This window comes from Phascolarctos cinereus, unplaced genomic scaffold (assembly GCF_003287225.1).
Source record: "Phascolarctos cinereus isolate Bilbo 61053 unplaced genomic scaffold, phaCin_HiC Scaffold_8;HRSCAF=390, whole genome shotgun sequence".
In the NCBI taxonomy this organism is placed as follows: domain Eukaryota; kingdom Metazoa; phylum Chordata; class Mammalia; order Diprotodontia; family Phascolarctidae; genus Phascolarctos; species Phascolarctos cinereus.
In genome coordinates this window covers 9,834,820-9,906,908 of record NW_027556291.1, presented here as the reverse complement: position 1 = coordinate 9,906,908, position 72,089 = coordinate 9,834,820, and the positions used below count along the sequence as shown (strand labels likewise).

General features: G+C 46.8%; 1 pseudogene; it reads left to right on the top strand.

Moving 5' to 3' along the window:
* The first annotated feature begins 26,413 nt into the window (after positions 1-26,413).
* On the top strand, positions 26,414-39,971 carry LOC110192356 (small ribosomal subunit protein uS5 pseudogene; annotated as a pseudogene).
* Positions 39,972-72,089: the final 32,118 nt, after the last annotated feature.

Here is a 72,089-nt window from a genome sequence, read left to right as displayed (position 1 = left end):
AACTGTCAATCAAATGCAACAGGCATTTGGAAAGGCAAGATCATACAGGATTGGGGGGACTCAAAGCGGTCTTACTAGAGGAGACTGGACTTAAGGGGGGTTTGAAGAATGAGTCAGGTCTGGATTGAGGAGGGAAGGAAAAGACAACATACTTCACCCCCAAATAAAAGAAACCCCATTTCTGTCTTGCTTCTGTCTCACTTCCCTACTTCAACCTGAATCCATCTAAACTCTGACAGATAAATAACAAAAACTTACCGCTGATGAACTTCAGTCCTGGCTTCCCATGTGGCTACAGAAATAGACTATGCTTCAGATTATCCTGCCCTCTACTAGAGCTGTCCAGAATTGCCAGGGGCTCATAGCAGTTTTGTAATTAAATGCTATTCAATCCAGGGAGAATGAAGGAATGAACAAGCATTTGTTAACTAATCACCTACTATGTGCCAGGCACTGTGCTGGGTGCTTAGGATATAATACAAAAGTAAGACGGCCCATGCCCTTAAGAAACTTACATTCTACTGTAACTGTGCCCAGAGCAAGAGGTGGAAGGTGGGATTGGGGGCAGGGCAAAGGCATGGTGGGAGGCTGAATAGCAAGATGTCTCAAGATGTCCAGAGTGGATGGATCTGAAGCATGGTCTGGGCCCCACTAGATAGCATCTACTAGGTGAGTCTGCTCAGACCCAGGACAGAGTTCCCAAGAAGAATAGGTTAACTCACCCAGGAAGGGAAGCATTGTCTGCGGTCCAGAAGAGGGGTAGCAGCAGGGCAGATGGTAAGATGTCTCATCTATCTGCATGGGTGGATGTACCACAGTTTGGGGCCAGCCAGGGAGCCAAGAGTTGCCTATTTTCCTTGGCCTTTGCTCCCTATTTTGTTTCTGTCTGAAGCAGTGGTGGGGAACCTGCGGCCTCAAGGCCACATGTGGCCCTCTAGGTCCTCAAGTGTGGCCCTTTGACTCCAAACTTCACAGGACAAATGTGGATTCAGGCCGCAGGCTGCCCATCCCTGAACTCTGAACCCTTGCTTCCTTCCCTAGAATCTCAGCCTTTGGTTGGCTTTGGGGTCAAGCAGATCTCCAAGTTAGCCCACCAAGAGAGCCCAGATGTGCAGTTAAATGGTGACAGTGCAGTCAGGGCAAAATACTGTGGCCAGGCCTTCTACCATTTTAGTAGAATTTCTACCAGCTGACCTGATCTTCTCCTGGGCCCTTTCATTCCCTAGCTCAACCTTCCCAGAGTCTTGGGAGCCCAGGAGCTCGTCCTCACTTCTCTCCACTCCTCCCAAAGGTACAAAGCTGCCATGGTCCTGGAAAGTGAGATTTCAGCCACCCTGGGTGCTTCCCTGGCCCTATCAGAACACCAATGACATTGCATAAGGGCAACCTTAGGCCTACCCAAAGGATTCAGAAGCTTTGTACAGACATGGTTGGCACTGGTCAGGGGGCCCATATGACTCCTCCACCCATCCCTGCCTTATGTCCATAAGTAGATACAGATAGGGATGCCCAGGAACAGCAGCAGAGAAAGGAGTAAGGATGAGGTGCTTCGACCCGCCTACATGAACTGGCTTCGTCTTCCTCAGCCCAGGGAGTGAGAAGATGAAGAAAGCATAAGCAATCATGAATATGAGGGTCATAGGCTCAAAGATTCAATTGGGAAGGGGCCTCAGGGCTCATCTAGTCCAATTCCCCCATTTTACAGGTGAGGAAGTTGAGAGCCACATACACCACAGGCCTAGTTTCAGGCCCTAACACGGGCACAGTTACAAAGGTAATAAAGTGCAGAGTGGGAATCTGAACTCAGGGCCTGGCACTTGAGCTTAAAGTGGAATTCAGAGAAGGAGTACTCTTTGTACTAAAGTGAACCATATGAACAGATACACAGTGAAGCAAGCAAGAAGCCAGACATTGTCACACACAATAATGTTAATCAAAAGAATAGGAAAATGATGCCTAATGCCTAGTTATCATGATGTCCAATTTGGCCTTCAGCAAAAAGATCTGACGCAGTACTGCCTCCTTTCCTCAGAGAAGTGGGGGACAACAGGGATGGAATGCTGCATGCTCTGTCCACACAAGGTGTCTGACTCTGCTGGTTTTCATTTGCTAGGGGAAGGGGAGAGTCTGTCTAGAAGTGACTACACCTTGAGGATTGCCTTCTATCCACTGCTATGTGTACAATGGTGTCTCCTGGTACAGGACATAAGCTTCTCATTTCTCTACCCCCAGTGCCTGACACAGAATGAGGGCTTATAGATGCCTGTTGATGGGTTGATTGGTTGCCATTCCTGATCTGCCCCTCTGCCAGCCTGGGAGGATCCCAGGCCCCACCACACCACCTGGCAGGCCTCCCTTGCCAGAGCCCTAACTACTCTTAGTGCTTACCCTTACCCTTTCGCCCAACATATGCATATCCTCAGTTCTATTTAATTAGCAGACACAGTTCAATAAACACACCTCTTCCCTGCATGGCAGTTCTGACCTGTGTGATGGTCAGATTGTGCCTTTAAGCCCACCTCCTTCTCACCACTTCCTTCCTTTTCACTGGGCTCCTCTCCCCATGGACACTGTCTTCTGGAGCACATACTGATGCCAACTGCCTGTCTGCCTATTTTGAAACAGCAAGCTTCCTCCTTCAAAGAGGCATCCCAATCCTCCCATAGCTATCTCCCTCATTCCAGGGAGGCTGGCAAGAGTGGCAATCCCAGAATCCCTGATGAAGCGATGGCCTTCTCAGCAGCAGAGGGAAAAGAAAGGCAGAGAAGCTGAGCGAGACAGGATCAGTGATGATACAAGCATGGAGGCATTTGGGAAGGGGGCAAGGGTGAGCTCACCTCTCTTCAACAACAAGCCAGCTACTGCCTTGCCCTGCCACTGCCCCCTCAATTACTCTCTCCTTGTAAGTTCCTCCTGCAGCTTCTTTGGGGGAGCCTCCAGAGAGCCCAACCAACCCCTCCACTGTAGCTCTGGAGTCTTAGAGACCCCTTCCCCAAAGATTCACCCAGACCAGAAATGCATAAAAGCAAGAGGCCAAAGATTTGGGTGTGGCCCACTCTATACAATGGAGAGTCAAAAGCTAACCCAAAGTCTGTGCAGAAGAATAGGGGAGCAGGAGCAGAGGGAGAGTCTGAGATGGTACCTGAGAGAACTCATCTACAATTCCATTAAATAAGCTCTGAAGTCCCTAGGATATAAAAAAGGACTGTGCTGGGTATTGGGGGGCTAAGTCAAACCAGGACAGTTCTATGAGACAACATAAGCCAAGAATTTCATGGGGGGGGGGCGTTGCTAGAGAATCCCTAGATGTCTGGTCTACACCAGAAGCCTCCTTCTTGATCTGAGTTGTCATCTCCCCTCCGACAGTTAGCTGCATGATCCTGGACAAGTCACTTTTTCATAATCTCTTTTTTTCATTTTAAATATTCATTTTCATATTTTAAGTTCCAAATTCTCTCCCTCCCTCCAGCCTCTCTCCAACCCATTAAGAAGGCAAGCAATATACCTATTAAACATGTGAAGTCATGCAAAACCTATTTCCATATTAACCATGTTGAAAAAAAAAAGAAAGTGAAAAAAACATATACCTCAATCTGTACTCAAAGTTCATTGGTCTCTCTCTCTCTCTTTGGAGGTAGAGAGCTTTTGTCTTCATGAGCTGGACATGTCACTTAACCTCACTTAGCCTCAATCTCCTCATCTGTAAAATGGAGATAATAAAGGTAACCACCTTGGAGGGTAGTTGTGAGGATCAAATGGGACGCTATATTTAAAGCACTTTGCGAATGTTAGCTGCTATGATTATGATTATGATTCCCAACCTTCAAGTACAGGGTGTAGAAGTTTCCAGAAATGGAAGAGTAGGTGGCATTAGGCAAAAAGACAGGCCATGCCGAGGGGCCAGAGCAGTGGTAACCTGATGCAAATGAGTCTTCCAGGCTCTAGGCCCCTGGGATCCTGCTCTTTCTCATACTTCCAGATTTGGAGGGGAGGAAGCTGCCTTCTGATGGACAGTGAAACACACCACTCTGATCAAAAACATTTCTACCAGCCTGAAATGCCCACCAAAGGTGATATTCTTTAAAGGCATTTCAATTGGATTGCAGCTGACATAATTCCCAAGTGGTGTAACACATTGGCAGGGATTCCTTGATTTTATTAATCCATTTGCAGTGGTCCCAATGGGACCCCATCAGGCCTTGAGGGAAGAGATCTCAGCAGTCAAGTTTCAATGGGAACATGGAAATATCAACAAAATATAGAGGAAATGAGGTGTGGGGGGGAGGCACTGAAGAAGCCGTGGAGGGGCCTAAAGACAATCTTCTTACTTAAGAATTTTGATAAAGACATGGCTGGAAGCACTGCCTGCCCTTCCAGAGTGCCATGCTCCTTTTTTCTTTTTTTTTCTTTTTCTTTTCTTTCTTTCTTTCTTTTTTTTTTTTGTAAGGCAATTGGGGTTAAGTGACTTGCCCCAAGTCACACACATGTCTGAGGCCAGATTTGAACTCAGGTCCTCCTGATTCCAGAGCTGGTGCTCTACCTCCTATGCCACCTAGCTGCCCCTGCCATGCCCTTTTTAAAGAGAGGAGTGGAGAGTGGGGTGGGGGAGAGGTTGCATTGTGGGCACCCACTGAGTCTTCTTAAGGCCTAACTCAATCGGCTTTAAACAACCACCCAAGTCAGAACAACTAGAACAGAGCAGACCTTTTTTGTGCCTCAGTTTCCCCATCTACAAAATATCAAGAAATGAAAAATACGCAGAAATGTTGGGGGAAAATGTTGGTAATGTTGACAGAGAGAGTATAAAGTAAATAGAACCAAGGAAAAGCTGGAATGAATTTGACACTCTGCTATGATAGGAAAGGGAAAGGTCTATCCCCATTGCACCAGGTACAAGGGCCGTCATCAGCAGAAGTGGCCAAAAGAAAGCTCCTATAAGCTTGTAAGTCCCAGATTTCCCGTTGCTTAGACGCTTCTCCTAGAGTTCAGACAATTAAAGGGCCTCAGCCAGATCCTAGGTGTGGCCACCACAAAATCTCTGGGCAATCTCGCAGACTGGCACAGCCAAGATCCTGGGAACTCAAGGGTCCGCTAATGTCAGCTTAAGAAGATACTGAGAGACAAGCTGTCACCATGAAGAGGTACCTGTTTGACAGTTGCCATTACATTACCTGGGTGAGCAATGTAAGTACCGAAGGCATGTCATGTATGCCACAACAGCACAACCCCCACTGGCTGTTCAGGTTGACAAGCCTTGGGGCACTGGAGAGCCAGTTCCCAGAAGCCACCAAAAAAAAGCCATTGAGGATGTGCCTCATTTGAATGAGAAGGGAACAACGGCTGAGCAGCCCCAGGGAGAGCCCACCAAGGGCACAGGCCAGGCTTGGGTGGGGGCTGCTTGATCAGTACAGCTTTCCTCCAGTTGGAACCAGCATGCTCCCGTTGCCCAAATCTGTTTCTTCCAAGAAGCAGCTGGATTGGTAGTATACCTTCCAGCCAAGAGCACAGAAAACAGAGACATCAGTACCCATGCAATAGTGACCCGGAGACAGCAGCCTTGGCCCGGAGGGATCAGATTAAAAGCCCAGATGCTAAGGATGGGATGGTAGAAAAGATAACAATCTGAGAGGGAAGCATACCTAGCTGGGGGTGGGGGCAGGCAGTGCTCTCTGCTGCCCAGTGTAACTGAAGAAAGCCTTCACTGCCCACCGTGCAGTTTAATGTGGGGAACTGGCCAGCGGTTCTGGGAGGCTGCACCGATGAGAATGGACAGGCTGATCACTCAAAATTAGATCCATCAACGCCTTGAGTGCAGTCCCAGCCAAATGATCAAAGCCAAACAGATCAATGCCTCTCAAGACTCGAGCTGGACCAGCAGGGGTCACATGGGAGCCCCCAGCCCTTTTCAGCCTCCCACCCAAATCACCAGCTGTATGTACTTTCTTGAAATGGCTGGCTCAAGCAGCCCAGGAGCAGGGCTGCAGTGGCCTGGCCGAGACAAAGGAGGCAGGGTGAGGTACTCTGTAAAAACAGGAAGGCGTTTGAGCAACTGGCATGGGAGGTCTGGAGAGCCATTGTGCTCTGGGGATCCATCTGCTGGGGCCCACAGGGCAGCCCAGTACTGTACATCACACCCCAGCAAGGGCTCCGATTACACACCCAGGGTCAATGGCAGGGTAATGCAGGAAGAAAGGATAGAGAAGAAAAACTCTAGCTCTACTTAGCCTGGAGCTAAGGGAGAAGGGCTGGGCCTGAATTATTCAGTCTAAGGAGGATGTGGTGGGAGCCTTCTGGTTCTTGGTACCAGACTGGGGAGGGGGTGGGGGGTGGGAACCAGAAAGAATGAAAGGAAAGGAAAATAAAGGTAGAATCAAAATCCGTGTGTAGCTTCTTAATCAGCCTGGTATTTGTGACTAGGAGAGGCTATTGAGATAAGGAGAGTGACTGGATGGTTACGGGTCTGAATAATTTTATAGCTATTAATAATTTTGTTAGTCATGCAATCTAAGCAAATGCTAGCAAGGTAATCAAATTGCATGCTTGATTGCAGAGATCAGGGTATATTCATTCACATGGCAAGCCAAGTTCCAGACCCTCTTCTCCAGATCCACTTCCTCAACCATATATCCACACATATATGTGTGTGTCTATGTATATAGACACACACATATGTAGACACATGTATGTATGTGTGTATGTATGTAAATACATATGTATGTATGCATGCACACATGTGTATGTGAAAAGGAAAGGAAGAAAAAGGGGAGGGGAAGGAGGGAAGGAAGGAAGGAGAAATAAAAATTTAAAAAAGGACAAAAGAATGAAGAAAGAGGATTGAGGGCATGCTAGATTGAAGATCCTTTGACCCCACTGAAGTAAACTCTGACAGAGGCACAGTGATCTCCCTGCACATATTAGGAGATTCACAGCTATTTCTCGCTTCCTCCATAATCAGGGCCCTGAATATACTTAGTGGGCCATGAACCTGTTCCAATATAGCAGTGGATTTTTCTACCCAAGGAGAGTAAAATAAAGATGCCTAATTTAGTCCCCCTTTCCCCGAGAAATAAATAGCTGTCACACGTCCAGATCAGCAGAGGGCTCACGAACAGCTTTGGGCCATAGAGATCGATGCAATGCACTCCTCCTTAGAGAGAGTGAGCTGAATACAGTTGAAGTGAAGCTGCCCTAGGCTGGGAGGCCCATTGGTCAGGAACTCTTCAGAGACTCCCAGGCTTCCTGGTCAGTGGTGTAGGCTGTCGGGTCCTCACCAACCACTGTGGCAAACAGAAATCAATTGGGATATGCTATGCAATGACACTTTGACAATTCACACTTCACAGTAAGATCAGTGAACCTTTCCAGGGTCTAAGGATATAAAATTATATTTGACCTGGCCATGACCCCCTTACAACAAGGTGACCAACGATAATAATAACAATAATTAAATAAAACCTTCCAAGTGAAAAGTGCCTTAAAGTTGTGGTTCTATGAGATGGGTGCTGTTATTATCTCCATTTTACAGATGAAGAGACTGAGGCTGAGAGAGGTAACATAACTTGCCCCGGATCATATCACTCACAAGTGCAGAGGTGAGATTTGAATAAGCCAATCAACAAGCATTTTTGAGGCTCCAGCTACATGCCAAACAGTATGCTAGAGGCAAAGGGGGTCCAAGGACAAAAGTAAAACCAGGCCCTGACCTCCCACGAGGGAGACAATCCATGCGCACATAGATACATACAATCCACCCACAGCATAACCTTGGGGGTGAAGGTGCTAGAGAAGGGAGGGAGAAGGGCACAGGAAGAGGGCCCAGCGTGTGGTGTTGGGGAAAACCAAAAGGGGAGATTTGGCTGCATGGATGAAAGGGATTCATGTATAATAAATATGGGAAGGTAGGTGGGAGTCAGCTGGTGACAGAGAAACTTATATTTGATCCTAGAAGTAACTTAGAGCCACTGGACTCTATTGAGGAGGAGGAGGAGGAGGAGGAGGGTGACCTGATTGGCCTTGGGCTTTAGGAAAATCTCTTTGCTGGCTGGCTGGAGGATGGACAGGAGGCAGGCAGGCCACCCAGCAGGCTTTTGCTATAGTTCAAGTGAGGAATATTGAAGGCTGTATGCACGGAGAAAGGGGGATGTAAGGAAGAGATGCAGACATAGAAATGTAAAGGTTTGACTCCTGGTGGTGGAAATGAGAGTGGGCGGCCCAGGATAACTCTGAGGTTATGAACCTGGGGCAATGGAAGGATGGTGGCACTCTTGACTAAAATGGGAAGTTCAGAGAAGGGTTGGATTTGTTTGGGGCAGGGTTGGGAGGAGAAGGAAGATAACAATTCTGTTTGGAAGACGCTGAGTTTGAGATGCCCATGGCACCTACCGTTCCAAATGCTTGACAGGTGGTTGGTGACATGGGACTGAAGCTTAGGGGAGGGACTGGGGCCAGATCTAGGAATCATCTGCATAGAGATGATCATTGAACCCATGGCAGCTGATGAGATCACCAAGAGAAACAATATAGACTCAGAGGGGGAAGAGAAGAGGGCCCTGGGCAGAGCCTTGGAGAGCACCCATGGTTAGCATGTCTAGTAAGAATGGGCATCCTGGAGGGGTCTAGAGCTATTAAAACTGAATTCTCCTGGGGTCTCCCCCACTGCCAACACTATCCCATCCCATGGGAGCTATAGTCCATTCTAGGCCTGTGATTAATTACTCTTGAGGCTTTCCTTTGACATAATGAAAATGAAATGTCGTTTCTAAGGGATGCCAGATGGCAAAGCTAAAAACTAAACTTCTCTACATGGATGCAAAGAATCTGTCTTTGATGGCAGCAATAGGCGAATGAAAGCTCATTCCCAGCTACTCTAGATGAGGGAGCATTAGGCCGATTGTGTGATTAGGCCAGCTCTGAGGCCAGGGACTCCTTTGAAAGGGGTTCAGTTGTAACTGTGTCTCTGCTTATTGATAAAATGGTCAACTCTATCCTTACTGAGAACCACAGAAGCACAGAATTCTTGGGACGAATGGAAAGCCAGCTTCCATCTAGTCTACTCTCTAAGCCCAGCCCCCAAAGATTTCCCACTACAACGTACCTGACAAGTGGTTGCCTAGCCTTGACGTGATGACTTCCAGTGTGGAGATGGTGGGATAAGGGGGGACCCAGGACCTTTGAGGCAGCCCACTCCATTTGGGGAGAACTCACGTCTAGGAAGGTTTCTCTACCCTCAAACCCCAATTTGCCTCTCCGCAACTTGCCCCAGTAGTCCTGGTTCTGTCTTGGGGGTCAAGGCAAGCAAAGCCAATTCCTTCCCATCTGTGCCAGCCCTTCCAATACTTGAAGAGCCCCTACCACAGGGAAGATCTTTGATCAAGACCTGAATTCAGCTGTTCCACCAACACTTGCAACCAATTCTACCAAAAGGGCTATGACTTGGGTCACCAAAACTGGGAACTGGTGGCTCATGGAAGGCCAGAGCCTGGAAGGTCATATGGGTACCCTAGGAGTGTGAGTGTAAGTAGGAGTGAGTAGGAGGACAGAGCTGCTCACTTGTCTTCAGATACCTCCAATGTCTCATCCAGTGCTGTGGGCTCCCACTGATGGGCCAGCCTACTTGTAATTAACTAGAAAGGCCTCAATCTCTCTTGGCTGACAGGTGCTCAGATGGGAGCTTAACAAAAAGTGTTGCAGTGCCGTGGGGCCACACAATTAATCATTCCCTAGCACTGGTCAGACTTGGGTTGCTAATGCACTGTTTTATTAACCATAATGGATAGCTGTGGCTGGTAAAGAGAATGAGGAGCCTGTTTAAAGATTCATTATGGCCAGTCTTGTAAGTTATACTCGCTAACCCAGAAATGAAACCCCACTCCATAAGCACCTCACAAATATCAAGGAAGTTTCTAGAGGCAAGGCCTTTCTCAGACCAACTCCTGAAGAGCGTATGCAACCTTCCCTCTCTTCTATTATCCTGTGTTCTTCGAATTCCTTGCAAAAACAACAGCCAGGAAAGAAAAGTGGTCTCCCTATGGAAACAGGGTTGCCAGGAGTGAAGTGGAAACAAAGCGCTAATGTCCCACTGTAGGTGGTCACAGGGAAAGCTGGGCTAAGGAGGATGAGAATAGCCTCTGTGTCACGTGCTTTGGTCCAGGATCCCCTCAGCTCAGCCCGTCCCTGCCCCGCACCAACCACGACTCTGCCAACTACATTGAGCACACTGGCAAGAAGCATCTAGCTGGCCATTTCACAAAGGCATCCCGTGAACATGACATTAAATGGGTGTTAGGACATTTCCTCCTGCCCGCGTGCTCTGATCTTTTCCACTCGTCTCAATAAACAGGACCTGAGGCACGGGGGAGCAGAAACAGGCTCCTCATAATCAAGTTCCCTCCCTCCCAGCAACACCTGCAACCACAGGAAAACAAGGTGTGATGTGATAACAGAGGTCCTGGCTCTGTCACTATTGTTGGTAAATACTGATTAAGGGAAAGGCTTGGAGGAGCTAATCTCAAGGGGCTCTTTCAGCTCTGGCAATTGATGGCTCTGTGGTCCTAAAGACTTTGAAATGATTCTCACCCTCTTAGAAACTGGAATAACATCGAGGTGCCACAGAGAATGGGAGCACGATGCCCTTGCATAAAAACGATTATGGTTGCTTTAGGCTAGAGGCTTGTGGAGGCCACAGGGAAGGGGAGCCCCTGGGGAACCAAGATGTTCATCAAATTCACTGCACTGGGTCAAAAGCCAAGCAGGAATCTGCAGAGATGGCAAACTGCCCTCCCACTAGACAGTCTCTGAGAGCAACCCTGGCCCTTTATGGAAAGAAACTAGGCCGCCCCAAAACAAGAGATCCAGAGCTCAGGCAAGTCACCTCACTGCTCTACTATAGCTGCCCCACTTGTAAAATAAAGATTAGAAGACTATAGACCAGAGTGATTAGGGATCACCGAGGTCAGGCCTCTATACATCTTCTCTAACCAAATGACCTCATGAGATCCCTTCCTGCTCAAAGCTATAGAGTTATAGGCTCCTGAGACTGTCTTCAACTCTTACCAGTGACAAGACTGCCATCACCTTGAAGGAGTACACGCAAGGAGGTGACTGTGACAGGTGAGGTCTAGAGGAGGAAGAAGGAAAAACAAAGGGAACTCACTGGTTCCCACCTGCAATGGGCTCCACACAGTGCTTTTGCTTGCTCAGCCATTTTTCAGTCATGTCTGACTCTCCATGACCCCATTTGGGGTTTACTGGACAAAGATCCTGGCGTGGTTTGCCATTTCCTTCTCCAGCTCATTTTACAGATGAGGAAACTGAGGCAAACAAGATGAAGTGATTTGCCCAGGGTCACACAACTGAGAAGTATCTGAGGCCAGATTTGAACTCAGGTCTTCCTGACTCCAGACTCAGTGCTCTATCCACTGCAGTGCCCCCTAGCCACCCCTAACTGCTACACAGTCCTGCAGATTGAATATTCCAGCTTGGGAGACCTTCAGGTACCCAGGAGGCTACTCAGCACTAGCTCCCAGACTGCTGGCAGTATTCACCAGAGGAGCTCCAGAAGCATGTCATTCTGGCTTGGCATTTGGCAGACCCACTGAAAATGCCAGCTCTGGTGCCATAGCAACCTTGCCAAGAGCAAGTATATATGACAAGTAAGTACAAGGATATACAAGTAGATACAAGACCCTTCCCCCCCACCTCTTTTGGTATTACTTTGCATATACTTCATCACTTTGTATATATTTTACAGCTTTTCTGCATACAGGATGTATCCTCCCAGTAGAACATAAGCTTCTCGAGGGCAGGAACTGTTCATTTTTGGTTTGTCTTCCCAGTACCTAGCACAGTGCCTGGCAGGTCCTGGGTTGGGGGGGGGGGTATGGCCCTGTAATTCTCACTACAGAAACTCAACTGCAAGGATGTAGGCAAGGGTATGCTGGAGCCAGCTCGGACTGGCTCCAGAAAGCCGATTATTGAATTTTCAGCATATTTCCACCTCAAAAACTGGCAAGTACTACAACCCAGGGCTTTAGCTACTGTTTTGTTGATCTTCTAAACTTCAGAAAATGATGGAGAAAATTTTAATAATGTAAATTAAACTTAAAGCCGTGTCATGGTCCTTTCTCCTGTCCCCCCCCCCAACAATCTGGTTGTTAGCCTTTTACCAACACCCTCCTGGGCATCGCTTTGTGTGTAAATCAGAATCTCCACGAGGTTGCCTGGGACACTAAGAGTCTCAGTGACTTGGTCAGGGTCACTCAGATAGCACGTGTGAGAGGCAGGAGGTCTTCTATGTCAAAGACCTCCCCTCAATCCATGTGATCAGGTTGCCTGTCACCCTCTAAGAAGTGTTAGGTGAATTGATTTGAAATTGAATAGATTCACCTTGGGAAACTCCACACTTGCCACAAGGATAACTTTCCAGCCAACCTCCTGTGTCCTAGCATGCTTTGGGAGGGTCCCAGCATGCTTTGGGGAGATGGCTCCAGCACCACTTCCCACCCCCTCTAGCCAAGGGAGAAGATGTCCTGGGGATTCTGCTATCCAACAGCCCTCAGTCTGCCAGAAACAGAAAAGGGTATATCAGCAGAGATAAACAATGAAGACATAAAGCTACTTTGAAAGAAGTGAAGCATTCTCTGTTCTGATTGTTTTCTACACAAAACAGGCTTCTCTTGAAGGTTTGGTGTAATTTCTTAATATTGAGGTTCCCCAAGTGCTTATGGGGAGGAGGTGGACGGCCCCCCCCATTAGCAGCCTTGTTCTCTTCTGCTGAAATGCCAACAAAGTAACTCAGTGACCACATCAAGCAATACTCCTTTGGTCTAATCCTTCAGTAGTTTCCCTAGGGCCCTCCATGCATTTCATGATGGATTGTTCTGCCACATGATAGGACTGAGAGAATCCATCCTCTCACTCCGCCCCAATCACCTACCACCTCTGTAATAGCCCTGTGCAAAATATGTGGAGCATTGTTCTACATGGCAATGAGGAAGCCAAGCACAAAATCTAAGGCGAGAGTCTCCCCTCCTCACTACCCAGATAATGGCTTGGATCCCACCTTAAAAAGAAAGGTGCCACGGCAGTGCCTCTCAGGCTGCCCTGACACCCTCCTTTTCCATTAGCCAGATTGCTCTTTTTCTAAACTATCACTAGAAAGGAAACTTGGGACCTCTGGTCTCTGAGCCTGACCTAAGCAAACTTGATTTTGGTGGTAGAAAAGCATGGGCAACTGGAGTGACGATAAACCAGTAACAAAGTCTGGAGCTTTGCCCTCCCTAGCTGGGGCACCTGGCCTCTTCTCCACCCCTGACCTGGTCCTGAGTCACCACCGTTACAATCCTGATGGAACCTTTCTTCAGAGGGCCACCTTCTCCCTGCCACTGTGTTCCTTCCTCCTGGGACTTGAGGGGATGATTATTGGGAATGTAAACCTGACTTTCTGGGGGACAGTTTGCCACCTCTCTGCACCCAGGGTGAATCATCTTCTGGGATACCCCCACCACCCCCACAACTGAATTTGTCCCTGGTACAAGAATTTCTGGTTATAGCTCTGCAGGGGCTAGACTGGAACACCTGGGGAGGGAACATTTGCCTAGGGGCTTCTGGGGGAGGGGTGATTTCTAGAATATGGGGGTCTCTCTGCATGGGGTTCAGAGATTCCCTCTGCAGAAAGGACTCCTCTAGTCAGAAACTATGGGCAGCCTGCTGTAGCCAAAGCTAGGACACTCAGATCAGTTCCCAGAGATCAGATGCTAAATACTGAGTCTCAGTAAAAAGGCCCATGGCGAGTCTTCCTAGCAGGAGCTTCTGCTCTCCAGTGATTCACAGCTTGGGGACTGCCAGGTAGACGGACCCCTGACCCCAGCACTTAGATAAGAAGAACAACTGAGCCAACATGGCCATCCAGCAGGGCTCCAACTAGCATCTCTGGGATTTGGGTTTGCAGCACTTGATCGGGAAGTGGAAGGGGGGGGAAAGGTTGGCTAAGGAGGGAGACAAGACAACACCCAGGACTGGCTGATTACAAAGAGATTCAAGCCTCCATTCTAAACGTCCCCCTGAGCCTTTCAGTGGAGAGGTCCCGCAACCTCTCAGGAGCATTAAGGAGCCTATTCCGGAATGTAAATGAAGGTCTCTGGCAATCTGGACATTTCAGGGCTCTTGCCCCAGAATCTCTCAATTAGACAGGTGTGGAAACCCAGGTCAGGATTTTCCTTCCCCTGTCAGGGCTCACAATGCTGATCTGTAAAGGACCTGTATTCCCTGAGAAGACTTTGGGACATCCAAATCTGGGGAGCCATGGAGTCTCTCTGGACTACAACTCCCAGAAGCCTTTGGGTGCTATTTCTGAGAGGGAGATTGGGGGAAAAAAGAGTCCTGGGAAGAAAGAAGACTGAAATAGGAAAGAAGAGCTTCCATGGGAGACATTGGGGGTTTGCATCACCAGCGCCAGGCACAACGCAGCACCCAGTAAATGCCTGTTGAACTGAACTGGGGACTCATGAGTCACTTTTTTCTGCCTTTTGGGAAGGAAAGAAGGAGAGGGAAGCCAATCAGGGGTGTGCCGGAGCCTGCTCACACCAACTTGGGAAAGCCTATTGTTAAATTTTCAGTGTGAAAATTTACACCTTGGAAATCTACAAGCTACAAATCAAGGCTTGATTTATGGTTTTGCTGATTGTCTCTAGACTTAAGAAAGGAATGGAGGAAATGTCAATAATGAAAGTTAAACTTCAAAGTGTGTCTTGAGCACATTTCTCCCCAGAGAGCTGATTGTTAAACATTTACCAGCACCACATTGAAAGCTCTCCACAAGATGTTGGGGGTGGCCCAGAAGTGGCTTCCCTTCCCAGGGGGCATAGAGCTGGAGGCCCAGAGCCATTGGCTATTTTTTTCTTTTCGAGAGATAGACATTGGAAAAATGCCACACATTTTATTTAGAAATGCAGTCCGCCCAATGGGAACCCGGGCTCACACACTGGATTGTTGAGGCCTTTGGCAGAGAGAACAGGGTATATGGAGAGAGTCTGACAATTAACAAGCAAACAATGGGGCCAGTGAAATTTACCATCACATCCACTTGGGGGCCTACCAAGGAGCTGACACCAAATCAGTGGCACTGGGGGGGTCACTGCAGGAAGATCAATCGATGTACTCCCCAAAGAGCTGGGGCTCCAGCTGAGCACCTCCCAAGGCAGGAAGCATTAACACTGTAGGGGTGTAAGATGGACAGATAAAGTCTCCAGCTGGCTCATTAGCATGGCCAGTGAGCTGGCTCCAGAAGGTCATAGGAGGAGGGAGGCAAGAGGGAAGCATGAGGGGCTTGTCATGTCCTCAAGCTTCTCCTTGAAACAAAGGCCCATCTTTTTGACACCAATAGTTTTCCAATGATGCCACATGGCCACCAGTCATAGAATAGCAGTAGAAATATGGTAGAACCCTCGCTCTGGAGTCAGAGGACTTGGGTTCGAATACTGCCTCTGCTATGTCCTGCCTGAAGGACCTTAGACAAGTCATTTTACTTCACTGAAGTTCTGAGTTTTCTCCTCTAAAATAAGGGGGCAAGTAGCCTCAGTAACCTCTAAGGTCCTTTCTCTTTCTACATCGATGACCCTCTAAAGAGAAAAGAACTCCAGAAAGATGATGACTTTACTCCAGGGCACTTCAAGATGTCCACTAAAGCCAGAGACTGTCCAAGATCATGGGGCACATGGCTCACATCTTCCAGAGGAGCCTGGAAGGGGGGAAATGACCAGTGCCCAGAGTTAGTGGCAAAGCCAGGGCTTGAGGTAGGGCTCCTGAGGGCCGGCTCTGTGTTCTTCTTATTGTACCACACTCCCCAATTCCTCCCATCCACATACACTGCACAGCCTGCATCCACACAATGGGATGACTTTGGAAAGGTAATATTTTCAGCAGAAGACTGACATCCCAGCCCTTCATCTCATCTCCAGGTCCTCCCAGAAAGAGTGGGGCACAACCACCTGAAGGTCTCCAGATGAAGCTGTCATAGCACTTGAGTGGATAAAGGGGGACAGCACAAATCTAACCAACATCCTAAAAACATTAGGAGGGGGAGAAGTCAGCTCTGCTGTCTAGGGTCAGGAAAAAAAAGGGGGCTGAATTTGGAGTCAGTGGACCTGGGTTTGGAACCCAACTCTGCAACTTGCATGTGCCTGCATGACCTCTGGGCCTCAGTTTCCTTAACTGTAAAATGAGGAGATTGGCTGAGATGACCTCCAAGGTTCCTCCCAGTTATAGCTCCATGAGGCTCCATTGACCCAAAGAGGGCACAGTGAGGCCTGGAAGGGCCTGGTAAGCCAGGATGGAGGTGCAGCGATTCAGGCCAGTTGTGCCAGGGCCCTCCTGCCCTCCCCAGCCCAGCCAAGGGGCTTGCCCATCAATGAGATGACAATGAATTATTGAAAAGCTTCTGTTTAGAACACTGAGCTTGGCCATTTCCTACAAACCAAATTACCAGAGGATATATTTGATTGTAAGCATATTTTTAAAATGATTTCATTGTCTTTGAGGATTTCCCCTCCCCCCCCAAAAAAAATTTCCTTTGCATTAAAGGGCTACAAAGTTAAAAAAAAAAAGTCACAAAGTCCCAGGAACCCACTCTCATGGGGCAACACACATACCAGTCACCAAGACAAAGAAATCCAATCGTGAAAAATGAAAACCTATTATGAGCAGTAGAACTGACTGCAAATCATACCCAACATCATGAAAACAGAAAGACCTCATCCACAGCCCATCCACGAACACATGCTTCTCCAGGCAACACACGGAGTATTTTTAGCTAGAAAGACCCAAATTCCATTTATAGCTCACAGGCCACACAGCTCATGTAGTTAAGCAGGTTAAAGTGTGGGGCCAAGAGATCACCTGGGACGACAAACGTCTCACTTTCAGGGCCACCCCACGGGATGGGCTCTTGAGCCAGAGCTGGTGGCCCCACCATACCTGATCTCTGGCAAGCTGTGCAACCGAGGCAAGAGCCAGGGCTCAGCAGCCCTTTGCTGGCCGCCTCGGGCAGAAGAGACTCTTGAAAGTGAGACACCAAGTAGCTTCAAGGTCAAGTTCATTGTGTCTGAGTGACTGGATTAATGAGGTTGAGCTCGGATGCCACCACCCCACCCACCCAAGCCAGCCCCCTTAGCCAGGCTTTGGCTGTAGGAGTATGAAAAAAATGAGAATTCATTGCAGTGGGCCATCCAAAGACAATGAAGAGGCAGGGACAGAGGATTTTAAAACAGGATTTCAAAGTCCCACCCACGAGCCGCCCTGTTCCCTCTCTCAGGGCCTCAGTTTCTCTATCTCAAACCATGGGAATCATTCAGGTCTAAATCACAGAGGCATTACAATCTGTGATGAATCACCAGGCCCAAGCCCATGGGAAATGTGAACAAGAGGAGGAGCTAATCAGTCATTCATTCATGTAGTCATTCGATATGCATTCATTCAAGGCCTACTGCATTCAGAGCCCTAGCCTGGCTATAACTGAATGCTGCAAAAAGAAGCCAAAGCACAATCTCCTTCCCCAGAAGCTCCCAATATAGTTGGGAGACAAGTTTGACACACATAAAATGTAAAATAACACAAGATAACAACATGCAAGACATCATAATTCAATTCAAGTTAATAAACATTTAGTAAATGCCTACTGAATGTTGCTATATAGTTGCATGACCCGGAGCACTCCAAAGCCTCCAAAGACCTGACCATTAAGGATGCCCCAGAGGGCAGCAGAGAGGTTCTTGGCTGCAACACATTTCAAAGCAAGAAGAGGTTTCAAAGATGTCATCAAAGAAATATCTGAGGGAAACAAGGAGATAGGCCGGTCACACAGTGAGGGCAATGGTTACTTGATGGGCAGACCTCATAGCCCAGTGGCATTTTCAAGATGTCCAGCAAAAGGAGGCTCCTATGGTGAATGAATGGACGAGAGTTATACAGGATGGGCAGAAATGGGTGGGTTGTAATCTGCATCGCTGGCAACCAAGTTGACGAGATCATCAATCCATTTGCAGTGCTAGATAACATACCAGGTACAGTGCTAGGCACTGGTAATACAAAGACAAATGGATGGAGATTGAGCAAGTGCCTGTTATATGTATGACCCTTTACTAGGCTGATACAAAGATAAAAACAAAACAGTCCCTCCCCTCAGGGAGCTTACATTCTCCTGGGGGGGGGGATACTATGTTCACAGATAAATAAATACAAAATTTATACAAAGTAAATACAAAAATACTATATAGATACGCTGAGGGCTTTAGAAGGGCACAGGCAACCTTTGCAATCAGTATTCTAGACCAGACCCCATCTTTATCATCACACAATTGACTAAAATATGAAGAGAATACAAGATCCCATTGTACTTATTGTTTATTGATTATTTTAAAAAGTATTTGATTTGATAGAAAGCCTGTGGCCTTAAAGTCTCTTTCTTCCTACAAGGTGCTCCTTCCGTACCTCAAACTTATTCAAAATTCCCCGAAAGATATAACAGACACAAATTTGTTTCTGATGGACCTCTGATCATTAACATAAAACAGAGAGATACATGTTCACCAAAAGTATTCAGTACTGTTATGAAATCTGGCAGAGTTCAAGTGGAAGAGGGACTCTTTATGGATGGAGAGCTCTTTCAGACACTCCTGTCTGCACATGACATTTTGCCGATTGTATTGAGCCCTAGAATATTGCACAACCTTCTAGAAGAGTCTGGCATGACCATCCACACAGGAAAAACCAAGCAGATAAGAATGTCTATGGTACACATTATGACATGAAGTTAGATGGACAGCCTATGGGTGTGCCTGTATATGTATAGATATAGATGTGTATGGCAAAAATGTGGAATGAATCGGGCCCAGAACTAAATGAGAGTAGCCTGGGTGCCCTATGGGAAACTAATTGTAAAGCTCTTTTCGTGACCTCAAACTCCCCACCAGAAACAAAGATCCATCTTTTAAATAGCAATATGCTTCCAATGTTGTTCCAGTTTCCAAAGAATTAAAAATTGGTATCACTCAGAGGGCAATGGAGAGATATTCGGTTGGTGTGAGTGGGCTGCAACATGAAAGACGTATGGAACTTACAGGAAACACTGGAGTAAAGGATGTCATTAGGGAAAGACGTGTATGCTCCAAAAAGAAGACATGGCAAGAGTTAAGATAGGCCACGGGCAGCCTATGTGCTTCACTGACATCGCCAAAGGGCAGGAGAAATCCAGCAAGAGTCCCAGCACACTGAGTGGACAAGCACCATACAGGATGGGTAGATGTCGATGGGTTGGAGGGGATACCTTCACAGACAAGATCACAAATTCATTTGAGTGTTAGAGTAATGTCAAAGGCAGAATTTGACTAAATGCCCAATGAGTGGCTTAGAGCAGAGGTCCCCAGTGTACAACTTGAACCAGACTCAAATGTTTAACAAAATAAATAAAAATACAATTCAACCATCAACAATGTGAATTTGTGGTTATCAAAATCAACATGCATCCAGTAGGGATCCATTTCTATTGGAGTTTCACACCACTGGTTAAGAGGTTAAGAGTCATAGGACCTCAGAGACTGCCATGGATGACACCAGCCCTAAGGGGCTGGGTGTGAACTGAGCTTTGACACATGGGTAGGAGCTAGAAAGGAAGAAAAGAAGAGGGAGAACAAAGCTAGTGCCATGAGCAAAGGCACTAAGGGGAAAAAGAGAACAGTATGTGGAGGATAGAGAAGAGACAAGCCTAGCAAGAGAAGGACAGAATAGGACAGGATGGGGTCAACACATGATGCAGAATATTGTAGAACAGTCTGCAGTGCTAGGTTAAAGAGCCCAGACTATTCTGGAGGCAACGGGAAGCCATGGACAGTTTCTGAGCACGGTATTATGGTTCATTTTAACTCAACAAACATATATTAAACGGGGCAGCTAGTTGGTGCAGTGGATAGAGCTCTGGCCTTGGAGTCAGGAGGACCTGAGTTCAAATCTGTCCTCAGACACATAACACTTACTAGCTGTGTGACCCTGGGCAAGTCACTTAACCCCATTGCCTAGTCAAAAAAAAAAAAACATATTAAATGCCTACTGTATGCTAGGGGCTGGGGATACAAAAACAAAACCAAACAGTCCCCCCTCTTAAGATACTTATATTCTATTGGAGAGGGAGGGATTTGGAAGGGAAACAAAATAATGTTTAAAATAAGAAGCCCCTTCAAACCTACCTGCAGTATGGGAAAGTAATTCTAATCTATTCCTTTCTTCCTTCCCTCCTTCCTTCCTTCCCTCCTTCCTTCCTTCCTTCCTTCCTTCCTTTCTTTCTTTCTTGCTTGCTTGCTTTCTCTTCGTTCCTTTCTTTCTTTCTTCCTTTTTTCTTCCTTCCTTCTTTCCTTCCTTTCTTTCCTCCCAGCAGGAGTGTGATTTACAAGCTCAATGTCTCCTTCACCAAGGTACCTGACTTCCACTAGATTAACAAGGGCAAAGTCGCTGCTGGCTCAAGGCCACCCAGGAAAAGTCACCTTTGAAGCTGCCTTGCAGCCAGGGCGCTCTTGCTACTGTACCTTTCTCCCAGTTCTTTATAAGTCAAGTGTACTCATCTGGAGTAACCCTCTCAGTTTGATTGAGTGTGGCCATGGCCTCTAGCAAACCAAATCTTTGTGCAGTCACAGCCAGCCTTGATAAATACATCTCCAGAACTGGTGAACCGTATCACAAGATCATTTAACGTGCAACAGGCATGAGTGGGGCCCTTTACACCCTTCCTGCCAGCAGGCAGCCAATGTCAGGTTATTGATGGCAGGCCTTCCATGAGCCACCAGAACCCCATCTAAGGGGCTTGGGGCAGAGGAAGATGGAGGACCTAGTTGAGTCCTCAGGGAGTTTTCCATCCAATGGAGGAACTGGGCATTTCAGGGGGTAGAGCCTGAAACCCAGGCTCAAGAAAGGGCTAGAACATGAAGAAACATAAATGAGAAATACCTTGAAACAGCAGCAGCGAAGTCAAATGAATTCAGAGAAAACCAATTACTAGGACCCTCTGAGGGAGAGGTGAGCATTCAGAATTCTGAAGAGACTCTGATAGGGGAGGAAAGGGTCATTTTGGTGGGGAGACTCATATGAATGCCTTTGGAGGCCAAGATGGCATATTTCCAACTAGCCAGGTATCTAGCTTTCCTTAACAGACATGGGTCATTCTTTTAGATTTAAGGAAGCCATGAAATAGGTCAGAAGTTCACTCAACCACTTTCTCTACGTCGTGTGCCAGCTGAAGGGCCTAGGTCTGGTCTTTGTGTTCCTCTGGGCAAGCAGTAATGGCTCAGGGGAGACAATGCGCAGCCCCTTGGCAGACTCGACCAACATTCGTCTAAGCCTCAGTATACATGACACTCCTTCATCAGAGGAACAACCTGGGTACAACACTTCATCTCCCACCTCCATGTCTTTGCACAGGCTGTCCCCTATGCCTAGAATGTCCTCTCCCTGTGCCTCTGGTTTAGACTCCCCAGTTTCCTTCAAAGCTTATCTCAAGCACCACCTTCTTTCTACAGGAGACCTTTCCTGATCTTCTCAATTGCTAAGGCCCTCCCTACCCCTAAATTACCTTTGCATACACTTAGAGACAAACAGGCTGTTTCCCTCAGTAGAATGTAAGATTCTGGGAGGCAGGGGCTGTTTCATGTTTTTTGTCTTTGTATCACTAGTCCTACAACAATGGCTTGCACATAGTAGGTGTTTAATACATGATTATTCCTTGATCCATGAGTCAGCTGTCTTTGATGAGGACACCAGTTAGATTCAATATTCAGTCAACATCAGTCCACAGAAGTTGTAGAAATGGAAGGGAGCTAGTTCAACACCCTCAGTTTTACAGGTGGAGAAAACGAGGCCCAGAGAGGGGAAGGCCCAAGATCAAAACCAGGTCTGCTGGCTCCAATGGCTCTTCCTTCTGCATCAGGCTGCCACAAACCTTTGTCAGAACCAAAGGGGCTTTGTCAAGTTGGAAGGGGTCTCAGACATCATCCCAGCAGACACCAGTCCCTTCATTTTAGAGAAGGGAAAACTGAGGCCTAGAGAGAAGCGAATTGTCCAAGAAGGATGGGGGCTGAGAAAAGGTCATCAGGTATAGCAGTTAAGGAATCATTAGTAAGCTCAGAGAGGTCAGTTTCCTTCAACTGGTGGTCTTGGAAGTCAGACTGCAAGAAGTTGAGAAGAAAATGAATTGTCATGACTTACTTGGAAGTGATTGAGGAAAAAGAAAGGAAAGAAAGAGAGAAAGAGAAAGAAAGAAGAAAAGAAAGAAGGAAGGAGAAGTGGTGGCCCAACCAAGAAGAGGTTAGATAGGGGCGGCTGAGGTGACTTCCAGCAGAGAGAGAGAACATGTTAGGCTGAGCCATGGCATGGCAATGACAGGTCTGCTCCTATACTTTCAAGGCCCCAAAGCCCTTCCCTACCTACTGGAGGATGCCATTCAGTCTTGCCTGGAAGTCCAACAGAGCCATCAAGTTCAAGTGTGTGCGGAATAATCGAACCATCTTGCATGGGACCTGAAACAGGTTGTGGGGGATCTGGGAGCAGGGAATAACAGCCCACTTGCAAAAGCTATCTCGACACTGGGAAGCTGACTTGAGGCCTGAGCACTGAGGGGTGGGACAATGGCTAGAACTGTTTCATTGTGATTGAGAGCTGGAAGGGATCTTAGAGGTCCTCTTTGACCAACTCTTTCATTTAACCAAAAAAAAAGGGCACTAAATGGTAGAGCCTAAGTCCTCCACATCAGTGCTTTGTCCACTATTCAGTCAGGAAGACTTGGGTTCAAATCCCCTCCTCTGACACTTATTGGCTTTGGGATCCTTGACAAGTCCCTTCACTTCCCTGGACCTCAATTTCCTAATCTGTAAAATGGGTATAATAACATCACTCACTTTATCAGGCTGTTGTGAGGCTGCATTCAGAGACAGTTACTATGTGTCTAAGGTAAGATTTGAACTCATGAAGATGCCTCTTCCTGACTCTAGGTCCAGCATTCTATCCACTGAGCCACCTAGCTGCCCCTAAACAAATATGTACAAACAAACTATATATAAGATGAATAGGAAATAATTAAAAGAAGAAAGGTCTTAGAATTAAGGGAGATTGGGAAAGGCTTCCTCTAGAAGATGAGATTTTAGTTGATACTCGAAGGTAACCAGGGAAGTTAGTAGGCAGAGAGGAGGAGGAAGAGCATTCCAGACATCAGGGAGTGCCAGAGAAGAATGCTCAGAGCTGAAAAATGTTCAAGGAACAGCAAAGAGGCCACTGTCACTGGCTCAAAGTGTTGCTCTTTATAGTTATAGGGAAGGTAGGAAGGAGGGAGGGTTTAAGGGGAAAGATAATGAGTTCCATCTTGAACACGTTGAGTTTAAGAAGTTTACCAGACATCCAGTTCAAGATGTCTGAAAGGCAGTTGGAGATGTGAGACTGGAGGTCAGCAGAGAAGTAGGGGCAGGATAGGTAGATTTAAGAATCAACAGCCTAGAGATGGTCATTCAATCCATGGGAGCTGATGAGATCACCAAGTGAAGTGGTATAGAGGGAGAAGAGATGAGAAGAGGGCCCAGCACATAGTGCTGGGGGTCACCTATGGTTAGTGGGCATGATCTGGAGGAGGACCCACCAAGGAGGCTAAGAAGGAGTGGTCTGATAGGTAGGAGGAGGTAAGAGAGATTGGTGTCCCAAAAACCTAGAAAGAAGACAATGTCAAGGAGAGGGGTGATCAGCAGTGTCAAAGGCTACATAGAGGTCAAAGGAGAATGAGAACTGAGAAAAGGCCATTGGATTTGGCAACTAAGAGATCATTGATAAGTTTGGAGAGAACAGTTTCCATGGAATGATGAAGTCAGAAGCTGGATTGTAAAGGATTAAGAAGAGAGTGAGAACAGACAAAGTGGAGGTACCTATTGTAGATGGCCTTTTCAAGGAGGGCACAAGAGATAAAGGAAGAAAATTAGCAGAGATGGAAGGACCAAGTTAGCATTTTTTCAGGATGGGGAAGATATGGGCATGTTTGTACGCAGTAGAGAAGCAGCCAGTAGGCAAAGAAAGATTGGAAATAAGCGATAGAGTGAGGATGACTGAGGGTGTAATTTTCTGGAGGACTCAAAATGCAATGGGATCACTTGAGCAGATAGAGGGGTTAGCCTTGGTAAGGAGTAAGGCCACCTCTTCATGTGAGACAGGGGTAAAGGAGGAGAGAGGGGCAGAAGGCAACTGAGTAATAGGAGATGAGGAAGAGGGGAGGAGAGGGAGCTTATAGTGAATGTCCTCAATTTTTTTTTTACAAAATATAAGGCAAGGATCTCAGCTTGGAGGGTGGGAGGAGGGGAAGCAATGGGAAATCGGGAAGAAAGATAAAAAGGTTTGAAAGAGCCATTGGGGAAAGTGGGAGAATGAGTTGATAGGGATATATACTAACATTGCTTGGCAGTGGTGAGGGCCCAACTGAGATTGTATAACATAAATTTGTAGTGGACTCAGAATGATTGTGTGATTTTTCTCCACCTTCTTTCAGCTGCATATGTATAAGAAGGAAGGCAGCAAATGGTGGGAGTAATTCGAGGTCGAGGCTTGGCAGGGCAAGATTAGTGAAATGATAAGGGGAATGGAGATCCAAAAAAAAAAAGGACAATATAGAGTTGAATTGAGGTCAAAATGGGGAAAATAGGAGAGAGTGGCTAGTGTTGGGGACGATGGCCTGGGAGGAAATTGAGAGGTTGAAGGATTAGAGGTCACAGTGTGGATAAAGAAGGTTTACTAAGGGAAGGCAGAGGGAAAGGGGGAAAGCCAATAGATTATGGTCAGATAAAGGGACTTGGGGATTCTTGGACATGAAGGATTCATTTGTGGCTGATAGCAAGGGTATGACCATCTTTATGTGTGGCTGAGGTAGGGTGGAAGAGTAGCTCATGGGAAGTGAGTAGGCTGAGGAGTTGAGTGGTTAGGGTGTTTGAGGGAAAGTCTGTTGAAGTCCCCTTGTATAACAGTAACTGTTGGAGAGGAGAGAAAAATTGTGATCCAGGTACCAAACTCATTGAGGAAGGTAGGGGAGTGATGTCAAGGTCTAGAGACAACAGCTACCAGACTTTAACTGGGTAGTAGAGGTGAACCGCATGAACCTCAAAGGAGGAGAGGTTACTAAGTGATGGGGTAGACCCTGGAGGTGGCCATGGGGAGCAAGCAGTATTCCAACTCTCCTGCCTCTAGCAGTAAGCTGAGGAGAATGAATGAAGGTACAGCCAGTAGTCTTGGGGGTAGCCAGGGAGGCCATGTCCTAGGGGGAGCCGGGTTTCAGTAAGAGCTGGTAGATGGAAGGAGTGGGAGAAGAAAAGAGGCTTCTAGGCTCATCTCAAGTGTCCCGCCTTACAAAAGGCCTTTCTGGATTCCCCTGAGTATTCATGTCCCACTACCCATCCCTCCCCACAACAAACTACTTTGAATTTATTTTGTATTCACTTGTGTGGTATGTGTTGTTCTCCCAGTAGAATGCAGGTTCCTTAAGGGATGAGTCCATTTCATTCGCACCTTTGTATCTCTGGGACCTCCCTTGGTGCCTAACAGCTAGTAAGTACATTAATAAGTGATGAACAGAATCAAATCCAATTGGATTTTGTGTGAATTGAATGTGGATTTTTTTAAATTTCTAGCTGGAGAAGACCTTGAAGGTGATCTAAGCCAAGCCCTTCATCTTACAGATGAGAGGACTGAAGTCCAAGGAAGCCAAGACACTCGAAGCTACTAACCCAAGCCCTACAGGAACTCGTTCGTGTTATTTTGCATAAGAGTATTTACTGAATATAAAAGGCCCAAACTTCAGATCTGCAAAATCAAATGAAAGGCACTAATGAGGGCAGCCTGGTGCCAGTGCCTTTCAGGCCGAGACTCTCGAGGCGCGGCCCATACGGACCATCCAGACGGAGGTGACAATCAGTGGGGCTTGTCGCTGGCTCTCTTGGCGGAAGAACGGAGCCTGCTGCTTCCAGTGGGCAAGAGGGGCAGATGTCCTGAGGCCCCTGCATGACAGGGGGCCAACCCATACCACAAGGCCCTTGGATACAATGGCTTCGCAGCCAAAAAAGAGAGGCAGATGCGATTTCTGTCAAGCTCTGTCAACAATGGCCGTGTTCAAAGGTTGGCACCTCTTGCACAGCAGGCCCCCAGGCAAGCCTGGCACAGCTCTCACACTCTCAGACATGGATCGCCTGGGTGAGGGTGTGTTCAAAAAGTGTAACTGATCAAAACCTTACCATGGACAGCTAGGCCCCAAAGACACGCCCACACAGAGTGCCAAAGTGGGCAGAGACGTGCTTACAAGCTGAAAGGCTGCTCTGAAATGCATTTTGTAAGAGTAACAACTACCCCTACTCCCAACATGGAGCGTAAGATGGAAAAAATATCCAAGGGACCTCATAACAAGGTGCCTCGGTAGAATACAAGTTTCCTGAGGGCAAGAGACTAGGCTACTTTTATCTCTATCCCCAATGCCCAGCACAGTGCTTGGCACAGAGTAGACACTGGACACAAGATTGCCCTGGAATCTGGACGCACGGAATTCAAGAGGCCTGAGGAAGAATAATCTTGCCCTGGGCAGTAACAGCTCCCTTTCCCAGAGCCCCCTAATGTGCCCCCCCCATGGAGGCTTCCTTGTGGATGCTTGAGCTCCTGGTGGGGAATGGCCTCTGACCTTGGGCCACTAATAGGGGATGACAGAGGCTTGAGGGAGAGACTCAAAGGTCAGCTAGACCAACCCCCTCGTCTTCCAGATAGGAAACTGAAGCCCAAAGAGGGAAGTGACTTGTCCAAGGTCACAAAGCTAGAGCTTTGAATCAAGGTCCTCCACCTCCAAGTTTAATTACAACTACAGCATCAACAACTCAGCAACTCACAGTATTAAAAAGAGAGACAGGAGCAGCTAGGTGACGCAGCAGACAGAGCACCAGCCCTGGAGTCAGGAGGACCTGAGTTCAAGTCTGGCCCCAGACACATAACACTTACTAGCTGTGTGACCCTGGGCAAGTCACTTAACCCCATTGCCTAGCAAAAAGAGAGGAGAGAGAGAGAGAGAGAGAGAGAGAGAGAGAGAGAGAGAGAAATGAAGCATTTATGAGGCCCTGACTATGTGCCAGGCACTGTGCTAAGTGCTGGGGAGGCAAAAGCAAGAAAACAAGATGGCCCCAACTCTAAAAGATTTACATTCTCATGGGGGAATACCACACAGAAAGAGGAGATGACAGGAGGGGGAAGGAGAGAGGGCAGCAGGCACAGTGGACAGAACGCTACCTCTGACTGACTTCCAATCCCATCTGTGTGACCAGAAGCAAATCCCTGAGCCTCAGACAAGGTTTTAAGACTACAAGATGAATGGCATCTGCCTCAGTGGACAGCATTCACCCCTGCCATCCTCTGATGAAATCACAGGACCTGCCACAGTTCACTATAACACACTGTCCCTGTCTCTCTCTGTAGAGTGCGTAAATCCCCTTGGATTTCTAAGCAATGGTTTCCCCCTTGCCCCAATCACCATTAGTATGATCAAGACTGGACTTCACTACCCATCTTGGCCCCAGAGGATAAACAAGGAAATGTACCTCACTCCTTCCCTGGGAGAAGTGGAACACCATGGGTGTGGAATACTGCATACTTTGTCAGTTACCGGTGATGTATTCCTTGTTTTGTCTAACTGGTTTTCCCACTTTGTTTCAAGGGAAGCCTCACTGGGGGTAGGAGGGCATCAATAAAACTTTAAAATAAATAAAATAGTTTAAGAAGGGCCTGTCTTGGCAATCTATCACAAGAAATAGGTCTTGCAATTCCCTCCAGCCTGGGAGTGGCAGAGAATGCTCCAGGGATGGAAACTGTACAGACCAACCCACCCTTCCCCTAGACAGGGAAAATGATTTGCCTAAGGTCCCACAGCCCGGCCGGCTTAGGACCCTGGCCTCCTACCCAGCAGCCCAGCGGCCCGGCATTTAAGAACCTGGGCTGGAGGCCTTCCTTCCATTAGAAAGGCTCTGGCTCCCAGTGAACGTGGTAAGGCACAGTCAGCTGCACAACCCTGTGAGATGGCTGGGAACTCGGGGCTGGCATCTTTATCGAGGCAAAGTTCTCAGAGAACCCAAAGGGGTGGGGGGAGGGAGAGAGTCAGAAATAACCCCCTTTCCCCTTTCTCTCAGCCACAAGCTGCACTTAGTAACTTGAAGATATAAAGGCCCCTCATATGTTCTTAAAAATAAATGGCCTGCATTCTTAGAGAAATAATTCAGTCTCCCCATTGGATTCATTAATGGACCCTCTAAACACCTTTTTCTCCCAAATCTTTCTGGGCACCTAATGCCCGCTCTAAATCAGCAGCTTTCTAACAACCCCGCCGCCGATGCCAACTCCAGCCCTCCCTCTCTGCCGAGAGCAGCTGCAAAGTATACAGACTGCTGCCCACTCCCTGCCATTTTCACACTCCCTAGTACTTAACGAACAAACTCCACAGAGGCTAATCATCAGGGCTAATTACAGGGAGGGGGGAAAAGCACTAAAAAGTTAATAAAAGAAAACAATTACGAGGCCAAAGAGGCAGCCATTCTCCTGATGCCCTCATGACAGAGATTGGACCGTGCCTCCCTGTGTCAATCTACCAACAGTACCCTCTGCTCCCTCACGAGTGCCCATGTGACAAGCCCATTGCCACTCCCTACCTACAAACCTAATGGCATGAGTGGGGGCTGCTTTCCCAGGCCAGCCCACCAAAAAACCCTATCTGCCTCGACTCAACACTTATTAAGTTTTCTTCTTTTTTTTCACTCAAATAACCCAATGGAGGGCTTGCTATGATCTGTTGGAGACTCTGAAGTGATTGATTCAATCACCAAGCACCAGAGACAGAAAGCAAGCAAAACCAGGCCCAGGCCCATTTGGCTTCAGCTATGATTCCAACTGGATTCCCTCTTTAGATGTCCCCAGGGATAATGGAGGTGGGTAGGCCACTCTAGGGATTGAGAGACCCTTCCCAAAGCTGGAATGGACCATCTTTGGAATGAGGGGTCTTCTGAAGCATGAGGAAGAGCCCATGGGAAGGGGGCCAAACTTGGGGGTGGGGGTTGGGGGGAGGCTAGGATCCAGGCTCCAGCACTGGGAGTCAACCACAATTCCTTCCTCTTCCTCACTTCACCTATCTAATCAGGTGACAAATCCTGTCATTTCCACCTTCACAACCTCTCTTTCATCCTTCCCCTTCCTTCTCTCCACTTCTCCCCCACATGGGTCTCCCTGCCTCAGTTTCTCTCTCTCCAATCTGCATGGGTCACTCCCCTGCTCAAAAAGCTCCAATGGCTCCCTGTTGCCTCTGTTTGACATTTAAACCCCCTCACAACCTGGATCCTGTCTATTTTGCTGGATTTATTGAACAGTACTCTCCTCCATGCATTTTTTTTCCCTAGCCAAAAAAATGAGACTACTTGCTGCACGGTGGACCCGGAGTTATGAAGACCTGAGTTCTAAAATCTAGCCTCAGACACTTACTAGCAGCCTGACTCTGGGCAAGTCACTTAACTTCTGTCTGCCTCAGTTTCCTCAACTGTAAAATGGGGGTAATAATAGCAAACACCTCTCAGGGTTGTTATAAGGATCAAATGAGATAATATGTATAAAGTGCTTAACCCAGTACCTGGTACATATCAAGTAATTAATAAATGCTTGCTGAATTTAAAAAATTGGCAGAGGAGGAGGAAGGGGAGGAATAAGGTTAAAGAGGATATGTGAGTATGTATTAAAAAAAAAAAAGATCACCTAAGATGGCAACAGTGGAACTGTCAATGGGAGGAGACAAGAAGGAGTTTCTTGACAGAGAGGACAATCACTGGGTATTCTCTAAATTTCCCAGGGTTCCTAGCATATTAACAGGGATGCCTCATCCATTGCACTTACATACTGTCTGTGACAGAAGTCACTTCTGTTTCCTTAGCAAACAGCTGAGAGTTGGAGTCACTGCTGTTCAAGGAGTACAAATCCCTTAAATTACAATAATTCCAATTGAGGGGCAGCCTGGCATACTGAACTGGGAATGAGGAAGATGGGTTCAAATTCTCCTCCCCCACTTCCTACCTGTGTGACCCACCAGTTTCCTCTGTCTGTAACATAGGAGATATTAACTAAATGGTCTTCAAGGTCCCTTCTAGCTCAAAATTGATGATCATATGACCCTGGGCAAATGATTTCACTGCTCTTGGCCTCAGTTTCTTCATCTGTAAAATGTATATAATAATAGTGCCTGCCACACAGGATCAAATGAGATCATGTAAGTAAAGAAAACTACAAACATAAAAGTGCTACATAAATGCCAACTATTATTACATGTTTGGTCCTCATAACATTTCAAAGCTAATTTGTTTGATTCTCACAACAATCCGGTCCAGAGGCAGCACAGTATAAACAGGGGAAACACCATCTTGGGAGTCAGAGAACATGGATTCAAAGTTTGTTTCTGACACTACCTATGGGAGTTTGGGCATGCCCCTTCCCCCCTCTGCGCCTCAGTTTCCTCATCTTCGACTGGACTAGATGCCATCTAGTCCTCAATAGCTCCAGATCATATGACCCTCTGAAAAACCTGTGGCACAGAGGGTAGGGAGAGAGCTTAGCCTTGTTCCGTTTGTCCTCATAGAGCAAAGCTGGGAGCCCCCTAACCACTGGAAGCTGTACTTGGAGAAGGTGGACTCCCCATCACTGGAGAGCTGCAAATAGAGGCTACATAGCTACTTGCTGAGTACAGCGTGGAGGGGACAAGTTGGACTACTTGCTATCTGAGGACCCTCTGAAATTCTGGGCTTCCTCCAAATAAAGAAACTGAGGCACAGAGAAATGAAATGGCCACTCTGTTCAACAACTGAGAAGCCAGAGCTCAGGTTGCTTAGCCTCAGGCCTTTTCCACTACCAGATGTGACAACTTCCAACTGCCTCTTAGACTGATGGGAGCTATCTGAATCTCAGATGCTCAGAACACTCTCGGGAGCAGCTCCCCCCAGGCTATCAGCTACACATGCTTTGTCTGGAGCTCACTTCTTGAACCAATTATTCACCCCAATTAAAGACCCACTTGCTAGAAATCCCGGCGGCAGCAGCAACAGCAGCAGCAGCAACAGTAAGGCTGGCCGCTGGAGGGTGCCCTTCCCCTACAATTCCATTGGCCATTAGCCTCCATCTGCTTTCCTCATTGCTGCTGCCCTTGGACCAAAGGGGGTGGGGGGGGGGAGACTTGTTGAGCACGTTCCTAGAAGAGCTGACGCAGGAGATCTCGAAGCCCTCAGAGAGCTGGCAAGAAGACTCTGGCCCTCTCCTACCCCCAACTCCAAGAGTGGTGGCCCCAGCCAGAGAGTGGGAGGGACACAGTGTCCAGATCTCCCCCCACCCTCCATTTCAACATATGTTCCTATACACAAGCACACTCCCCAAGCTGTCAAAAGCTGGACACGCACAAGCACACACACACACCCCCAAATCCCCCATACCAATCTGAACTCTGCACCAGCCATCTGCTCCTTCCTCTGCCTCGCCTTGCTGGGCCGCAAATGAAAATGGAAGAAACTGCCAATTGCTACAGATCTGGTTGGAAAGCTAATGAGGGTGGCTTGCTCATGAAAGCAGGAGAAATTTCAGCAGCCCCCTGTCTGTGTGCTGGGGCCTCCTGGTCTGAGGAGATGGCTGAAAGGCTGCAGAGGGGAAGCCCTTACCCAGGGGCCATGGCAAAGCTCCCTCTGCCAAGGCCATGAAGGAGCCCAGATGGACCGAACCCCGGGAGAGCCTGTGCACAAACAGATTTTGGACTAGGCCACTTGCTGGATCGGCAGGTTGTGTTTTTATTTCCCCATAACAGGAAATGCAGAGTGGTCTGTTTAATTAGAAAATATGTTTGCAGCCTGAATGCTGTGTCAGCGTGTGCAAAAGACAGTTTTCCCCAAATAGACACTTCTTTGACATTCCTGGACCTCCAGAAATAATCCCTGAATGGAGTGCTTAGTCAGAAATGTCACCTGGGGCACACATGCACCACGCAGGAAGGCCACTGCTGGCTCACACCATTACCTTGGCCGCCCTCCTTCTTCCCCAGATTCCAGCCATGATGTGTCAGGAGCAAAGGGTAGCCCCCGAGGGAAGAAGGCCACTGCCAGAGCTGGGACGGGAACTTGGTCATCTTTGTGCAAAGAGCTTCCTCACTCTCAATCCCATCAATTCTGCAGAATGAGCCTTTCAATACAGTGAGCATCTATTAAGTAGGCACCACATCCCAGAGCCTCCACGATGACCTGCCTGTGCTCCAGAAGCTTACGTTCTGGCGAGAAGATCAACACTGAGACAGAGAAATAAATACAGTGGCATGAGAGGAGGGAGACAGCATCAATAACTAACAACTCAGTGTGGGATGGATCAAGAAAGCCTTCACGACCCCCTAGATGAGCCTCTGAGGAAGCTGGGGATGAGAAGGGAGTGCACGACAGGAGCCCACAACAGCCTATGCAAAGGATGGGGTGGGAAAGGCCAAGTTTGACGATGAATAAAATGGGCCAGTTTGACCCGCTTGTAGACTGTGTGAAGAAGACTGAGGCGAGGTTAGTCTGGAAGGGCAGGTGCTTGGGAAAACTTCGAAGCCAGGGGAGTTGGGCCTCAGTGCCTCAGCCTCCCCTTTTAGGGCCCTAGCTCCTCCTCCCTACTGTCTTACTGTTCTCTCTCTTTCACCACAATCTGGGAGGGGAAGATCCTCAGGGCTTCTGGCCAAAACAGAAACAATTAATTTGCATTCACTCTGAGCCATCCAGAAGGTCCAGAACAAAGGACAAGCAACTTTTGCCACACCCATTGCAACAGGACCTCCGAAAAGGAAGTCAAATGGACCTCCCCTGAACACTCTGACTGTGGAATGCGAGTTCTACTCAAGAAAGGCATTTTAAACCTGTGTCGGCAAGGGAGGGAACATCTGGAAGGTGGGGCAGTCTCCTGGGCATCCCCAACAGCACAACTGACTTCCTGCTCTCAGGCCCCAAAGGCTTCTATTCATCCTTCCAGTCTACAAGCTCAGGGGCCCCGACAAGGCTTCAAGGCCTGGTCAGATTCTGTTTCCCTCTGTCTTGGGCTCTGTAATGGTCCTAGGTCTGAAAGAATGGGCATTCAAGTTGGCAAAGTGTTTTCTATACGTGATCTTTCTATGCTGTTATTACCCTTTCCTTTTATAGATGAGAAGACTAACACTCAGACAGACAAAGGACACAATAGACAGGCCAAGGATACATAGACAGAAAGTATCTGAGGCAGGATTAGAATCCAAAAAGAGTTAACATGATATGGTATAGAAAGTGTTGGCTTTGGAATCAGAGGTCTTGGGTTCAAATCTTATATCTGCTTCTTACTGGCTGTGTGACCTTGGGCAAGTCACTTAACTTTTCTGTGTCTGATCTCTAAAATGAGGAGGTTGGACCAGATGACCTCTGAGGTCCCTCCTAGCTCTAGACCTAGGATCCTATGATCTCTTTCCTTTTTCTTTCTTTTTTTTTTTTAAATATAATTAGCAGTGAATTGACAAGTGCCTAATTCTGAGGTCTTCTGGACTTCAAGTCTAGCACTCTGACCACTAGGCCATGCCTCTTCTCTGGAAAATTGCAGTCACCCATCCCTCACCATACTCAGCCCTGAGCTGTTATATCTGGTAAAGCGTTGGCCATGACCTACGTTTAACTTTTGCCAATAACTGTCCTTCTTGTAAAAAAAAAAATCCAACTGGACAAAAAAATTCCCAGGCAGAGACCAATAAAAACTGATTGCTTGGCAAAGCACTTCTTTAACTGGAGGCTTAAAAAAAAGGAAAACCCAAGGCAAGGTAAACTCATTATTCAGTAAAGGTGAAGAGCAGACCTCAGGAAAGGCTCCACTGTGGCTGCAGGGCCCCATTTGTCTGGTCCGCTTGACCCATAAGGAGTATTCCACCCCACCTCCCCCCCCCCAACCTCCCACACAGGAAAGAAAGTGCTCATGGTCATGCTTCTTTCCTGGGGCCTCAAGCCCTTCCAGACATACCACACCCTTGCCCATCCCGTGAGGGTCTATCTGATCCTGCCAAGTTTTTCCAGTGGAAAATTTCAGATGTCTCTATTTCAACCCCAATGATGAGGCAGGCAGGCAGGCAGGCCCGCCGGCCGGCTGACTAGCCTGCCTTCCTAACCCCACTCTTTTACTTCTCCCTGAAACATCGAGGGTCTCCATGGTGGGGAGAGGCTGCTGGTCCACAGGCCACTTCCATTTCAGCCCCTGTATTTCTCATAACCCTTGGGCCTCTTTGCGTCTGCTTGCTACAAAGCACCTTTTTTCCCTCAACCTCTCACTCTTCCAACACCCGTTTCTCCTGTTGCTCGAAAATTCTTTAGAAGCTTCCCAGCCCCGCTGCCTACACAGATCCTATTCATGCCTCCATCTTGCCTGTGACAGGATAATAGGATCACAAACCTAGAGCTGAAAAGGGCCCAACCCATTCATTTTACAGATAAATAAGCTGAAGTCCTGAGAGGTCCCTTACCCAATGTCACAAAGGTAGTATGTATTATGCTGATCACTCCTGTATGCTTATTCCTATACTGCTGCTGATAATAATAGATGAAGAGTAACCTAAAGGCCCTAAGCCACTAGGGTAAAGACTCATTTATCAACAAAATCTGTTGGGAAAATAGGAAGGTAGTCTGACAGAAATCAGGCATAGACCACAGTCCCCCACCGTATACTAAGACAAGCTCCTAACAGGTACATAACTTAGGCATAAAACATCACATGATAAACAAATCAGAGGAGCAAGAAAGAAAATGCTTTTTGATACTATGGATAAGGAAAGAGTTCATGACCAAACAAGGGACAGAAAGGATCATAGAAGACAAAAATGAATAATTTGAACTGCATAAAATTAAAAAGCTTTTGCACAAGCTAAACCAATAGTTAAAATTAGAAAGGAAACTGTTAACTGGGGGAAAATCTTTGCAGTAAGTTTCTTTGATAAAGGTCCTACACCCAAGAGGAATAAAGAACCAATTCAGATGTATGAATGACAGCTGTTTCCTAAGAGATAAATGGTCAAAAGATATGAATAGACAATTTTGAAAGGAAGAAATTTAAGTTATCAACAACCACATGGAAAAAAATGATCCAAATCACTAAAATTTAGGGAAATCTAAATGGAAGCAACTCTGAGGTTCTACCTTATACCTTTTAACAATGATGACAAAAAAAAAGGAAAATGACAGCTGTTGGAGATAATTGTTTCCCTGTGGAAAAAGAGACACATTAATGCACTGTTGGCAAAGTTATCAATTGATCTAGGTATTCCAGAAAATAGCTGGGAACTATGCCCCAAACATCACTAAGTTGGCCATACGCCTGGGCCCAACTATCCCACCACCAACCCTAAACTCCAAAGAGACCAAAGAAAGAAGAAAAAGTTCTCTCTCTCCCCCTCTCCCTCTCCCTCTCCCTGTCCCTTTCCCTGTACACACACACACACACACACACACACACACACACACACACACACACAAAATCAACTCCTTTTGTTATAGCAAAGAACTGGAAACTAAGAGGGGTATCCATCAACTGGGGAATGGTTGAACAAATAATGATGTATGAATGTGATAGAATACTATTATGTGTTAATAAATGACAAGAGGGATGGTGTCAGAGAAACCTGGAGGACTTATCTGAACTGATGCAGAATGAAGTGAAAAGAACCAGGAAAACAATTTCTATAATAACAACACTATAAATACAAACAACCTTCAGATTTAAGAATTTTAACCAATGAAATAACTGACCAAGATTCCAGAAAACCAATGATGAACCTTCTGACAGTGAGGAAATAAACTCAAGGCAAAGAATGGCTTAAATTTGAAGACATGGCCAATATGGGTATTTGTTTAGCTTGATTATGCCTATTTGTTATGAGAGTTTTGCTTTTCTTTGTTTTTTGTTTTTGTTTTTTGGGGGTGGGAGGAGGAGGGAGGCTAAGGGATAGGACAGCTGCTCCCACCAAAAAAATTAAAGAAAAGAGGGTCATTGAAGCATTTTTAAATGCACAGAAGAGAACAAAAGGAAAGGCAGAAAGATTTACAGAAAAGCCAGACAGCTTTAAAGTTATGTGTTGAATTTACTATATATTTTAAAAGAAAAGCAAGCTGTACATAATAGATATGCACCATTTTATGTACATTATTTTTTTTCTGTTCTACTACATGTATGAAAATGGTCATTTCATTTAATGTTCGTTATTTGCGAATAAGAAATAAAATTCTAAAAATAATAAAATAAAAGATGAGAAGAGGATAATAATTATAATAGATAACAATACCAATGTCTCAAAATTATTTTGAAAAGGAGATGGATGTGCTTAGACTATCATTTTGAAAAACCATGGGTTTGAAGGATTTACAACTAGTAAATCAATTATGTCCATGATTCCAAAAAAACACCATTTGATAGAACTGTCACAAACACCTCTTTCTCCCACAATATTTGGCAGAAAACATAAGCATTTTAGGACCCACACACAACAGCAATGGCAGCTGTTGCCCTAGTAAGAACCTCAGGAGCCAAAGTGCATGAAGGAATGCCTGCTAAAGATAGAAGTCAACAGCTATGATGGCAGAAGCGACTTGCAGGAGATATTGAAGATCTGTGCAAAGTCACTAGAAAATTCCATCACTATCTAGCTTTTATGTACAGTAGGAAACTTCAGCACCATACTGTTACATTAAAGTCAACAAAAAATTAACATGTGCAATAGAATCTAGAGGAGAAAAACATATTGGAAATGCCAGATTCCTTTAATTAGCTATTGAAAGCAAAAGACAAAGGTTAAGGTGATAACAGAGTTCAACACAGCATAAAGAACCAAATAAACAATTTCACATCGATTACAAACCGAAATCTAGACTCAAGAAAGAAAGAAATTAAAGGTGAGAGGAATTACAAAGAAGGAGGATGTGAGAGATCAGTACTCCTGGTCCTGATGGCCATAAAAAGTCCAACACGACAAAACGGAGCTGGATCAAAGAACAAACAGAAAGCTCGGGATCAACAACAGAGCCATCAGTTCTGTCAAAGGAGGCAACTTAAAGGAAAGTGGCAGGGCTGGATAGGAGCCATCACTGTAATAGTGTGTAAGAATTGCTCAAAAAGCACTTTCCCAACTTCCTGTGAGACATGAGTCTGATCCTCCCTTCCCTAACATAGGCCATTGCACATCTATTATTACCAAAAGATGAGAATACCAGTGACCCCTCCAAACATAGACCAATGACATGTTTACATGCTTTACACAATCCATTCACAACTTGTATCACTGAAGAAATCCCTAAACACACACACACACACACACACACACACACACACACACACACACCCATGATTTGATCGAGGAACAAAAAGGGTATGTGCCAAAAGATCCAGAGATGTAAAGAATAATTTATTATTGATTCGGTGATCAGCGAACAAGCTGTCCCAAATTACTGTAATCTCTATACTGTCTTTATGATCACAAAGCCTTTGACTCAGTTCCACACTCATGGTTTATTTGTGTATTGTAAATCTATCAAATAGACCCAAGTCTTATAAGAAAGCTAGAGTAAGTAATGCCAACATGGAAATCTGCTCTCTATTTAAGACGCATCACCAACACAATAACGTCAAAAACAATTGATCTAAAACGTGACATTTTTCAGGGACACAGTTTAAGGTCTTTATTGTTCTTCCTAGCCTTAAACCAAATAATATCTCACCTAAGTAGAACTATATATGGCTTCCTGCTTAAAGACGGAGTCACATCAAAACAGCTCACCAATCACCTGCCAAAATAGACACACATTAAATAGTTTTTCCTTCTCATGGAATCTTTTCCCAATGATATCAAAATGACACCCAGCCTTGATAAACACAAAATTACTAATATACACTGAGGAAAAATAGACACTGCAGGCTTTGAGCATGAATCAGAAGGTCAAATTGAGCCAATGGATGAAGGTGATACTTAACAAATATTTTGGTCTCCTCCAGGCAAGATACATTGAGCATAAAGCTATCAAGGAGAAACTTTGTATGGTGAAAAAACGTACTGGCATCCTGAAATGAAATCTCAATGAGAAGAGCATGTTTAAATCAATGAACACCTATGCAATACCAGTCTTAACATACTCTTGAATCTATGAGATAGACCATGACCTTATTAGGAAAGTACACTAACAAAAACCCATACAGTGTTAATGAAATACAGGGCCCGTTACCCTAAGGCAGTTATAAGATATTAACTCTTCCTAATCAAACAGGAGAAAGTAGATTGATAGATGTTCTCGGAGCTCTTGACAAACCAGTTAAAACCTTACCAAATTACTTCGGGAATAAGTAGACATCATTTCACCAATCAATAGTAAAGACTGACAATACGTATGTGTCAATGGATTTATGAAATGTAATTAAATGTGGTTTATCTCCAGAAGGAGCCTATGAAACAACTGAGATATAAGACAGGGACAGACACCTGGATTAAACTAACAACATGCTGACAAAAAAGGATCAAATGACTGAGTGATGATTTTTAAAAAATAGAAATGGAGACATTTATATTGGCAATTCAAGATCAGATCGCCACCATAAGAAATTGTACATGGTTTAGCTTTAAGAAGCCCAGATTTAGTGATCAACACCAATTATTTGAAAAAAATTATAGAAATCCATGCAACACTTCACTGCAGACCACAAAAATTTAGCAAATACCTAGTTAAACACTGATTGACTTGATGACTAGAATTATACATCTGAAACTCACTATCTTTCATAAAATAGCACGTGGCCAATTCCAATACTATAAATACAGACATCAAAATACCTGAGAATTTGACACATAACTGCACTTGAAATGAATGGACCAGTATCATAAACAGAATGGTTGTTCCCAATCACCCAGACATACCATGGATTCATGGAAGTTTTGGAAAAATAATTTTTAATAGATGTTGCCATATCAAGTAATACTTATTTCCAAGCTATAAGGATTGAAAAGCTTTCAAAATATAGAGACTCACTACTTCTAAAGAACATCAAATAGCAGATGATGCCAGTGCTGCAGGAGGAGTAGGTGGCCCCGGGGGCCTCAGAGTTGGAGTCCGAGGTGGCTTCGGCAGTGGGGGCCATGGTCGAGGCCATGGCTGTGGCTGTGGGGCCCAGAGAGGAAAGGCCAAAGACAAGGAGTGGGTTTCTGTCACTAAGCTGGGCTGGCTAGTCAAGGACATGAAGATCAAGCCTTTGGAAGAGATCTATCTTTTCTCTCTTCCTATCAAGGAGTCTGAGATCATAGATTTGTTCCTGGGATCTTCATTGAAAGATGAGGTTCTGAAGATCAAACTAGAGCTGGACAATGTACCAGGTTCAAGGCTTTTGTGGCTATCAGTGACTACAATGGTCATGCTGGCCTGGGTGTCAAGTGCTCCAAGGAAGTGGCCACAGCTATTGGTGGTGCTATCATTCTGGCCAAGTTGTCCATCGTTCCTGTGAGACACGGCTACTGGGAGAACAATATTGGCAAGCCTCACACAGTGCCCTGCAAGGTCACTGGGCAATGTGGATCAGTTCTGGTGTACCTGATCCATGCACCTAGAGGGACTGGCATCGTCTCAGCTCCTGTGCCTAAGAAGCTCCTGATGATGGCTGGAATTGATGACTGCTATACTTCTGCAACTCTGGGCAATTTTGCTAAAGCTACCTTTGATGCCATCTCCAAAACCTGCAGCTATCTAACCCCAGACCTGTGGAAGGAGACTGTGTTCACCAAGTCTGCCTGTCAGGAATTCACTGACCATCTTGTGAAGACTCACACTCACGTGTCTGTCCAAAGAACCCAAGCAGCTGCTGTGGCAACCACATAGATGTTTTTTATAAACAAATAAATTGAACTATGCTTGCTAAAAAAAAAAATAGACTCAGCAGATGAACTCAAAATCACATGGGAGCAGAATAAGATCTACATTTCCCTATCATCCTGTCTACTACTGGAGTCATCTTGAAGGTGCCTACAGTGAGTCTACAGAAGATGAGCTTACATCCTAATTCTTACATTCAGCCCAGAAAAATCAGTTGTTTTATTTTCTTGCACAAGAGTCCACATAGTATTAAATATAAGATAATAACAGCAGGCTAATGACTTGTCCCAAGACTGTTTCTATCTGAACTTCATGTGAAAAAAAGAGAAGAATAAGATAACAATAACAACAACAACATTTATATAATGCTTTAAAGCGTGCCAAGTGCTTTACGTCCACTACCTCATTTGAGCTTCATAACAACCCTGTGAGGCATTCATTTATTCAATAAATATTTATTAAGTACCTACTATGTGCCAGGCACTGTGCTAAGTACTGAAGCAAGTACTATGGTATTATTAGCCCCATTTTAGAGTCCAGGAAACTAAGCATCAAAGAACCATAGTTGCACAGCTAGTAATTATCAAATTAGTAATTATCAGGATTTGAACCCAGGTGTTCCTCTCTCTACTAGGCCGTACTGCCTCTCACAATATCACTCCTCCATGCCTGCCTTCTCTTTGTCTACTGCATTTAGCAGTAGGCTTTGGAGAACAATAAAAATCCAGTGAGGAAAGATGTACGTTTTAGAAATGATGTAGGATCATGATTGTGAATACCTACTTCTTTGTAGACGAATCAAAGGGCTTGCTGTAACAAGGGTAAGGCCATGGGAGCGATACTCCAGGGTGGGATTTTTAGAGTGTGCAGACACCAAGCTTTCTCCACCTACCCTCAAGCCCTATCTCAGGGCATGCTTCCTCCCCAGGTCCAGAGTGACTGCCTCCCTGACTTACCCTGCCTCCCACTTCTCTCTGGTAGTGCCCAGTTCTGCAGCAGCATAGAAATACCATAGTGTTTCCATATTCCAGGGCTCAATTTCTCTCTCTCTCTCTCTCCCACACACACACACACACACTCACACACACACATATACACACACACACATACACACACTTTATTCAGGGCCTTGCCTAGGGTTCTCCAGAGAAGATCAATGTTGACATGTTTCCAGAAACATGGTGAGAAGTAACGCTAAACATTTGTCAAGCCCACACTATGCCCATGCCATCTGCTCAGGGATGGGGCAGGCATTTTCTAGGGCCCTTGCTTTTCCTGGTCATTGCTTAGCAGAAACACAGAGGAAGCTTTCCAGATGAACCCCCCAACACATTTTCCAAAAGCCATTTCCTGAAGGAAGGCTGATACTCTTTCTTCAGGCTTGTCAATCATTATTCTTCAACAGAGACCAGAGGAGTGACAAGATGGTGGAGAAAAGGCAGAAACTTGCCTAAGCTCTCCCCTAAACCCCTCTAAACACCTTTAAATAATGCCATAAAACAATTCCTGGAGCAGCACAACCCACCAAAGGACGGGGTGAAATAATTTTCCAACCAAAGACCACTTAGAAGGTCAGCAGGAAAGGTCTGTTGCACCTGGGTGAGAGAGGAGCACAGTCTAGCACAGGCCATGCCAGTGCAGATTAGGGCCCACCAAACAAGGAACCCGCCTTGGAGTGACTGAATCAGCAGTGGCAGTGGCTGCTTCCAGAGCTCTCGGCCCACAAATGGTAAGGAGGTTGAATAACTGGTCAGAAGGAGATTACAGGGGTCCCTTTGCTAGCACTGAGGCAGGACTCTGTTGCTTTGCTCATACTCTGATCCAGGTCCCAGTCCTGGGTGGCAGTCCCAGGGTGAGGAGGAGCACTAGAACACCAGAGCTTGCAGCCACTGTGGAGCGAGAGACCCTCATCATAGTTCCAGGGCAGAAAATAGAGCAAAAGTTCTCTCACAGACCAGAGCACAGGCCAGGAGAGGAGTAAATACACCTCTCCTTAGATAATACCAGTTTGGAAGAACTGAAAGCTTACAGGTCCCTAGAAATATCTCTGAAAACAGCTACACAAACCCCTGAAACTTGGGACAGTGCGCCCTCCACTCTGGCAGCAGAACCCTACTTTAAAAAATAGGCTAGGGAAATGGGCAAACAACAGAAAAAAAATTCTGACTGTAGAAAGTTACTATGGTGACAAGGAAGATCAAAACACACACTCAGAAGAAGACAACAAAGTCAAAGCTCCTGCATCCAAAGCCTCCAAGAAAAATATGAATTGGTCTTAGGCCATGGAAGAGGTCAGGAAGGATTCTGAAACTCAAGTAAAAGAGGCAGAGCAAAAATTGGGAAGAGAAATGAGAGTGAGGCAAGAAAATCATGAAAAATGAGTCAACAGCTTGGTAAAGGAGACACAAAAAAATACTCAAGAAAATAACACCCTAAAAACCGGAATAGGCCAAATGATAAAAGAGGTCCAAAAAGCCAATGAGAAGAAGAGGAAGGGAAAGAAAGAGAAAGAAAAATGGTGGGGAGGAAAGAGGAAAAGAGAGGAAGGTAGGGAGAAAGCTTAAGCTAGGACCCTCCTCTTTTTTCCTTTGATTAAGCAGAAACTACACCTAACATGTCACAAGCTAGACTGCTGAACCCTCCCCAAACCACAGTTATAGAGGTGTGTACAGTTGAAGAGGAAGCTATTTTAGACACACACCCCCACACACCTTTTGTACCTCAAGGATGGTGCTGGGTCTTCTTACTGGAATGAAAGCTGCCCACGTCAGCCTAGAAATAGCTCAGGGACAACAGTCACATCTCCTGCATCAGCCTGGGAACTCTCTGAAGGTGGTCACAGGAGGTCTTCCCCACACCTGGAAAATTAGTGCCCCCTGAGCACCTGGACTATATCTCTTCCAGGGGCTGAAAGCCTAACAACGACAACTCCTAGAGAATCAGGCCACTGAGTATCACAGAGTCATTGCTTTAGAAAGAGAAAGAAGTTAGAGGTCATCGGGTCTACCTCCTTCATTTTGCTAATTGTAAGATCCTAATCCTTATAGGTGGAAGTAGCCAAATGAGCAAACTTACCAGAGAGGCTGAGATTTGAACACATTGGATTTGATGCTGAACCACACTGCCTCTTGGTGATTTTCCTGTACGGCTACATTGGGGGAAGTCCTTTGGAGGGAGGGCAGGGATTAATTTATTTCATTTCTCAACAGAAATTCAGAAATTCCAATTCAGCTCAATTAATGTGAATTTGTTTAGTGTGTACTATATGCCACTAGGTATGCTTGGGTGCTGGGGATATCAAAACAGAAAGAGAATAACCCCTGCCCTCAGGGAGTTTACAGTCTGCAGAGGAAACAATATGTACACAGATAAGTAAAAATAAAATTTGTAGAAAGTATAAAGTCATTGCGATGGTTGGATTATGTCACTTTTCTGCCTACAAAGATGGGAAGTCCATCCACCCATCCATCCATCCATCCACCTACCCATCACCCGAGATTGTATCAATCCTGGGGGCTCAAGCAGGCTCTGAGTTCCAAGCTCAGGCTTTTCAAAACATTAGTTGCCATGGCTGCACATCTTATTTACATGTGCTCCAATCACATGGTCCTTAGAATTAGGAAATCAAATCAGGGCCCTCCAGCTTCATTTGGATGGACAATTTCCTATCTAGCAGTAGTCCTGCTTTGATGAGCATGGAAATGTATCCTGTTTGCTCATTTGCATTATGGGAACAGCTCATGCCTAATTCAAATACATGCAAACATCATCTTTATGGTCAGTGACCCAGGGAAACCATCCCCGCCTTGCCCTTCTCCAAGGCCCAGATCTTGCCTGAAGACCCCATTCACCCTGCACCTACTAGGGCCCTTCACTAGAGCCAATCTCTATCTGCCTCAGTTTCCTCAACTGTAAAAATGGGGACATTTACATTTTAGAAAGGGGATGATGCTGTTGATGCTACAATTCTTCCCACCTTAGAAGGAGCTGAGTTACCAAATGGGCTTTCCAGACTCCAAGTTTATTTCCTGAAAATCCTTCTCTTCAGCTGTGAGTAGAGACAGAAGTCATGGGCCTGAGATCACATTTCTCTGGACTCTCCAAGTCTTATTTCCTCAAGCACTTCCCCTCTCCCCCATCCAGTCTCAGGACCTTCCTCTTAGGATCACAGCTCCATAGCTGGAAGGAACCTCAGACATTACCTACTCAGATGCCCCTCATTTTACAGAGAAGTAAACTGAGGCCCACAAGGTCACTCAAAAAGCAAAGTTGGGATTCAAACCCAAATCTAGTGATCTTCTCGTTGTGCCAGGCTTCCAGCACGTCTACACACTCCCTTCCCATCCTCACTAACAAGTTGTCAGGCCAGGCCACATGTGAGGCACACACTTTGAGCTCTTGTTTCATCCATGACTGGTCTGTTTCTCCCTGCCCATCATCTGTCCACTTGCCCAGCTTCCTCTTGTGATGATGGCATCAAGTTGAAATGCTGCAAAGTAACACATGGACTTGAATCATAATAAATCCTTCTGATGTCAAGAGTCCTCATTTGCCAATCTGAGGGCACAGAGATTGATTAGGATGTGGCAAAAACTCCACTCATCACTTTTTAAATTTTTCTATCGTAGGGCATTTGCTGTTTTTTAAAGGCAGGCTAGTGAAAGCACAAACGTCCTTCCCCTCACAGAAGTCTCAGGGAATGTCTGCCAGGGCTTCTTCAGAGGGCAAAACTGTGGAGGCCAGCTTTCCAAGGAGGTCTGGCTGCCAATGCCCATCCCTCCTCAGTCAGGGCCAGAGCCAGAACCAGGCCCTGATTCCATCAGAATAGAAGGTCCTTCAGGGCAGGCACTGGTTCTTTTGGTCTGCGTAGACCCAGGGCTGGCACCTAAATCCTTGTGAAAGTGACTTGAATCCCAAGGTAAAGTGACTTGCAGGATGCTCCTAAGGAGAAAGGTCTTCCTCTCTCTGAGCTAGAAAACCTAAAGACAGATGCCATTACCCAGCTGGTGACTCTGCAGATAGATCACAAAAGGGGAGCCAGTCCCACTCTTTACAAAGGAGCAGGAGGCCTCCCTGACATAACTGCTTCGAGGGGGAAGCTGGAGGTGAGCTCCGACTTCACTGGTACTAGCTCCCAGCCAAGGCTGATGCCCTGTCTCCTGCCCAGCCTCCCTCCCCTTCTCTTCCCAGTAAGGGGGGCGGTCCCTTCTCTTCAAGCAGGAAGAGGAGAGAATGGAGGCTTCTGCCCTGAAGGACAAGTGGGCAGACCTCCTCACTCTGTGACTACAAATTGTTTCTTTTTTTTTTTTTTGGTAGGCAATGGGGTTAAGTGACTTGCCCAAGGTCATGCAGCTAGTTAGCATCAAGTGTCTGAGGCCACATTTGAACTCAGGTCCTCCTGACTCCAGGGCCAGCATTCTGCCCACTGCACCACCTAGCTGCCCCCCAAATTGTTTCATTCTTCATGCTTCATTGCCTGACACAGTGCCTAGAGCACAGAGTAGGCACTAGAGAGATGTAGAGAGATGGGGCCTTTATTAAGCACTTACTATATGCCAGGCACTAGGCATAGAAATGCAAGCAAGCAAGGTGGTCCCTACCCTCAAGCAGCTTGCATTCTGATGGAAGAGGAAATGGAAGGGGGACAGGACAGGACAAGGAAGTGACACATACATGACTGTTGGCATGGTGAGGATGGAAGTGGCTCAGAGGCCTGGATCCAAGGATGGAATCCAAGGTTGGGGGAGGAGGCAGGGAGGAAAGGTGAGGATGCTGAATGACCAGAGTGTAGATGGCATAATCATAATAGCTAACATGTATATTGCATGCTGGGATTTGCAAAGTGGTAGGGGTTGTTATCATCCCCATTTTACAGATGAGGAAACTAAGGTAGACAGATGTGAAGTGACTTGCTCAGGGTCACACAGCTAGAAAGTGTCTGAGGCCACTGAGGTCTTCCTGACTCCAGGCCCAGCACTCTACCCACTGAGTTACATAGCATGATGAGGATATGTCTGTCGTCTGGTCAGGAAGTATCTGTTGATTGACTATGCATGCCTCAGAGAGCATAATAACCAAGGAAAGCCTTTGGGGATTTTGGACGGGAATAGGGATGCTCATTATTATCAACAAATGCTTCCTAAGTATGTACTGTGTGCTTAGCTCCTCAAAAAGCACTGGCAGAGGTACAAGATACAAGGCGTCCCTTACCTACCCCCTAGTCATGAGGAGGATACTCTGGCACCAGGGGCTTTGGATAGTGGGGCTCCTTCCTGGCCCCTGGCCTTACTCCAGCTCCCAGTTTCCAAAATATATTCTGTCCAATCAATCAACAAGCATTTATTAAGCATCTACTGTTTGTCTGGCACTGTGCTAGACAAAGATGAAACAATCCCTGCTCTCAAGGAGCATCCATTCACATGGAAGAGACACCAAGGGCATGCCTAAATCTGTGTAACATAAATACAGACAGCAATCCCAAAGTATTCCAGCAGCCTCAGCCAGACATGCTTCTACATAGGGGCACAGACGCGTAGAGTTAAATCTGGAAGGTCATCAATCTTCATTTTATAAATGAGGAAACTGAAGCCCAGAAGTGACCTGGGTTCAAATCTGGCCTCAAATTCTAACTAGCTTCAGACCTGGGCAAGCCACATAAATCTTTATCTGCCTCAGTTTCCTCAACTGTAAAAATAGAGATAACAATAGCATCTGCCTCTTAGAGTTGTTATGAGGATCAGATGAGATTATAATTGTAAAGCGCTTTACAAACCTTAAAGAATTATAGAAATTATTATTGTCACCACACTAATGCCCTAGTCCATCCTAAAAATACAGGATTTTCCATATCATAGGACCAAGAGCAATGGGGACAGATTGAGCCCCTGCCAGCCTTACAGATTTGGAAGGATCCAGAGAGGTCATCTGACTCACCCCTACCCCCAACAACATCCCAGATAAGTAATCATCTAGCCTCATCTTGAACACTCCGGTGAAGGGGAGCTCACTACCTCCTAAGACATCCCATTCCACTTTTGAACACTTCTTGTTGTTAGAAAGTGTTTTTTTTCTGATAAAAAGCCTAAATTTCCCTCTCTGTCACAGATGTCATAGCTACTAGATTCTGCCATCTGGGGCCAAGCAGAACAGATCTAACCTCTCTTCCAAGTGGCAGCCCCTCAAATGCTGGAAGGTCACTATCTGTAGTGCCCAGAATTGAACCCAGTGCTCAGATCTTGGTTCCACATATTGGGAAGGACAAATTGAGAAGGATTATCACAGTTGTTGAGAGTTGACTCATTCTAAGCCTCCATAGCTTTGAGGTTGGAAGCCTACAAAACAAATACCATGCACAGACACTGATTTTTAGTGGCATTAAAAGTTTCCAGGAGAGGCCTGTGCCCAAAGGTGACCAAAATCAGTGGCCCTGTCTTGCCCCCTGAAAACCCTCCTCCCTACTCCCTTAAGTGCCTATTTACAAAATCTCTGTTAAGGAGCAAATGAAGGGGTTGAGGTACTCAGCTTCCCCGAAGGATGCATTTTCATAGGCAACGCCAAGCTGTCTGAAACAAAATTCTCACTCACCACTAGAGAAGAAATCAAAACTTGATGGCAGCTTGGAAATGCCTATAAAATGTCTGGGGACACGAGTTCTCCTGAAAGACACCACAAGTCAAATACCATTCGAACAACAAAATCTCCAAATAGCAGAAGGCCTTCTGAGCCCCAGCCAATTATTCCTAACTACATTCAATACAATGAAATTCTATTGCCACAAAACGTTGATTAACCAGAACTTTCAGGGCATGGATTCCAGTCCATTCCTTCTGGTTAGCTAAGGATTAAGCAGAAAAAACTTTTTGTTCCGCCCTTCAGTGCTGAAAATCTAAGATGCATGAGGCCAAAGGACAGGTAAGAAACATTCTTTTCTCAGCAGAGAGGTGGGGACTACAGATGTTGAATGTTGCATACACCACCAGAAAAGGCAGATGTAGTAGTCATTTTTGCTCAGCTGTTTTCCTCATTACAAGGGAAGTTTGGGGGGTTTTGGGGGGGGGGTGAGCATAAATACAACTTTTAAAAAACAAATGCAATAGATGAGTCCTTTTTCTGCCTCAGGAAATGATACCAAGCGCTTTCTCATGAAAAACTTGGTCCTTGAATATCTTGCATGAATCTCTAACAATGCCAGGACATGACCTCTATGTTAGAATTTTAACAAAGTAAATCACTGATAACAAAGTGTTTTCTTCTCATTTGCTCCTTTCTCCTAAGAGCCATCTCCAGACCCAGCTCTGATGAATTATGGATTCTGCCTGGTTAGGGTCCAATTAATGGAGATTTACTTATCCCTTGAAGCTCGAGGGCTAGGATTCGGTTCCCAGTTCCCTCTCCCTCCCCCTGGCAGTTCACTGTAACGGAATTGGAATTATATGGAAGAAAAGTTCCACTTTCATTAATACTGCAGGCTTCCTAGATTGAAGGACCATTAAGGTGGGTCTTTTTTGTAGGACATACATAGGTGTTGTTCATCCTTTGTTTTGGAAGAGGACCAGTGACTTCACCAGGTGATGTCTTGACTTATGCATGAACTGGATTGAAGTGAGGCAGAGGTACACAAAGCCATCAGCCTCACTCTTTCTTCCTGAGTCATTGAAGTCCAGTGGCAGGACAGAAGTGAGGATGATTGGCGATGGCCCGGGATGCAGTGGATGCCCTTGGTGTCTTCAACGCCTGACTGAGCTCTAAGTGCTGCACAGCACCTGCTTCAGCTGCCTTTGTGGTCCTTGGTCATCTACCCATTCCACTGGGGAAAGTCTTCACATGCTTGGGGTAGACATCCCCCTAACTCACCAAAGGCTTTAAGGCCTGTTGGTTACCCCTAACCTGGTTTAGCCTGTCTGCCGAAGTGGTTTGGGGGCAGGGGTGGCCACTGTGCATGCTACAGCTTCTTAGAGCCACCGGTGGTAGACACCAAAGGTCGATAAGCAGCCCTGAACACCCCATATGTAACGCAGTACTAAGTACCTGGGGCAACCAGAGCTTTGTCTCAGGGTGCTGGGAGGCGGGGCATTGTGCTTCCTGAGGGCCAGTGACTACTGGACAGGTCCTAAACCTTACCATTATCCACTGGCTACTGGCCCCACCCACTCACAGAATGATTGCCTCCAGGTTTCCATTACCTTGGGCAACAGGTGTCTGCTGGTACCAGCTCCAGTGAGCTGATTGGCAAATTTTCAGTGTGAGCATTTTGACCCCAGAAATCAGCAAAAGCTGCAAACCAGGTCTCGATTTATTGTTTTCTCAACTTAAGAAAGTGATGGAAAAAATGTTCATAATGCAGATTAAACTTAAAAGTGTATTGAGTTTTCTTTTTTTTTTTTTTGGAAGTGGAGCTGGTTGTTAAACATTCATCAATACATCTTCCACTTCCCTCCCCCAAGGGGCTCGATCTAGCCCCTATGGAAGATAGGCCACCCACTTTCCTAGCATGACTGTACCTGTGGTCAGACTGTCCCATGCACTGCTGCCACTGTCACCTTGACCCCCCTATCCCCATCCCACCCCCCAGCTGAACTTGGCCTAGGCACAAATATTCCTGCTTCTGACCCTGAATCCATTCACACATATACGTTTTTAGCATTTTGCATTTCAGCCTACAATGCATTAACTTTATGATCTTAGCAAATAGCCCTTTAAGGACATACTTGCAGGCTTTTCAAGTCAGGAAAATATTTGTTGGGAAAGCAATGTTATCCTTGAAAGGACTTCTCATTTCAGTTTGATTGTCCTCAGAGAGATATTATTCCCAATCAACTGCTGCTGGCTCTAATCTGAGGGCAGCTGTAATTAGTTAACAGGCGTCTGCAGACAGGGTACTGGTTGGATCCTGCCCTACCTGGCTCACAGAATACTTACATTTTCAACTTAATGAAGAGTCCAGCCGTTAAAAGCATCTCACATTGTAACCTAGCAGCAGTGTGTGTGTGTGTGTGTGTGTGTGTGTGTGTGTGTGTGTGTGTGTGTGTGTAGGGAAGATACACTTACCTGGAGATGGGAGATTTTGTTTTTGTTTTATTTTAATTGCTAAACAAATTTGGTGGACTTGAAAAGTGCTTCTTTGACAGCTGGGGGTAAAAGTCCTTTACTTATTAACAATGTCAGCCTTAACCTGTTGAAAAGCACCATAAGACCACAGGAGAACCTAGTAAGAGGGAAGGAAGGAAGGAAGGAAGGAAGGAAGGAAGGAAGGAAGGAAGGAAGGAAGGAAGGAAGGAAGGGAGGAAGGAAGGGAGGGAGGAAGGGAGGAAAGGGGGAAGGAAGGAAGGAAGGGAGGGAGGAAAGAAGGAAGGAGGAAGGAAGGAAGGACTGGGACAGGGGGCAGGAATAACCAGTCTTCCTCACTGTCCCTCACCCCCACCATCAATAAGCCCAGCAGCCCAATCCAGTCCAATGCAGCGCACACTTATTGAGCATCTACTGAGTGTCAGGCACCATGCTAGGTGCTGAGAATAAAAAGATAATAATGAAACGGTCCCTGCCCTCAAGAGGGTTACATCTATGGGGGAGGGGGAGGGATACGCCATGTATACACATCAGTAAATATAATATCATTTGAGAAGAGAGAACTAACCACTCCAGGGGCTGAGAAAGGATTCCTATAGGAGACGGCCGTTAAGCAGAGGTGTTTGAAGAAGGGCTGCCAAATAGAAAAGTAGGCTCGGCCAGACTATGGATTTGGGTGAAAAGCTGAGGAGTCTATTTTATCTTGGAGTTAAGAGGGAGCTATTGAAAGTCCTTAAGCAGGTGGAGTGTCATAGTCAGATTTATAATTTAGGAAGATACTCTGGCAATGATGAGAGGATGGCTTGGAGTGGGGAGACCTTTGAAACAGGGAGATCGATTAGGAGCCGACTGCAATAAGTCAGGAGAGAGGCGATGGGGGCCTGACCTTGGGTGCTTGTGGTGTATGTGGAGAGAAGGGGATGGATGTGAGACACGTTGTGGTGGGAGAATCAATACTTTGGATGTGTGGGATTAGGAAGAGGAACTCAACTCCAGCATGACTTGGAGGTTAGCACTGGCTAACCTAGGCAACCGGCAGGCTGACGGTGCTCTTCCCAGAATCCAGAGAAGTTTGGAGGGCGGCTGGATGGGGGCGGAGGCTGAGGGGGACAGAACAAGCTCTTTTTTGGACATGCTGTGTCAGAGATGCCCAGCAGGCAGTGGGCAAAGCAGAAGTGGAGCTCGGGAAAGAGAGTAGAGCTCTGGGTAGAGCTCGGGAAAATCCCCATCATTCATTAGAGGGTGACCCAGATGAATGGCTGCATTCTCCTAGGCTTCAGGCAGCAGCTGAGGGAGGAGGAAGGAGACCAGAGCCCAGTCTACAGCGTGGCGGAGCACAATAACAGCTGGAGCCTCTGGCAGGACAAGGGGAGGGAGCAGGGTAAGCAGAGAGGCCCAGAAACTATCAAAATAACCCCAGCTGGGGAGGGGGGTGCGCGGGAGGCAGAGCATGCAAGTAGGTTTTTCCAAGAGGCCTCCAGGAAAAGATTTTTAATGGAAATATAAGCTTCATATGAGCAAAATGAAGCGGGGGGGGGGGTAATGTAAATCCCTCCTGAGCCTTACATGCTCCATCTTCCTGCTGTATTTTAGAGGGAAGAAACCCCATGTCCAGCAGCTCCAAAGCTTAGCCTTTGCCCTGGGCCCATTCAGCTCATTCCCACCAGGCTGCAGTTGACTTCTTGGAAGGCAGAAAAAGGGGAGGCAGACAGCAAGCCACAAATGGGATCTAATCTCCCAGCCATTTCAATGAGTTTTCAATTCGAGCAGATTCTGATGTCTCCTTGACTTCCTGGAGCTGTCCGTGTGCTCACCTGTCTCATTACACTGCAGGATTCAATCTTCTCCCCACACAGTGCAGATTCTTTTTTTAATGTATGAACTCCCAGGGTAACAACAAGGTCCCTGTGTGGCTGCTCCGTGCAGCAGCAACCTGACAGGCCTGAGAGGCATTTAGATGTCCACACTAAAGCCCATTGCCTTCCCTGGAGGTAGGGTGGCAGGGGGGAATCCATTTAGGGGAAATTTCAGGGAGGCCAGGAAGAAGGGCCCTCCTTTCCCTACCTCCTTGTTGTAGGCCTTTGGTCTTTATATACGAAAACTCCAATCTATCTGTGAGCTCACTGATTCAGGAATTCCCTCCAAGGATGCAGATTGCCACCCCTCCATGCCTGCTCATCCCATGCCACTCTCCTCCATGTCCTCTCCCTCCCCAACGTACAGGGCTCCTTCTTTGCCTAATGACTATCCACCGGTTATCCTCCATCTTGCCACATGCATGGTCCATCTCCTTTTTGGCTCTTACAGTTCTTTGCTTACATCCATTTCTCCTTTGTTTGGTTTGCTTCATTTGTAGTCATGACCACCAGATCTCCATTGTCCTCCAGAGGATAACTCATTCCCATAGCTTTGGCCTGTAGGTTCCATAAACAGCCATGAACTAAGGAACATCATTTTGTCTTTGTATCCCAAGTGCCAGGCACACAGCCTGGCACAGAAGAGGTGCCTCATAAATACTTGTAGGATTGAATTGGAAGATTTGAGAACTGATGAACACAATAACCAACCATAATTCCAAAGGACTGAGGTGAAGCATGTCACCTACCTCCTGGCAGACATAGTCAGTTAGCAAACATTGATTAAGTACCTACTGTGTACCAGGCACTATGCTAAGCACAAGACAATCCCTGTCCTCAAGAAGCTCACAATCTAATGGGGGAGACAGCACGTACACAACTAAGCACATACAAGACACAGACAGGCAAACTGGTGTTGATCAATAGAGGGCCCTAGAATGAAAAGGGCCTGAGAAGATTTCCCGTGGGAGGTGGGATTTTAGCTGAGATTTAAAAGAAGCCAGGGAAGGGGCAGCCAGGTGATGCTGAGGTGGATAGAGTACGGGCCCTGGAGTCAGGAGGACCTCAGTTCAAATCCGGCCTCAGACATATAACACTTCCCAGTTGTATGACTCTGGGCAAGTCACTTACCCCCAATTGCCTCACCAAAAATAAATAAATAAGAAGCCAGGGGAGCCAGGAGGCAGAGTGAGGAGTATGAGCTTCCCAGGATGGGTAAAAGTCAGTTAAAACACTCTTAGTCAGGAGATGGAACACTAAGGAGGCCACTATCACTGGATGGCAGAGCACGTGAGGGAAAGGTGTAAAAATGCTGGAAAGGTGAGAGTGGGCCACCATTAGTATAGGGCCTGGCACATGAGAGGCGCTCAGTGTTTATTGATTGGCTGACAGACGGAGGATTTTCTATTTCATCCTGGAGTATCACTGGAGTTTATTGAGTAAGGGGGTGACATGGCTAGACCTTACTTTAGGAAGATCAATTTGACAGCTGAGTGGAACAGACTGGAGGGGCAGCTAGGTGGCACAGTGGATAGAGCACTGGCCCTGGAATCAGAAGGACCTGAGTTCAAATCCAGTCTCAGACCAGACACTTGACACTTAACTAGCTGTGTGACCCTGGGCAAGTCACTTAATCCCAATTGTCTCGGGGAAAAAAAAAAAGAACAGACTGCATCTGGGGGGTGATGGACTCAATAAGTAGAATGGGGCATACATTTTTGCACATGGTCATTGGGGGAATTTGTTTTACTTGACCATGTGTATTTGTTGCAAAACAAAAGTTTTTCTTTTTTTTTTTTCCAAAGGCAGGGGGAGGTGGGAGGGAGACACAATAAATGACACTAAGATGCAAATTATTCATAGCAGACTCTTCTGGGAAGAAGGGAGAAGGGGTTTCTTCACAGCTCGAAGGGCTGGGTGCCTGAAGGAGGCCAAGGGGCAGAAAGGTGAGGACTAAGGCCTCCCAAGAGAACTTTGACCTTCTTGACAACGCTATAGGTCAAATATGGCATCTATGTACCAAAAGAGGAAGAAGCCAAAGAGGACGAAGCCAAAGAGGACTCCCTATTGAACTCCAGAGAGGTTTGACAAATGTCTTACATGGTAGAATTAGCAATAAGTCACATACTCAAAGGCATTTGCTTGGAAAAAAACATCAGCTGATATATTTTTGACTCAGATACAATGCAAGGATCTGTTTTGGTCCAGATCTATGATTTCATTGATATAGGGAACTCCTACAACAGACATTTCCTTCATCAATGCTGATCACAGAGCTCCAATGAACAATTTGTGTACCTAGACCAAGTGGTAGAGGGGGAAGGGGAGGGAGAGTGAGTGCATCTGGGATATAACACCCAAGAGGAGGAAGTCTAGCTACCGTGGGGAAGAAGGGAGCGGAACTGAGCAGGCAAGGACCAAGGGTATGGCCAGTAAGGGAGGAAGTGCACCCTGGGACGGTGCTGTCAGACCCCTTTAAATTTCCCACCCCGGGGCAAAGTCTTAGTGGCCCTGCCCTAACTATAAATCAGGCAACTATAACTTGCAGTTTTAGAGAAGTACCTAAGGTGTTGAGAAGTGAATTGACTTGCTCAGGGTCACCTAGCCAGAACGTGTCAGAGGCAGAAAGTGAACGCAAGTCTTCTACCTTCCAAGATTGGCCCTTTACCCACTATGCCACACTTGCCTCTCAGTGCAAAATGACTCACCTCAGAATTGTGAAGGCTATTAACATACACATTAGTTATTCCAAAGAGACGTTCCAATTTAACTAGCATTACCTTCCACCTCAGTGATTCAGGAGTTCCCTTCGAGGATGCAGATTGCAATCCCTCCCTTCCTGTGCCACTCTTCTCCACGTCCTCCCAGGAGACCACTACCCACTTCCGCTCCCATTTACTTTTCTGAGTTCTATTTCAGACTTCATTATACAGTATGACATTTTAGTAGAATGTTAGCTTCTTGAAAGTAGAGACCATGTACCCCCAGTGCCTGGCACACAGGACCTCAGCCTAACAGAAGCCAAAGCAATGCTGCCTGCCTCAGCCCTTATCTCCTTATTCCTGTCATCTGAGAACGAGACAATAATTGGGGTTTTCTCAGAAAATGGCTTCAGTTGGAAGGAGTGAGGGCTCTTACTGAGTTCAGTTTATCAAACCAGGCCCAGCCAGGGCCTAAATAATGACCCTCTCCAACAAGTGAACAGGGATCTCTGAGGCATAAGTGTGCTCCCCGTTCAGCAGGCTGTTCTTCTGCATCATTTAGAAGCCAAGGGCACCCAGAAAAGTACACTCCTGACAGCTGACACCCACAAAGGCCCATTATGAGTTCCCCCTTTTTAGCACTGGGGAAATAAGAGAGGGGTCTGTCTTTGCCTTTTTCTCATTTCTCTCTGACAGTCTTTTTCCTGCTGGTAGTTTTGGGGGGCAAGGAGGTTTCTGGGAGCTGTTACGGAATGTTTTACATTTGTGCCCTCCTCCAACTTTGGGGGAGGGACTGCTCTCTACTTACAATAATTAGCCAAATAAACCCTGGACCATAAAAATGACTAACAAGAAGTTCCTTGGAGTGGGAAAGTAATGGATTTTCATTAGTGACTCATTTCTCAGCTCTGGTGGCAGCCTGGATCCATAGGCCAACTGTTGGAGACAAAGCGCTCTTCACTGATGGAATGATGCCCCCTCCCTCCAGGATGCTCACCCCCTCTGTCCTGCTGGACAGCTCTATCTGGATGGCCTGGAGAATCTCAAACTCAAAAGGCCTTTAAAAACGGAACTCATCTATTTCCTGAATCCCTCTCCTTCTGAACTTCCCATATCTGTGGAAGGCACCACCACCTTCCCGTTACTGAGTCCCAACTCACTCTGTGTGTGTGTGTGTGTGTCTGTGTCTGTGTGTCTGTCTATCTCTCTCTCTCTCTCTGTGTCTGTCTCTGTCTGTGTGTGTGTGTCTCTGTCTCTCTCTGTGTCTGTCTCTGTCTCTCTGTCTCTGTATGTGTGTCTGTCTGTCTCTCTCTGTATCTGTCTCTCTGTCTCTCTCCCTCATCACTTCTCCCTCCACCCACAGTATCTCACCCAGCTGCCACCCTAATTTGGGCACTGGTTTAACTGCGATAGCCTTCTGATTGGTCTCCCTGCCTCAAGGCTCTCTCTTCTCTCATCCATCTTCCAAATAGCTGCTAAGGCCTAGAATTCAGTCCCTCTATATGTGCTCTTGATCCTACCCATCCAGTCTTCTCTAGCACACTGAACCTCAAGCACCCCTCCTCTCTCCAATCTTCAACCTCTCCCCATGTACTATTTCCTTCCCTGATGCCTTCAAATATGCCCCTCTCCCCATCCTTAAAAAAACCCCAAATCTTCACTAGATCTTGGCCTGCCCTTGAGCTATCATCCTCCATCTCTCTTCTCTTTCTCAGCCAAACTCCTAGAAAAAACTTTCTACGCTCACTACTACACTTCCTCTTCTCGGCTCCCTCCTTGACGTCTCCTACTTGTCTCATGGCTCTGCAAATTCCTTTCACTGGGATTCTTTATCCATCTCAAACCTGCTAACCACCCAAAGCCGCCTACTCTTTTCTCTACATACTCTCTCTTAGAGACTTGGCCAGAGAGGACAGACTAAATGACCATCTTAATGTCAACAACTTCCACATCTATACATCCACCCAAGCCTCTCCTCTGAGCCTTAGATTTGCATCACCAACAACTTAGTGGATACTTCAAAGTGGACATATTGGAGGCATCTCAAACTCAATGTGGCCAAAAGAGAATTTGTTATCTTTCCCCCTAAAGCTGCCCTTTTCCAAACTCCCCCATTTCTGGCCAAGACAGCACCATCCCCCCAGTCTCCCAGATTTGTAACCTCAACTCCCCCATATTGCCAATCAGTTCCCAAATACGGCCATTTCTGCCTCCAGTGCATCTCTGCCATTGGACTACTCTCCCATACAGCTGCCACCTTGGTTCAGGCCCTTGTTTCTTCTTTCTACCCCAGTCCAGGTGTTGCCAAATTGATTTTCTTTGAGTGGAGATTTGACCATGTTGCTAAGCCCTTCAAAGGCTGGCCCCAAGCAGGGCTTGGGGGTCAGGAAGACCTTCATGGGGTGGTTGTGTGAATATCACTTGACCCCTCTCAGCCTCAGTTTCCTCATCTATAAAATGAGAATAATAATAGAGCTTACCCCATAGGGTTATTGGGAGAACCAAATGGGATATTTGTAATGTCCTTTGCAAACCTCAAAGCACTCTACAGCAGAGAGGCTAGCTATTATTATTATTCAAGGCTTAAGGTACAGAGCAGCTGCGTCCACAATGGTAAAATTACAGGTCCAGTCCCATTCTATGTAAACATCAGGAAGGTTAAAAGGGGGAGGGGTGCTGTTTCATGGAACCTGGGCTCCCCAGGACCTCTGGGAAGAGACTGTCCTGGAGCCCAGAAAATCCTTATGCTATTAAGTAGGTATGGCCTCAGGAAAGTTACTCTACCTTTCTGGACTCTGTTTCCTAACCTGTAAAATGGGCTAATAATCCCAGTCCTTTCTACCTATCTCATAGTTATTATGAGGAATTGCTGAACTGTAGGACTGGAAAGGATGTCAGCTGTTATCTAATCCACTCCAGACCTGAACAAAACTTTCCAGCAGGTGATCAGCTAAGACTCTGTGGGAAGACCTCCAGGGAAGGCAGGCCCCCAGCACCTCTCTGGGGAGCTCTGTCCTGCCATCAGGCTGAAATTTGCATTGTTTGGGGCAACTCTCCTCCCCACCCCACCCCCACTCTACCCAGTTCTGGGGCCAAACAGCACAACACCTTCCTCCATGTAACAGTCTTCCAAACACTTGGAGACAGCTGTCATGTCCTCCCTCCCTCTCTCCCTCTCATCTTCTCCTTGCCAGTTCCTTCAACCCATCCTCAGAAGGTACAGACTCCAGGCCCTTCCTCATCCTGACTGCCCTCCTCTGGACACTCTCCAGCCAATCAGTGTCCTCCCAGATCTGTGGGAGCCAGAACAAAATTCAGGGCAGAGGCCAGTGGATCTACCTAGTACTTCCTTATTCTTGCATTCACTTTCTTGGCTGCCATATCACAATGTTGATTCATATCGGGCTTGCAGTCCCCTAAGACTCCCAGGCCTTTTTCAGAGGACAAGCTGGACCAAGCATGCCTCCCCCACCTTGTACTTGGGAAGACAATTTTTTAACTGCAGTGTAAGAGTTTACATTTATCCCTAATTCCACATAATTTAATTGGGTTCCATGAGATAATGGCTGTAAAGGATTTGGTTAGCTAAATGTCTTTCAGATGGAATTCTTGGCTTCGCATCAGGGACCTGAATCCATTCTACCCCTCCTCTTGTCATTCAGTCGTGTCTGACTCTCTGTGACCCCATTTGGGGTTTTCTTGGCAGAGATACTGGAGGGGTTTGCCATTTCCTTCTCCAGCTCATTTTACAGATGAGGAAACTGAGGTAAACAGGGTGAAGTGACTTGCCCAGGGTCACATAGCTAGCATGTGTCTGAGGCTAGATTTGAACTTAGGTTTTCCTGTCTCCAAGCCCAGTGCTTTATCCACTGTACCACCTAGTAACCCTAACCTCTCCTTCTTTTCCTCCAGGGGAGGGTGAATGTTTCCTAAATTGCCACCAGGTAGCAGCCTTGTGTAAGTAACTAGGCCCCGATTAATTGGTGCTGCCTCCGTTTCTTCCCAGCCACCAATCCAGCCCAAGTAAGCATAGCAGTCTTCATTCAGGGAAAAGGCAAGTTCTTCCCATGGATCCCTGCAGGGCCCCCCAGGTGGCCTCAGGTCACAGACATTCCCCAAGTGCCAGGTGTCATCTTGTGTCTGATCTCTTATACTGCCAATCAAAGGCGCTGTTGGCCCTGGGCAGGGCTTCCCTCAGGCCATTGCTGGGACTTGTAGCTACTTCTTCAGCAGCTGATCTCTGGACCCCCCTCTCATTTTCTCCTGCACACTCATTGGCTCAAGGGACAGATTTGGTGTCTGAAGATCTCGGTTTGAATCCTCACTTTTCCACTACTTGGGTTACCTTGGAAGTTATTTTTTCTCTCTGGGCCTCAGAATACTCAACTGTCAAATGAAGGACTTCATTGACATCAGAGGTTCTTTCCAGCTCCAAGTCAGCGATCCTGTCATCCTTCCTTCGAAAAACAGCATAGAATAATCGCCATCATCTAGCCCAGCCCCCCTCATTTCGCAGATGGGGAAAGTGGCCCCAGGAGGTACACACCCAGTTAGTGGTAAAGTTCCAGCTCAAAAGTCAATCTCCAGCTTGGCTTCTAGGGTCCAAGCACTAGAATGCACACACACATGTGAATGCATGGGGGAGGGGGGTCACAAATGTCGCGATGGCGAGTTGGACGCTCAACAAAGACCACAGAATCCGAGTGCCTTGGCAATCAGTCAGTAAGACTCCTACCTCTAGCCCCAACTTTTGTCTCTGGTCACCACCACCCAAGGCTACCCATTACACTTGTGCCACCTGGGACGGCTCATCAATGGCCTCACATTGGGCCACAATCTGCCTCTATCCCAAGTGTAATCCCTCTTTTACCACAAAAGCCCTTCCAATGCATGAGAACAGCTCTCACAGTCTCACTTCCCCTACCATAAAGAGGCTAAGTGGTCCCAGTTCATTTTGGTATGGCCTGAGAAAACCCCCAGTTCTCTCCCTACCCGGAGCAGACTATAAACTAGTGCCTCAGTCATCTGCCAGACAAATCACAGCAACATTGGGTGTAGTTTTCATATAATACCCTAGATGGCAGCATTGTATCATTAATTATTTCACTTCTCTAGCCTTCCTTACAGCTCTAAATCCAAATTCCTATGATCTTTGGCACCAGAAAACGCTATGGGATCATGGAAAGAAGGCTGGATCTGGGATCAGAGGACCTAGCTGGGTGATCTTAGTCAAGTCGCTTAATTTCTCTGGGTCTGGGGTTCTTCTGTCACATGGGGAGGATATAGATTTAGATAGCCTCTATAGCCCCCTCCAACTCTAGACCCATGATCCTGTTTGCTAAAAGTTTTGTGAGGATGACATGGAGACAATGTGTACAAAATATTATCACTGAGGCAGTTTGGTTGTGCCGCTGGGCCTGGAGTGGAGACCCGAGCTCAAATCCAACCTCAAATACTTAGTAGCTGTGTGACCTTAGGCAAGTCATTTGCCTCAGTTTCCTCATGTGTAAAAATAGGGAGCTAGCACCCACCTCCTGGAATCATTGAAAGGATCAAATGAGGTAATATCTGTAAAGCATCTTGCAAGTCTTAAGGCACCAAGTATAATCTAAATGCAAGCTGTGATTTGAGAATTACACTAGCTCTGCGAAGGAGGTAGTTTAATGTGACTTTTGTTGTTCAGTCTTGTCCAGTGGCCCATCCCTTCACTTTGGCCAATTAGTGACAGAGCTAGGACTAGGATCCCAAGCAATGGGAACCACTCCAGGAAGCATTTATTAAGGCCTCCACCTGATCTCCTCTCACTCTCTCCTAACCCTCTCCCATTGGAATGTAAGCCCCTTGAGGGCAAAGATTGCCTTTCTTTCTCCTTGCCCTGCGTTTGTATTCCCAGGGCTCAGGACTGGACTGGCCATCTGGCTTCTAACCATGCCATTCACCTGAACCTGCTCTCTCTGAAATTATCAAGGATCCCTAGCGGCCAGCTCTCTCAGCCTTTGCTCAGTGCTCAGTCTGCTCTGCAGACATTGCCCGATCTCGGGATCTCTCCATCTGACTGCTCCTCAGTCTCCTTTGCTAATTCTTCAGCCATGGGGTCTCCCGAGGCTCTGATCAGGGCCCTCTCCCTTTTGCTTTTTATTATCTTGCTTGCTGATCTCCTCAGCTCTCATGGGTTCAATTATCTCTGTGCAGATGATTTCCAGATTGATCTATCAAGCCCTAGATATATCCTGAGCTCCAGCCCCAAATCACCAACTGCCTGTCGGCCGTTTGAATTAGCTGTCCCACAGGCATCTCACGCTCAACACATGGGAAATAGGATTCATTAGCTTTCCCCTAAATCTCCCCCTCTTTTGAACTTCCCATTACCATGTGAAGGACACGACCCAGCTCCCAGTCACCCAGGCTGGCAAGCTCAGGGCCATCCTCAGCTCCTTCCTGATTCACCCCACACATCCAGTCATTTGTTAAATTTTGTCACTTCTAGCTTGTGTCCCCTTCTCTCATCCCACGGCCACTCAACGAGTTTCAGTGGTTTCCTCTTAAGTCCTTCCTTTGACATTTAAAGCTCTTGAAAACCTGGGCCCTTCCCACCAGGCCAGTCTTCTCACTCTACTCCTTTCTAGGAACTCCAGGTGTACGGGCCTAAACTGTCCCTCCTGGTACATGACACTCCATCTCCCATCTCCATGTTTTTTCATTGCCTGAAATGCCCTCCTTCCTTGTATCCATCTCCCCAAATCCCTGGCTTCCTTCAAGACTCATCTCAAACCAGGCCTTCAGGAGGAGGCCCTTCCCCATCCCTGTCCTCCCCAGCCCAGCTGCAAGAGCCTCCCTCCCTCACTAACATAACCTCTATGTGCATCTTGGATATGCGTATGTATCTAGATATTGTATTCCCCATGGGAATGGGAAATTGTCCATCCTCACTCCTGTTGTTGCTTTTCTATGTATCACCAGAGCTCAGCACTGTGCTAGGCATACTGTAAGCACTTAATAAATGCATGTTGAATGATCAATAGATTGGTTAATGACCATGTGCCAGGCATTATGCTAGGCTTTGGGGCTACAAGGACAAAAGTAGAACAATCCCTGCCCTCAAAGAGCTTACAGTCTAGGAGAGGGGGACAACATGTCCATATATAGGCAAACATAAAATAGATGCCAAGTCATTTGCTGGAGGGGGGGGGTGGACTTGCAGGGGAAAGAATCAGGAAAAGCTTCAGGCAGGAGATGGCCCAAGTTGAGCCTTGAAGGAACATGATTCTAAAAGGGAGGTGTGAGAGGGAAGTACATTCTAGGCATGGGCACTGAGGTTGGAAACAGTGTCCCCTGTGTCAGGTTCGTTTGGAGTGTGTGAAGGGTAGATGCAACAAAGGATAAGATGGGGGGGCAGGGGCTTAGGCGGAAGCAGGGAGGGAGCATGGACAGCTAATCCACATCCCCTGCCTTCCAGCTTTCAGCAGGGACTGCACCTGAAAAGATGCTGAGGGGGCTGCTGACTGCCACCTGACAGGCTTAGCAAAGGCAACAGCTGAAGGGCCCAAGCTCCTTAAAGCCTCCTGGGCTACAGAGAGAGGGAAGGAACCAGTGACTACCACCAAAGAGCACTGAGTTAGCCAGATCCCCTCCTCATCCTTGGGAGACTGAGTCTGTAGGCATGAGGGAGTCTAAGCAAGGGGAGTCATGAACTGCAATCAGGCTTTTTCCCTAAGTAAAGGAGGAATTAGCTAGCATGTATATAGTGCATTAAGGTTGGCAAAGAACTTTACAAATAGGATCTCATTGGATTATCACAACCACCCTGGGAGGTAGGAGCCGTTATCATCCCCATTTTACAGGTGAGGAAACTGAAGCAGACAGATGTGAAGAGACTTGCCCAGGCTCACATAGATAGTAAGTATCTGAGGCTGGATTTGAACTCAGATCTTCCTGACTCCAAATCCAGTGTTTTATCCACTGTACCATCTCCCTGGCTAGGAGGATAAGGCAGCGACATCTCTGGACACCCCTTCCCGGCCAAGTCCGAGGTCTTCTCACTGCACCATCTATGATCTTTCAGTATTCTAGATGGGAGGGACACACACATATGTGCACACACACGCGCACGCGTGCACACACATGCGCACGCGCGCGCACACACACACACACACACAGGGGAACACAGAGAATATAATTGGCGTGCCCTCCCGTAGAGCACCTCTGCCAACCTTGCTCAGCTATCTCCCAAATGTCTCTTTGGCAGAAAAGGTTGGCCACTGAGGCCCCATCTGATTCTGCGAGAACCAGATAATGCTGGGCCAGAGGCCCCCTCCTCCAGCTCCCTCATTTTACTAATGAGGAAACGGATTGCCCAGGGCCATATCGGCATTAAAGCACCCAAGTAAGAATATGAACCCGTTGTCTCCCGCTCCAAATCCTTTGACACCGAGATCCTGAGAATAGGGACAAGGCTTTTACTTCTCCAGCTAGAGATATCATAGAGGGGACTCCCATGCAGGTTGGAATTGCCTTTACTGACTTCTGACTTCCAAAGCTATGAGCCCATATCAGGACTGAAAGCCTGAGCAATGGTCATGACCTGTAAGTGTAAGTGTACCTCAGCGCTCTGTCCTGGGCCTCTTCTCCTTGAAACTCTTCGAGGTTTTCAGGACACCTATCCCTCCTAGCTCTCCTCCTGCCTATCTGACAGATCCTTCTCAGATTCTTTTGCTGGCTCCTCACCCAGGTCATGCCTTCTGGCCATAGCTGCCCTCCAGGGCTCTGCCCTGGGCCTCTTCTCTTCTGCCTCTACTAGGATCTCCTAGGCTCCCATAGATTTAATGACCATCTCTACATTGAGGATTCTCAAATGGACCTCTCCTACCCCAGCCTCTCTGCTGACCTCCAGTCTCTGATCTCCGACTGCCTTTCAGACATCTTAAACTAGATGTCCAGCAGACATCTTAAACAATTATCTGTCCCCTAAATCTTATCCCTCCCTCCTACCTTCCCTATTACTGCAAAGGACTACACCTTCCTCTCAGCCCCTCAGGCTCACAACCTAGGAGTTATTCCAGACTCCTCACTATCTCTCACACCCCCCAATCCAAGCTTGTCGATTTCACCTTTGCAACATTTCCCGAATATGCCCCCTTCTCTGTGCTGACACTGCCCCCATCCTGATACAGGCCCTCCTTAACTCCCACTATTGCTAGAGCTGCTGTTGAGGGGGTCTGCCTGTCTCACATCTCTCCCCATTCATGTCCACCCTCCACTCAGCCACTAAAGTGATTTTCCTAAAGTTCAACCATGTCACCCCTGTACTCAATCAACTGTAATGGTTCTCTATTCCTCCCTGTTTGTTGTTCAAAGCCCTTCGTAACCTGCACCCCCCTCTGCCTTTCCAGGCTTCTTAGATCTTATACCCCAACAAGTGTTCTCTGATCGGGTGACACCAGCCTCCTTGCCGTTCCATCTCCGGCCTTCCAACTCTCTCCTTTCTCATCTTGGCCTCCTGGCTTCCCAAGTTTCCTTCAAGTTCCAGCTGAAATCCCACCTTCTACAAGAAGTTAATTCTAGCACCTTCCCTCTTTGAATTATTTCTTATTTGTCCTATATGTTGCTTGTTTGTACACATTTGTTTGTTTGCTGTCTCTCCCATTAGATTACTCCTCAAGGGCAGGGACTATCTTTTGCCTTTCTTTGCATCCTCAGTGCTTAGCATGGTGCCTGGCACATAGTAGGTACTTAAGAAATGTTTATTAACTGACTGGCTACGAAATTGACTCCCAGATCTACATATCCAGCCCTAGCCTCCTTCTTCAAACTCAGCATGTGTGAAGTAGAACTCACTAGCTTTCCCCGAAATTCTTCTCTTCTGAACTTCTCCTGTTACTATCAAAGGCACCATCCAACTCCCACTCATCCAGGCTAGCTAGGTGTGCATCACCCTTTGACTCCCCACTCCGCCGGCTGCCCATATCCAATCTGTTGTCAAGCCTTATCATTTCTACTTTCACAACTTGTATTTTCTTCTCTCCACTCAGCCTCAACCTTACTTCAAGCTCTCCTCACTTCTTGCCTAGAGTTCAGGGCTTCTTAAACTTTTTCCACTCACGACCCCTTCCGTGCTTCTTAAACTGTGGGTCTTGACTCCACAGGGTCGAGTTTAAGAAGCACTGTGTAGCCTTCTAACTATTCTCCCACCTCGAGTCTGTCCCCACTCCAATCCATTCTCCGCTTAGCAGGTCTAATCATCCCACTCCACTCCCCTACTCACGGAGCTCCAGGAGCTCCCTATTTCCTTGATGATCAAACGTACAAAACCCTTTGTTTGGCATTTAAAGCTCTTCACAGCCTGGCCCCATCCTACCTTTCTAGTCTTCCACTTTGCTGCCTTTCCTGCACTCTACAAACCAGACACTCTTGTCCAATACCACTCTTCTTCTCTTGTCCCTTTGCCTTTGCACTGGCCTCCCCCATGCCTGGAAAGCTCGGCCTCTTAGTGCCCCTGGCTTCCTTTAAGATTCTTTTCCATCTTCCCCCACCCCCACCCAAGCTTCCAGTACCCTCTTTCTGAGAATACCTTCCATTTAGCCCGTAAGTGTACATAGTATATATAGTCTCATACGTACACAGTTGTTTGCCTCTTGTCTCCCCCATTAGAATGTGAGCTCCTTGAGGGCAGGGACTATTTTTGCCTTTATTTGTACCCTCAGTGCTTAGCACATGGCCTGGCCCATAGTAAGTACTTAAGAAATGCTTGTTGACCAATGAATGACATAGTAGGAAACAGTAGAGCACCAGCCACTGAGGCGGGGGACCAGGACTTTCTGTAGGAGATGTCACTTGAAAACTGCAGGCATGGAAGGCAGCCTGTGCAGACCTGGAGATGAAAGAATATTATGTAGAGAAGACAGCTATTTAGTTTAGCTGGAATGAACAGTATGCTAGCGGGAGTGATGCAAAATGAGTTTAGAAAGATAGGGTGGAATCTGTCTGGGAAGGGCTTTAAATGCCCAAGAGAGGAGCTTATATTTTTTTTTTCCTAGAGGTATGAAGTTGGTACAATGGAAAGATCTGGGTTTGGAGTCAAAGGTTACTGACTCCCATCTGTCACCCTGGACAAACCATTTCCTCTCTCTGAGCTTCCAGCATCCTCATGTGTAAAATGAGGGCATTGGATCAGATGACCTTCCAGCTGTGTATCTTATGACCCTATGCTTTTTGATGAAGAGAGTAACATGATCAGACCTGTGCTTGAGGAATGTCAATTTGGCAGCTTAGTGGAAGATGGAATGGAGAGGGGAGAAACTAGAGGCAAAGAGATCAGTCCGGAGGAGAGGTAACGAGGAGCCAAGCCAGGGTGGAGGCTGTGGGAGTGGAGAGAAGGCAAGGTATAGTTTTAGGATCCTGGGACCTGACTTTGAATCCCAGGGCCACCACTTAGCACCCATGTGACTTTAGGCAAGTGACCTAACCTCTCTGGGCCTCCATTTCCACAACTGTAAAATGAGGTGCTTAGAGATGTCCTCTTATGACCTTCGATCATAAATCCTTCCCAATGGTGCTAACATCTTTACTAGGAATCAAAAGTGACCCTACAGGAGGCAGCTAGGTGGTGATGCAGTGGATAGAGCACTGGCCCTGGGGTCAGGAGGACCTGAGTTCAAATCTGGCCTCAGACACATTGTAACTCTGGGCAAGTCACTTGACCCCAATACCCCCATAAAAATAAATGGTCCTACCATGAGAGTAATACAAAACAGAACTGGAAGGGGTGGGACAGAACCCTGCCTAAGTCGGCATTTCAAATTATTGCATTCAATTCAACACACATTGCCTACTGGGTACCAAGCGCTCTCTTTGGCACTAGAGTCTGTATAAAGACAAAATAGAAATAATTCCTGTCCTCAGGGAACTGCCATTCTATTGGGGTTTCCCAATAAGTCAATACAAAACATATCCAGGGTAGTGTGGGGGAGAGGGCACTAGCATCTGCAAGAGGCAGCATGCAAGCTGAGCTTTGAAGGAAGCCAGAGTCTAAGACGTGGAGGTAGGGAGTGCCTTCTGAGCAAAGGCACCAAGACAAATGGAATGTCCTGCATAAGGAATAGTAAGTTGGCCAGCTTGGCCACACGCCCAAGCCCCTCCTAGTTGGCCCGGCCAGCTGCATACCTCAAAGTCGGGACTTCTGGGGCCCAGGGTGACTATACTGCTGATGTGGAAACCTTACCGAAAACTACGAGCGTGCTTTGCACGGTTCCTTCTTGCACCTCTAGACTGAATAGGAACCCTGCCTGGTGCAGAATAGATGAAATAATAATAATAATGGCTCACATTTACCTAGTGCTTGAAGGTTTGCAAAACACTCAACATAATCTCACCAGAGCCTCACTGAAACCTGATAAGGCATTTGTAACAGGTATGAGGAATGGCTAGAAAGCAAAGACAAAAGGTCTGGGTGCAGGTTCAATCCAAGTCAACACTGCGATATGGCAGGTGAGAAACCGAATGCAGTTGGGGGGCCACATGAAGTGATGAGAGCTTCCCGGAACCAGGAGGGAGAGTCCTCTGTTCTGCCTGGGCCACGGCTGGAGGAGAGGGGTCAGTTCTGGGCCCTGTAACTTAGGAGAGATTATTGATAATATTAATCATTCCAAGGGAAGAAACTGCCCTCACTGCCATCCATCTTCACATCTTTGGACCAAGCTCTTTGGATCTTTCAAACTCACAAGGTCACCTCCAAGCCTAGATGTGTCTACCTCGAGGTTGATTCTTGGTCAGGAGAGGAAACACAAAGCAAAAAGAGGCAGTAAGACCCAAGTTTGCCGACCCTGGAGTATTACTAATAACCTAGACATGAACCAGACCCTACCTCATCTAGAGGAGGAAGACCAGGATGGTGAAAGGCCTTGAGTCCATGTCACATGGCTTCTGCATGGCTTACTCATCAGATGGATTGTATAGGCCCCCTCCATTATTCCTTGCTGCCTTCATGTTGCTAGTGGGATAATAGAGCCAGTGTCAAAGTACAGGCACAGTCATGGAGAGAGCCCATGCAGCAAAGAATCAATTAAACTAGAGGACAGAGGGCACAGAGAGTGTATGTCCAGAGATCTTCTGGAAACTTCCAGGGATTCCAACAACATGGTGATTTGGGCCTTTGAGGGATGACAACCTTCCTGGCTATTTCCAGTGCTGAAAGGAGTTGTTGCTGTAGTGGGGCTCATAAAACCCAGTGGTCCTTGAATTCTCCCTGACCCTGTGATAGTGGTGGGGAGGGAGGAGGGGGCATGCTGCTGTATCACTTAAATGGGGAGACAACTTCCTTTGACCCTTCTGGTGACATCACGTAACTCCAAGGCTTCCAGTGGGGGTCGGGAGTAGTGGTGGCAGTCCTGGTTTTTCTCCATCTTAACATCATGGCAACTACTTTCATATAGTATCCAGAGTGGGAGACACTTGTACCTGGTACCCTCCTGCCTTTTGTGTGTGTGTGTGTGTGTGTGTGTGTGTGTGTGTGTGTGTGTGTGTGTGTGTGTGTTCTCTCCTAAGGAGGTGATCAGGCATCAGTCTCAGGGTAGATGCACTCAGACTTGGAGCTGACCTTATGAATCTGAAAGGCACAAAGGTCTTGGGCCATGACTAGCAGCTGCAAGGGAAGTTTCTTTATGGGAGATGAGGAGCCTAGGGCCCTAGTCAGACTGGCCCAAATACATGGACTGAGGTAGACAGCCCAAAGCTGAGGTGAAATGTAAAATGCCTAATCTGCAGTCCTGCAAACTGCTTTAAATGTTGACAAGGTTGAAGTACCAGCCTCCTAATAGATTATAATAGTAGTTATAAGTCAAGCTCCTGAATCCTCTAGAGGTAGCAAGGTGGCACAGTGATTCGAGCATCGAGCCTGGAGTCAGGCAAATTCATTTTCCTGAGTTCAAATCTGGCCTCAGACACTAGCTGTGGATCCTGGGCAAGTCGCTTAACCTGGTTTCCCTCAGTGTCCTCCTCTGTCAAGGAAATGGCAAACCACTCTAGTGTCTTTGCCAAGAAAACCCCAAAGGCGGTCACGAAGAGTCAGACACAACTGAGCAACACCTGAATCCTCTCAAGCCATTCTGCCAACATGTGCTGGGAGGATTTAATGTGTAGGATTAAAATATTTGTTCCATATTTGATTCACATTATACATGGAGTACCTTTCTACTCCCCGTTTTGGGGAGATCTAGACATGAGCCAGAACCTAAGCTTTAAACAATTTGTCCCCAGAGGGCTAGGGTGGGAGTGTAAAGAGCCCTGTGAGAATACGGAGATTAGCCCCAACTCTCATTAGGGTCAGGCTCCCCAGAGGTCAGACTGAACCTAGGTCCAGAGCAAAGGGACCCCTTAAGGAAAGGGGGTAGAGATGTGCTCCAGTGGCTCGGCCTTAGTTGTAGTTCTTAGTGTTCTACCCATTATTCCTCCATCTTCCCATTGATAAATGATCCTGGGGCAGAATTCACTGATGCATTTATTACATGCTTCCCTGGCATCCCTGTCGCCATGCCCTAATGGCGGAGCACAAGCATATGTCCTCACTACAAATAGACCGTATGGCTACTTCCTGTAGATCTTGTGGGGGAGTGAGGGAATTGCACCTACTTTGAGGTACTATGAAATAAAAGACTAAAAAATCTGGAGGAAGCCAGAGTACAGGCAACCCTATGTATAGCATTCATTCATTCCCCAAGCACCCTGCTAGGGGCTAAGCCAGTCCTTCCTGTCAAGGATCTTCCATTGCCTGGAGGATTCAATGTCATCTAAGACCTCCGAGAACTTCCAGTCCAAGGAGTGGAGGGAGCGGGGAAGAGGAGGTGACAATGCACAGCACATGTACCAATAAGCACGCCAGTAGGTAGAGATGACAGACAGACAGGCCAAGTGCCAAAGGAATGATGAGAGGAAGTGGCATTGGCGTCAAGCCTAGCGGGACGCTAAGGACTGCAACAAAAGGAGATGGGGGAAATCTAGCAATAGCGTGGGAGATGACATGAGCCAAGGCCCAAGAGGGCAAAAAAGGCAGACAGGCCGAGAAGAGGGAGTGAGGAGGAGTCCACTGTGGCTCGGATGGAAAATACATGAAGAAGAGTAGTATGAGCTAAGACTGGGCAGGTAGGTTGGAGCCATATTGGAGAGGGACTCTAATCCCAGGATCAGGAGTTTAAACCTTACCCAGTAGGGAACCATGGGAGGTTTTTGAACAGAGAAAAGACATGATCAGAGCAGCACATTAGGAATGTTATTTGGGAAGCAGTGTGGAGAATGGATTGGAGATGGGAAATACTGGAGGAAAGAAAGCAAGTTAGGAAGCCATCGCAAGAGTTTGGGCAAAGAGAGATGAGACCCTGAATGGGGGCGACAGTGTGCATGAAGAGATCGGTCGAGGCAGACGTAGAATCCAAAAGACTTTACAACTGATTGGATGTGGGGAGAAAATATCAAGATGGTTATGAGCCTGGATAACAAAGAAGATGGTCACGCCATTCACCATTCAATTCAAGAAGTAGTTATTAAGCACCAACTATGTGCCAGGCACACTAAGGTATGGGGAGACAAAGACAAAACTGACATGGTTCCTGCCCTCCAAGAACTTCCCTTCTAGGGAGAAGGAAAGCCATAGTAGTCCTACTACCAGCCAGACTCAGAACCCAAGCCCACCAGATGCAAATCCTATGATAGGAGGGGCCCCGCCACGTTAGCTCCCCTGAGTGTCAGTGCACTTACCATTCTATTTATAATACTGTTCCTATGGAACTAACTCCCTCCTGCCTCCCCGATGAAATACTAACTCCTCTGTCTGGCATTTAAAGCTCTTTGCAATGTGGCTCCAAAGTACCTTTCCAGACTGATTTCACATTACTCCCCCTCACGCACTCGGGTTCCAGCCAGACTGGCCTGCTCGCTATTCCCCATACACGCCTTCCTGTCTCCTCCCTGTGTACCTTTGCACAGGCTCACCGCCATGCCTGGAATGATCTTGAGATCACCTCACCTCTGCCTCAACGCTCAGCTCAAGCGTTTTACCATCGCCACTAGCACCATCACCAGCCCCCAAACTGCTTTGCCCAGGCTCTGGATAGAGTGTGCATTTACTTCTCTGGGCCTGTATTGTTTACCACGGGAGAAAGCAACCTCCTTGACAGAATGGACTGTTTTCACATGACGTGTTATAGCTTCAATACCCAGCACATGGTAGATGTTAAATGTTTGCTGAATTGAATTGAATTGACTATCCCCAGTGCTAGGTTTTCCTGGTCCAGTGAAGATCTGGCTATATCCAGCTCTACCCAAACTACGTAGTCTGTGGATATGCTCACACTTGACTGAGAACTCATTGGTAGAAGGGAAGAACCACTGGCTATGAAGTCAGAAGAGCTGTGTCTGACTCCTGAGTGTGTTAATTACTACCTATCTACATGACCTTGGGCTTTCCCTTCACTTTCCCTGTCTGGGCCTCAGTTTCCTCCTCTGTAAAAAGCGGAGTTGCACTAGATGATCTCTAAGGTCCCTTCCAGTCCTAAATCCCATGAGCCTATGGAAAATATGGATGGGTGCTCCATGCCACTGAGTTTGGTTGGTGATGCTAGGATTTGGGACAGCAAGGACAAGGCAAAGAAACTTGGAACTTTTAGAGACACTAGGTTCAAAAGGGAACAAAAAAGATTTAAAGCAGGAATGGGTCAGACTCCAGGGATTCTGGGACCCTAAAAGGAGGCGTTTTGTTGAGAGCAATGTTTGAGGGAAGGAATCCAGGGTAGTTGATGAATCAGCCCAAATGGTAAGGACCTTCCTATGTAACCAGAACAAGGACAGAAGGCTTAGCTAGAACTGGGAAGATAAATGAATCAAAGATACCCAAAGGGAATTAAGTAGCATGAGCCCAGGCCCCCAGAACTTGGCCAGTTGGCCCAATGATGGGCATGGTAGTAGCCCAAGAGTCCCTTGTACCGCAGTTGAGATTATCTGTATGTGTTAAGTGGCTGGCATGAGCATACTATGCTGAAGTGAGCATAACAAAGGAGGGAGAGCACAGGAGAGAAGCAAGGGGAAAAGAAGCTGGTCCCAGGTGCACAATCTTGGGGAAAGTTCTGCCCTTTCTAGATGGTGGAAGTGGCAAATTACCTGGTGGTCTTCTGTCCCATCCCCTCCTAAGAAGAGAGGGCAGAAAATGCTTGTCCCATCCCTAGTTCTGTAGTGTCTGTTTGATCAGGAGCTCTCCCCTGCTCCCAGAAGCAGTGAGCCCTTCAGATAGGGTGGCGGGGGGGTGGGGGGGATGCTAAAGCTCACAGCTGTCTGATCGGCACCTCGGAATCTCAGAGTCAGGTGGGATTTTAGTAGCCATCTAGTCCAAGCTGTATCTGAATCTCCCCTGACTGGCGCTGAAGGCAGGCTCCAGTTAGGGGAGCTCACCCCCACCTCCCCAGGCAGCCCATTCCACTTGTGAACAGCTATAGTCATTAGGAAGTTTTTCCTTACATCAA